Source organism: Pelodiscus sinensis, chromosome 8 (genome assembly GCF_049634645.1).
Source record: "Pelodiscus sinensis isolate JC-2024 chromosome 8, ASM4963464v1, whole genome shotgun sequence".
NCBI classification, from domain to species: domain Eukaryota; kingdom Metazoa; phylum Chordata; order Testudines; family Trionychidae; genus Pelodiscus; species Pelodiscus sinensis.
In genome coordinates, this window is record NC_134718.1 from 20,058,638 (window position 1) to 20,130,726 (window position 72,089).

General features: G+C 41.9%; 1 protein-coding gene and 1 long non-coding RNA gene across 3 annotated transcripts in view; both read left to right on the top strand.

Moving 5' to 3' along the window:
* The window catches only part of GRID1 (glutamate ionotropic receptor delta type subunit 1), a 1,054,628-nt gene extending 1,044,271 nt beyond the window's left edge, over nucleotides 1-10,357 (top strand). The window contains exon 17 of one of the 2 annotated variants that reach the window (XM_075934837.1): nucleotides 9,080-10,357. In XM_075934837.1, coding sequence (XP_075790952.1) covers nucleotides 9,080-9,509 — 430 coding nt within the window. In that variant the 3' untranslated portion in view covers nucleotides 9,510-10,357. The remainder of the gene's footprint in view (nucleotides 1-9,079) is intronic. The other variant, XM_075934836.1, reaches the window with a different exon arrangement.
* Nucleotides 10,358-19,691: 9,334 nt separating this feature from the next.
* LOC142830491 (uncharacterized) lies at nucleotides 19,692-37,825 on the top strand. The gene is made up of 3 exons (XR_012905787.1): nucleotides 19,692-19,869; nucleotides 36,094-36,202; nucleotides 37,608-37,825. It is a non-coding gene; the product is annotated as an uncharacterized LOC142830491 (long non-coding RNA).
* Nucleotides 37,826-72,089: the final 34,264 nt, after the last annotated feature.

The window sequence follows — 72,089 nt, forward strand, 5'->3', positions numbered from 1 at the left end:
CCCTCTCTCCCTTCTTTTTCTGTTACAAATTGTAAAGGCCTCCCCCCTCTTTTTTTCTCCACTCAAGGTATAACAAATTCAAACTAGCATGTCCACACTACGGGGAAGCCTCAAAATTAGTCTGAGGCAGGCTCTGTTAATGTGGACATGACTCCTTAGACTTAGAGCCCTGGGAAGCCCTGGGGACTAATTAGTTTGAATTACTCTGGGGAGTAATTATTTTGAAATAGCAGCAACTGAACATCCACACTATCATTATTTCAAAACAATTATTTTGTAATTAGCGTTACCCTTGATGAAAAGCAGGAGTACAGATTTTGAATTCTGTGGCCTGTTATTTTGAAATAATGGGCTTTGTAGAGTGTACGCTGTACTTATAAATTCAACCTTGGGGGGTTAGTTTAAAATAAAGTCCTATTGTAGACCAGACTAAGATACTAGGCTAGGTGATGCAGTATAGGAAGGAGGTAGGCAGACCTCAGTGGAGAAGGAACAGCTTAAGAACTATTTAGACATGCACAGATCTATGGGTCTGGATTTAATACATCCAAGGGTACTGAAGGATTTGGCAAATGTTATTGAAGAGGCTTTGGCCATTACCTTTGAAAACTTGTGGACATTGGCAGAGATCCAGGATGACTGGAAAAAGCCAAATGTAGTGCCTATCTTTAAAAAAGGGAAGGACAATTAAGACAACTACAGACCAGTCAGCCTTCCCTTAGTCCCTAGAAAAATCATGGAGTGGATCCTCAAGGAATCCATTTTGAAGCACTTGGAAGAGAGGAAAGTGATCAGGAATAGTCAACATGAATTCACACAGGGCAAGTCATGTCTGACCAATCTGATTAGCTTCTATGATGAGTGGCTTTGTGGACATGGGGAAGTCAGTGGATGTGATATACCTTGACTTCAGAAAAGCTTTTGATATGGTTGCCCGCAATATTTTTGCCAGAAAGTTAAGAATATGCGGATTGGATAAATGGACTATAAGGTGGGTAGAAACCTAGATTGTCAGACCCAACAGGTAGTGATCAATGGCTCGATGTCAAGATGGTGGTCAGTTTCAAGTGGAGTGCCCCAAGGATCGGTTCTAGGGGCAGTTTTATTCAACATCTTCATTAATGACCTGGATGAGGGGATGGATTGCACCCTCAGCAGGTTTGCGGATGACACCAAGCTAGGGGGAGATAGATACGCTGGAGGACAGGAATAGGGTCCAGAGTGACATAGACAGATTAGAGGATTTGGCCAAAAGAAATCTGATGAGGTTCAACAAGGACAAGTGCAGAGTCTTGCACTTGGGACGGAAGAATCCCAAGAACTGTTACAGGCTAGAGACCAACTTGCTAAACACCAGTTTGGCAGAAAAGGACCTGGGGATTACAGTGGATGAGAAGCTGGATGTGAGTCAACAGTGTGCCCTTGTAGCCAGAAGACTAATGGCATATTGGATTTTATTAGGAGGAGCATTGCCAGCAGAACTAGAGAAGTGATTATTCCCCTTTATTCGGCACTAGTGAAGCCACATCTGGAATATTGCATCGAATTCTGAGCCCCCCCACTACAGAAAACATTGGAGAGGGACCAACGGAAGGCAACCAAAATGATTAGGGGGCTGGAGTACTTGACATACAAGGAGAGACTGAGGGATTTGGGCTAATTTAGTCTGCAGAAGCGAAGAGCGAGGGGGGATTTAATAGCAGCCTTCAACTTCCTGAAGAGAGGTTCCAAGGAGGATGGAGAGAAGCTGTTCTCAGTAGTGACAGATGGCAGAACAATGAGCAATGGTCTCAAGTTGCAGTAGGAGAGGTCTAGGTTGGATATTAGGAAAAACTATTTCACCAGGAAGGTGATGAAGCACTGGAATGGGTTACCTAGGGAGGTGATGGAATCTCCATCTCTAGAGGGTTTTAATTCCCAACTTGACAAAGCCCTGACTGGGATGATTTTGTTGGGATTGGTCCTGCTTTGGGCAGAGGACTGGACTCGATGAACTCCTGAGGTCTCTTCCAGCCCTAGGATTCTATGATTCTATGACTGCTGATTGTCAAATAAATCTGTTAGTCTATAAAGTGCCACAGGACTTCTCTTTGGTTTTGCAGATACAGATTAACATAGTTCTGAGACAATGCAATCATAGAGTGTTAGAATTTACTGTGAGCAGCCTTCAGTTCTCTGCAGGGGGTCATAGCTATGTACTTTCAGTCAGATACCTACAGCTACAGAATCCATCTTTCATGATCACGTTCTTACAATATTTCAGAACCCTGCCTTTTGCTTTCCCTTATATAGCTTAATTTATTGGAGGAAAGAATGAAATTAAAATTGGAATACATGAATGAGATACTTTGCTTTCCCAGCAGAAATGGCTGGTTAGTTGTTTTTCTCAATCAGGAGGCGGGCAAGTACATTTTATGTTCACCCCATATCTATAAGTGTTTCACTCCATTTCACTGATCATTCTCTTCAGATAACGTAATAATAGTAATGACAATAATGAAAGAGAGTGTATTGAGAGAGTAAAAGAAAATTACATTATATGGCTGACATTGACATTAATGGCATCTAATAAAAAAGTGTGCTAGCAAACACATTTTATTTGATTGTGTGTATATATGGATACAGCTGTATCTAAACAGTATACAAATAGCTATGAATATATACATTGATAGAAATCTATATCAGGGTAGACAACGTAAATATTTACAATATGAATGAATAAACCATATCCATATTAACTGTAAAAATCTGCAGAAATGTCACTGTCCTAGCCTCCAAACAGTCAAGTCTGGTGCCAGTAATCAACTTCAGGTCCCAGCGTGAAACACAGCTGTGCGTTCAAAATCTCCAACTCAACTGTTACTCTGTCTTCTGCTCTTTCTAGCATTGCTGCTGACTCCTGTGCCTCTTTATGGGGCCCCAAACAAGTCCCTTACCCCTGTCCATTCACACACTGTCTCCTGTAAGGAGCCATACCATTAATTTTTCTGCACAGCCTAAGTTCAGATAATTAGTTCAATAAACTATTGACCAGTAGTTATTAACTATTATTAACTTTCTTCCTTACTGCTGTCATGTCTAAAGGCTAATCAGGATGTGTCATTATTTTGTGAAATTCTGTACAAACATGGAGTTTGATAGCCCCAAAGACTTTTTGATTTATGATACACAATTAAAATCCAAAAGCATTGGTAGAGGCAAAAGTTAAGGATCCAAAGAAATATTAACCCACCTTATGGTCTGTGCATTTTATGATAAGCATGGACATATATAAAGTGCAATAGACAGAGCTTCATCTTTGACAAGAACTACAGACAGGAAAAGTAGTAGTAAGTGTACCATGGCCAGTTAAATCCATTAACATCTTAACTTCTGCATTCCCTGGATTTCACTGTTTGAATTATAAAATTACCATTTCATTGACTTATATTTCTCTATTTCATTTCCTAGGCAATCCTTAAAGAAAAAAGGAGACAGCAATTAGTCCTGATTAAACTTATAGTTTACAAGTACTGTTGACTTCATTAGTGCAGTCTGTAATTTCCTTAACCCTCATTAGGCCTGTAGTTTTGGGGATCTTTGTTACTCCACGAAAACAGCACTGACTTTCTGGGGCTTTTAGCAGGACTGTGGTTCAGAGGAACTTTGGACTTCAAAGAGTTAGAATGCTGTGCTTGGAAGCCGAGGAGTTATATAGCAATAGGAAGGCTTTCCCAGAGGACTTAAGAGGAGCTGGCTGGAGTCCTGGGCAATTTAAAAAGCTCCAGTACAGCTTGCATGCTTCTCTACAACACTAAATTAGCAAAGCACTTAAGTACACTCTTAAATCCATCCCATTCTTGCTTAACATTGACTTTAATGGGACAAAGGCAAGTGTTTCTCTGCTTCTCTGAATAGGGATTACTTGAATAGAGATTGGGCCCCAGCTACACAAATGTGCTCAGTCTGTCTGTTCTCCACCAGGTAACTTAATGATAAGTTATAGACATCGTCTATTGTGTCAGCTCACGTCATGGCCTTAAGTTCTCGGAACATTAGCTTATTTATTTTTAAATTAGCGCATCACTTATCCGCATTGATAACCTTTCACGTCCCAATTTTGAAACTAGATTGTTCAGCTGTTTTTCAGTTGTTTCTCTGCAGGGAAAAATAAATGAGCAGAGTTTTAAAATAAAGTAGGATGATTGTGTCATTTCTCACCCTCCTCACTCAAAGAGGCAGAACTAGTTTTCATTAACCTTTCCATACAAAACACTTTACGGCTACACTACAAGCTTTGCCAGAAGAGGCAATGCAAATGAAGCACAGATTAGCATTTTCTCATGCTTCATTTGCATATTCTCTTCCGATCCGTTTTTGCGCAAGGGGTTTTTGTGCAAAACTAAGCAGTGTGGACGTTTCCATTTTCCTTTTTCCCAGAGAGGCATAAGGATCTTGCACAAAAAGGGTTTTCTTGTGCAAAAAGGAAACATCCACACTGCTTGTTTTTGCGCAAAAAACCCTTGTGCAAAAATGGATCAGAAGAGAATATGCAAATGAAGCATGAAAAATTGCTAATCTGAGCTTCATTTGCATTGCCTCTTCTGGCAAAGCTTGTAGTATAGACAAAGCAATGTCAATATAAGGCAAAATTCTGTACTGTCGAACCCAATGGCAAAACTTCAATTGGTTTCAATAGGGCCAGGATTTCATTCCTAACCGAGACTTTTTCAGACTTTGGAGTGAATGAAACTGCAGAAAAGAAGGGTGTTGTGTGTACTTATACAATGATCCAAATTGCAGATATTTCTGGGTACTTATATAAAAATAGCATTGTGTCTGACCCTCTCTGCTTGAAACCATTGTGAACATCTGCAACATTAAAAATAAATGAGTTTCCAAGTGCAAGCCATTATCTATCCAGATTATCAGAAAACAGCCTGCCAAATGAGATGTGCATTACACATATAGGTAACCAGTCTCAAACTCTGTGTGAACAGTTGAATATGTGATTTCCAGTCTAGAGTGTCACAATATATAGTTCCTTGGCCTTAAAATGTGTGAATTAAGGTCTCCTGTACTGAGAATGTCCTGTCTGTAGCCTCTTGATGTTTATAACTCAAAAGAGCTAAGCTCAATATATCACAAAGAATAATTTATACACTGAGGTTCTCTTTTTTTCTGTTCATGACATCACAGATTTTTAATTATTCATAATTCTAGATTAATCACAGTTTTGTTTTTGCTCTTCAAATAGCTCATAAACAGTTTGTTGCAAGTATTAAAAATTTACCATTTTCACTCTACTGGTTACTTATCCCAAGGTATGTCTACACTGCAGCATTTTTCTAGAAAAACAGTTGTTTTTCCTGAAAAAACATACTTAGGTCCACATTACTATTGCGTTCTTTCGACAGAAAGTCGAAAGAACACAGGGGTTTTTCCGACAGTGGTAAACCTCTTTCTACAAGGAAGAAGCCTTTTTTGGAAAAAGCTTTTTTGGAAGAAGATGTGTGTGGATGCAGAAGAGGGAATTCTTTAAAAAAAAAGAGTTCTCCAGGAAATAACACAGGTACCCTCATGTCCACTCCATCCATACGAATCACAATTTAAATGTGAGATAACATCCAATCAATGTGGACGCTACCTTTCAAAAAAGCATATCACTTTTTCCTTGCGCTTTTGCTGTGTGGATGCTCTCTTTCGAAATAAGCTTTTCTGGGCGATCTCTGCTGGAAAAGTTTCTGAAAGAAGCCTGCAGTCTAGACACAGTATTTCTGTTCCAGACTCAGGTAACAAAGCAGCATAGAATGAATTATGAATACTGTAATAAAATAGTAGCATATTTTTTTATGTGTGTACTTCTGCTTAACTTTAATTTTACATGAATAGGATTACTAGCAGAGATCAAGAGCATGAATAGATCATGAACACAGTAACGTTAATATTCATCTTTCAATCTGAGCACATATTTAGGGGAAAAGTTTCCAGAATTCTTTCCCCTCTAATTTTGCAGCTATTTAAAACAAGAACAGTGGTCTCTCAATAACCAAGCTCTCAGCTATTTAGATCCAAATCAGCAGCACTTTACTCTCAAGTGAATTGAAATCCAGAGGAGCTCATGAAGAATTGGCGTAATAAGCTCTCTGTAATTACCACAGCCAGACAGGTAGCTCATCATATTTTGAATTTGATAAAACTTGTAAGTGACCTTCCTTGGTAGATCCAGACTGGATGCAATGTTCTCTCTAATTGATTCTATCCATGTGTGGAATGAAATTTTCTATGTGCACTGAGAGAAGTGCAGATGTGTACCACCAATAGAAATGCATGCTGCCAGTTGTGGACATTTGTGGGTGCTCTGCTAATCCTCTAGGCAGCATTTGAGCCTCTCCATGGTGGATGCCTAATCACACAGCTTAGAGGGAACACTGATTGGATTTATAGGTTTTAATGAGCACAACTCAGACATCTTAAGTACTGCATTTGTTCCCTAGTGGCTGCTACAATATAATCAACCAATCCAATGACCATATTGCTCCTCACCATCTATTTTTTCAAGTTTTTTTACTGACAAACCAGTGTTGCTGTACAGTGTTTCTTTTGTATTACAAACCTTTTTCATAACCAGCTACTGGTGTGTGAGACATAACACAAAATAGTGTAGAGCTGATAATGATAATTCAAGTGAGGAAGTCATAAAAAGGTTTTCTGCACTACTGAAAATGCAGTAAATATTTTATTAAATATAAGTAGGGTTTCTACTTTCCATGTTTGTCTTTAAAATTTATTTTCTATTTTTCTTTTCAATTGATTTTTCTTAATTTGGGAATGGAAGATTATATATATACTGATTTAGCAGAAAAGTTTTTTGCTGAATACTCTGATGGTGATTTTGTGTTGTCAGGGTTCATTTTCAGTTTTCTAAGACCATCTATGAGAGTTTGGCATGACAGAATGTGTTCCTGAACAAAAATTAATTGAAATCAGTAAGACACCTTCCATTGACATCAAAGGACTTTGGATCAGGTCCATGCCTGTATTACCTAAATAATAGTAGATTCAATAAGAGTTTAGCTTGAGCTATGTCTGCAGGTTTAAGACAAGCAATATGCTCTGATCTTCTCACCTTTGGAAGGCCACCAAGTCAGTTTTTACTTAGTTGTATTAAGTTCAGATTGATCCATGTCACAAAGTTAGTGTTTGACTGTGTTTGGAAGCCAGGATTTTGATTAGGACTCATCTCTAAGTAAGAAATGGGGTTACAGGCAGATGGCAACTGATCACATAATTATATCAGATTCTTTAGCCCAGCTGAACTTTGTTTGGCACAGGACCAACAATAAGGCAAATGTAGCTGTTGGCCAGTTTTGCATTTCCAGGGCCACGAAGTACTAGGTTATTCTCTGGCATAAGACAGACAAACATACAGCCACCCACAAACCTGTGGGAAACCAGCCAGTGAATCCTCTGTAGGCCAATCACATACATTTTTCCCCCAGTATACACTCACTAAGGGTATGTCTACACCGCAACATGATTTGAAAATAACTTAGTCTGCGTCTACACTTCTTACTCCAACTCCTGTAACCCTCATTGTACGAGGAGTAAGGGAAGTCGGAGGAAGAGTGCTCCATTTCGAAATAAGTGCTGTGTAGACACTCCCTATTTTGAAATAAGCTATACAATTGATGTAGCTCAATTTGTGTAGCTTATTTCAAGTTAAGCCCTGCCGTATAGATGCACCTTTGGGAGCTCAATACCATTTTAGCATTCTAGAATATGAGAGGAAACTTATACTGTCCAGAGCTTTTGGGCTAACAGGTGCTTTTTTTCTTGGTTGCTATTTCAATGAGATAAAATAATCAAATTCTGCACATTGAAAATATGACATACTGTAAGTCTGCTTCATGAGATACGGGGAACGTATATAACATTTACCTACATTGCATACCCCAACCGCTATTAAAGCCCAGATACACACCACCCCAATCTTTGCATTTGCCACGCAGTTTATGCTGCTTTCTATCCTGCGCAAGGGGGATACTGTAGTGATGCCGTAAGCAGCCCATTGTAGTCACCGGTTTGTGCTTTAAAAAACAGCTCTCCCCCATGGTTTTATCCTGGCGGCTGCAAACTGCTGCAATGCTTGAGCTGACAGTCCCTGAAGGGGGCTTAAGGCAAGGCACTGTCACTGTATGGCCTCAGCTCCAGAGCTAAGTCCTTCGTTTGTTCTGACACACTCCATGTTCATCAGCATTCCCGTCATTTTGACTGTTTTGTTCAGGACTAACTTGAGGGGAAATAAAAAAGGGAGCATGTTCTTCCAAGCTTCTCCCACAAAGTAACTTCCAAATGAGTCAGTAAAATTAATGAGCTGATGCTCCAAGTAGATCCCATAAATCTCCTGAGCATGGGTCACCATTGATGGGGCTCGAATATGCACAGAGATCTCATTGGCTTCTTGAGCTGGGCTCCTTCCTGACTGTGATAAAGTATGTGATTGTATCTCCCAACTGATTCCCACCTTTGGCACTAAAATGAGCCATCATTATAGTTCTGTGATCCTCCCCTTTTCCAACATAAGGAATACATTTTCTAAGCATGCTGTTGTTTAGATTATCCTCAATGAGCATCTGAGTTATCTCATTGAGATGAATAGCGCAGCTCCCATTCCCTGCCAGCGCTCTTGTTGCAGACTGTCAGACATCTCAATATCCATTACACTCAGTTTCACATTTGGGAGGTGGGAATTCTTCACAACTGTAACAGCTGGAAACTCGAATTTTGCTCTGCAGTGAAAAGTGAGGTTCTGGTACACAAGATGGCAGCCGGGGGGAGAAGCTCTAGCATAACATTCCATTGTGTGCTGGTGGAATCAGAGCTCTGATTTTGCCTCAGAATGAGCAGTTCAGTTGTGGATTGTCACTGATTTGGTTTTTTTTTATATGTGGTTTTAAGACTGAGCTGTTACACATACCTAGAGCATTTGCTTATGCAAATCAAGTTAAGTCAATGAATAAATAATGGCTCCCACCCCATAGTGTGGGGAGAGAGAGATTTTTTTGTTTGGACTGATTCCATTGTTTTTACTTCTGCAGGATAAAGAAGTAAATCTGGAGCAGGTGCACAGAAGAATGAACAGTTTAATTGATGAAGACATAGCCCACAAGCAAATCTCGCCAGCGTCCATTGAAATCTCAGCCTTGGAAATTGGTGGCATGCAGCAAAGTCAGACCCTGGAGCCAGTTCGTGAATACCAGAACACACAACTTTCTGTCACCACCTTTTTACCAGAACAGACAACTCATGGTGCCAGCAGGACACTCACAGCTGCCTCTGGTAGTAATCTACCATTGCCCCTTAGCAGCTCAGCCACCATGCCCTCTATACAGTGTAAACACAGATCACCAAATGGAGGACTGTTTCGTCAGAGCCCCGTGAAAACACCTATCCCAATGTCATTTCAATCTGTGCCAGGAGGAGTCATTCCTGAAGCCATGGAGCCTTCCCATGGAACATCCATATAATAAAAATAAACAAACAAACAAAAACCAGCAGAGCTTTTTAATACAATCAATCTAAAACAAAAACAAGAACTTTTACATTTTCTTGTACATATCTGTAAATAACGAAAGAATGAAGTGGGGTAAAAGTGTATTTTGAATATTCCCAATTTTCGAAGTCAGTAAAAAACAAAACAAAAAATGTATGAATGACTTTGTAAATTTTGTTCTATATGAATAAAAAGGCAAACTACTTGTGATCGTTCTCAAGTGCCAAAGAAGACCTGTTACTGGGACAGAGGGCAGTTAAAAAATAATCATGAATTTCAACTCTTGTTCCTTATTTGTTCTATTTTTAGTTTTGTTTCTAAAGCAGTGCAGTTATCCATTTTTTGCAGTAAAATTCACTCAGCACGCTCTTCTTCTCAGTACCCTATTTCATAGTCATGGTGGCAGTTCACTTGAAAATCAAACAGCAGGTATTAGCAAAGAAGTAATAAATGATTTGAACCGATTTGATAGTACGGCATCAAAATGGCAAGAGCCTAGTGAGTGAGCTTCGGCAAAAAATGAGTTACAAGGTAACAGCGGCAGCAGCTGAACTGAGCAAAAAGGGTAAAAAAGGCTTAAAAAACCTAAAACATTACAGTATACTGTATACACTATGTACAATAAAAAGGGTTAAGAACACTTTATATACAGTATATAATGTATACAGTATATATATATAACCAGTTTACAGTACCTCCTGATAGTCCGGCATATCTGATAATCCGGCACCACCTAGGTCCCATAGGTTCCGGATTATCGGAAGTCTACTGTAACTATAAACAAGCAAACAATAAACAAAGTAACCAAACTCTTCTCTTCTAACAGGGATTAAATTTCCACACCGTTTCTTAGTTAAAGCACAGGTTTACTAAATTGTGTTTTATGTGTGTACTGTGCTGAGTGGCTTTTTTTAATTTAAACTTCTGTAACTTCTCTGTAATATATGTATTTATTATATATATATATATATATATATATATATATATATATATATATATATATATATATATATATATATATATATGATTTGATACATAAGTTTATGGGTAAGGCTATTAAGCAAAACCTGAGATCAGCTCTTTCATGTGTGCACAAATTAAAGTGGAGTAGAACCAACGACTTAAAGGCATAACACAAGACAAAACATTATTTGATAGTGAGGCAAAGAGTGCGTTCCAGTTAATATAGCCCTATGGTATGATTACTTTCTTTTATATTTCAAGGACTACGTTACAATGGAGGCAGCATTATTTGCTGAAATCATATCTCTTAGTGACAAAACTAAATTCATGACTATAAGCACAGCTTCTGATTTTTCCATGGATACTTTTAAAGAAAGCATTTTATGGTTATGTCCATGTTTTGTGCAATCAGCTAACAATGCCTTTATTTATTTATTTATTTATTTAATTTTTTTTTTCTGTGAAACTCCATCAATGGAAAAAAAAGGGAAGTCTTAATGTCTTGTCTGAGAACATTACCAATTCATTTTAACATGAAAATGTTCCCTTTCCAATTAGTGGCTAAAATATTCAGGTAACTTTTTTTCTTCCTTTCTGTAGCTCCGAGGCAAACATTGACTTTCTGAATTGAATAATTTAGTAATCTCTCGATCTTGTCACAATAGCAAATTTACTATCTCCATTTATAGCTGGATTTCTTTATTTTATTAAAACATGTTCATTTGGCAAATGAACTATGCAGCAAAATCACTGCCTACATAAGGACAAAAAAAATTAAAAAACAACAACATAAAAGACCATCCAGATCTCCAAAAGGAAGCAGACCATGTGGTTTATGCCTTTTGAAAGTCCAATTTATTGTTTGGTATACTGGTTTGCATAGTTATTCAACTAGTTGTGGAGAGATAACTATCCCAGAATTGTTTTCTTTAGGAAAGTCATGCATTACATAATTAAACAGAGGAGAAACGTTAAAAATGAATCAAACAGTGATAGGAAAAGTACCCAATGGAAAAAGTGTGCTTACAATACTACTTTTTAAGGAATGTTGACAATTTGGCTATGTATAGACTACGGGGCTTTTTCGGATTATCAGAGATATCCGGGAAAAACTCCAGTGTGTCCAGGGCCCACGTCTGATCTTCTGCTTTTTTTTGTGTGTGGAAGAGCAGACGTGCTCTTTCGGAAGCTCTATCTTCCTCCTCCCATGAGGAAGAAGGGCTCTTCCAAAAGAGAAGGCTTTTCTGAAATGTGGCCCATCTATACTGGGCCAAATTTTGGAAAAGCCTCTTCCAAAAAAACTATGGGAAAAAGTTACGCAAATTGCAGAGTGCAATTTGCATACCTTTTCCCGATAAAGCCTTGTACTGTAGACATAGCCTTTGCTGATAGAAGTATCCCAGTGGTGATTAATTCCAGCATCGCCAGTCAAGCTGGTTCCTGACGTAGACAATACCATTCTGCAATCAGGCAGAAGTTGTACTTCCTGCTTCAAACTAATTAAAAATAAACAATAATAAAATTAATCACTGAATTTATACCAGGGGTAGATTTGATCCATTTTGATTTCCCCACCAGCATCCCCAAATTATCATTTTCCACAACATGTTCAACAAGCTATGAACATTTTCAGCTGACTTTAATTTTTTTACAGAAATCATTGTTCATCTGCCATGTACACTGGTTTTAGGACTGGCAATGCTAGGATGCTGTACATATGTATGTATGATTTAACAACAAGAAAGCATTGACTCATCTGCTTTGAAAGTTTCTCTTACTGTCACCTCCCTCTCCTCTTTTATCTAAATCACATACATTAAAGCCCTGATCTTCAGCTGCTTCTGAGGACCAAGGAGAGTGATCCCCCCCTAATTCTGGGCTGTGTGTATACTGAGATGTTTTTGAGCCCTGAAGACTCTACCCATTTGTAATGCCTGCCAATGATCCTATACAACAGTTGAGGATGGGTATCAGATGTAGGGGCACCTCAGGCATGATCATTCTCCCTTAGACAGGCCTCTAAGGTGTAGGGGTGATGTAGGTGCCTTCTGTGCTTTATGGCACAAGAGGATCCCCAATTATGATCATCCCTTAGCTGGTTATAAGAGACTTTATGGTCATGTTGAGCTGGCAGTGCAGTATTATAGTGCAGCCATAATGCAGCTGTGGATCTGAGACAAAACTTGGACCTGAGTTACTGCTATTAGCAAACAAGTGCAGAAAGAAGGTTTCTAAGCTGCATCCCTTACATGCACATACAAAAGGCAGTAAAAGGCAGTCTTTCCTTGCAGTAAAGATCAAAATGAAGTCCCATATAACAAAGACGTCATTACTGTCACAAAACATATTATATCACTTTTATTAATATAATTTAAATAATCATATATTGTTTAAATTAAACTACATTTGTAAAATTAATGGACAGAGTACATTTTAGAATTCATTAGCTTTAATTTTGTTAAATGTTTACTTTCTTTGGGCTTCATCCTGCAAGGTGCTCCAAAACACTTAAATGTGTGCTTAACTGTGTGCATGTGAGTTAACTGCAGTGTTTGGCACTAAGGAGTATAGGTCAAGTCCATGATGACCCTGATTTAGCAATTACTTAAATATGTGCTTAATTTTACGCATGTGCTTAGGTGTCACTGAAGTCAGATGCTTTTGTGCTTTGGATTAAAGATGACTTTAAGCATATGTTGAAAATGAAGCACACACTGACCATGTCAATTGACTTCAATGGGACTAGTCTATGCTTAATGTTAAGCATGTGCGTTGTTACATCAAGGGTTAGTCAGTGAAATTAGCAAATCACAATGAGTCTCCCACTCTTTAAAGAAAATTAGTTTATTTCAAAATATTGGATAGTTATATGCTATCAATCATGGCAGAAGCCTTCTAAATATCTTTCATGTTTCAGATGAGTTAAATAAATCAACAGGTTTTTCTCCAGAGAATAAAAAATATTTGTTTCCCAATACATTTTAATTTTCAAACCAAATTCAGAATGTATTGCTTCCATGTTTTTGTCTTGTGTTTAAGATTTCTAGTTTAATTTTTACTTCTCAAAAGATATATATATATATGTTCACGTTGTATGCATATACCATAGAGTCGTACATTATGCATAGGTGAACTAAAATATAAGTGAAGATTTCAAGCCAGATCATCAACTGGTATAAATTGGTGAAGTGATGGAGACATGCCTGTCTCTACCATGAGTGGATCTAGCCCTTCATTTTACATATTTTGCAGACATGAAAAGGGAGCGAGTTGCATAAATTTCTGTAATCTAACAGGGCCATATTGTGCCCTGGAATTTTAAATAGCACTCCCCAATGAGCCTAGCAGAGTAAGGGTCTGCTTAAAAATGGGGGAAATCTATGGGCCCAAGTTCTCCAGGTTCTCCAAGATGTTTACATTGCAAAGCTGGTTGTAAGTGACATTGAGTGCCTATACCTTTGATTGTGCTCTTTTATTGATGACTTTCTGCTAATGTGATATCTGTGGCACAGCACTTGTTGTGTTTCCCATTCTGTTCAGCCATTAGTTTAGAAACAATGCTTTATTTTCATACAAAACTATGACTTGGTTTCTTAGATTTGCTTGCAGTCCACTAGCTCTGGAGAATGCATTGCTGTTATTTCTGAATAATGTGTCATGTTTTCCTGTCGCAGTGAAACAATATTAATTGTGCTTTTTAATTTCAAAGTTAAAACTTGATAGGATCTTTACTGAGTTATAATTGCTTGTGTGCAATATTTGTCTTGCAAAGTGAAATTTCCAACATTCTGCCTTGCTTTTATAACCTGGCATTACTGCAGTCTTTGTGAAGCCTAAGCAGAGCAACAATAACTCATCTTCACTTAGTCTGCTGGTAGAATAATATACTCAGGATCTGATCCCCAGCTGGTGTAAATCAGCATAGCTCCATTGATTACATTGGTGATTTAAACTAGTAGAGGATCAAAGTGGATTAGGGCCAAGTGCACTACCAAACTTTTACTGGTCAGTAGCAGTAGGGTCCACACAGATGCTTAGTGTGAAGAAGAGATTGCCCCAACCCTGGCTTGCCTTGAGCACAGTGGTCAAAAAGACAAACCCTTAAAGTTGAGCTTGAAAACACTGCTTCTTATAAATCTATAGTCACTGCTGGCCCTGAAAAGAAAATATTATGTTAGTGCTAAAATGCAATTCAGAAAGCAACTCTGTTGGTCAATCAACATGGATTTTAGTTACAGCTGACAGCTGGAATATTTTAAGCACAAATTTCTTCTCAAAGCCTGTTCAAAATTAGGTGCACATCCACTTTGACAGAGGTTAGACATGAATGACAAATGGAACTTTTGTTTTAAAGGAGACTACATTCTTGGGACAATATAGTAACTATACCATATTTTATTCCTCTCACTGACCTGAATTTATGTTGTGAATGGCTAAAGAAAGCTAGGTCTGTAGGTAACACATTTGGGGACTCTACTGGAAATTTCCCAAAAAATCTATATCCTTCTGCATCAGTGGAAAAAGACAAGAGGAATCATTAAAGAAAAAGCTATAAAGAAAAGCAAAATTTTAGGTAATAATGAATGGGGGAGTGGTACAATGAATTGATTTGATCTGTCCAGCAGAACTATGATTATAATACTGTATCAGAAGCATAGATTCCATTATACAAGCAGTGGCCTCATTTTTTTTCTTTTTAGAAAAACAAAATAAAAGCAGCATTTGTTGTACTGGATAAAAGTTGTTATATTATTTAAGAGTTGGGACTGTGTACCTGATAATTCTCTAAACCATGTGCCAGATCCTCAGCTGGTAAAAATCAGTTTCGATAGTAACACAGCCACCTAGAACTGCTGCGGTTAGGGCCCCCAAACTTTCATGTAAAAGCTCTACCATATCAAACTTTACCAGTAAATACATCCCTGACATACCTGTGCTAGAGATGAGTTATTGGGGGTGAATGTTGGAGCCCCAGGCATGGCCCAGGCCTCATTCTCCTAAGTGCTGTACAAAACTAGATAGTTCTTGCCCCAAAGTGCTCATAATTCAAATGGGGTACATCTACACAGCAACATTTTTTCATAATAACTAGCATTATTTTGAAAGAACTTAGTCTGCATCTACACAGCAGGCAGTTATTTTGACATAAGGTTGAAATACTGTCAAACTGGAGGACTTCTTATTCCGACCCCTGTAGCCCTCATTGTATGAGGAGTAAGGGACGTTGGAGGAAGAGTGCTCTGTTTCAATATAAGTGCTGTGCAGATACTCCCTTCATGAATTAAATGACCTAAAAGAATAGTTAATATTAGTATTTGTATTTCATCCTGAATGCCTGCTTTGTAAACAGCTCAGTTTATTATCTGTGTAGCAAAAGACTACCAAGCTGCTGATTTTTCTCTTATAATTAATGAATGCATATGAAATACCATTAATGAATTAATCTGAAAGTAAGAAAGTTTGATGCTGGAATGGGGCATCCCAACAGCACAGTTGCTTTGCCTCTCTTCTTGTAAATCGCCATGGAAGACTTCTCTCACCTCTGCAGCTATTCAATTTTCCATCCCAGTTGTTAAAACCTCCACCATTGTGTAAGAACAAAGTTTGTTTCTTTTCAGGACTCCATATAAATGTAGTGAAGAAAATATCACTCTGCAACACATGATGTAACTGACAGCAGGCAGATGGCAGAGAAAGTACACAGAGAAATAACATGTTTGTTCATCCTAGCAAAGTTTTGGGTAGTAGAGTGATCATATATAGTGAATGACCAGCTGTAGCAATAAACTGGATTGTTTCAGAGTAGGAAATTTCAAACTGCAACACAAATCCCTGCTTTCCTTATGACAATACATAATCTGCTTTGGTTTGTTTGGCTGAATCCCTTCTTCCACCCCCAGCATCACTATTCCATGTTTAGTCAAAAGATATGAATTGAGGAATTACAGTTTTAGAGTAGCTTTAGTTATTTACCAGGATATTTTCAGGTGGTAGCTTGTTTATGATGGGCTCCCAGTGGTGGGCAATCTGTGGCCTCTGGGCTACGTGCAGCCCATAATGCTAATCTGATTTCAGGCTGCAAAACATTTCACCAATGTTGACCATCTGCAGGTGCCACCCGGTGGCCATGATTCTTTGCTCCTGGCCAATGGGAGCTGTGGGGGCTGTGCCTATGAATAGGCAATGTCAGCAAAATGTCTCATGGCTCACAATCAGATTATCCTGATGGGCCACTGTCCACCACTAGTCTAGACTGTGTTTTCCATAAGGTCAGCTGTTGGAGAGACTGTATGGAGCAACCTATGTGCAGTTGGGTTAAAGGATCAGCCAAAAATCCTCCCTGTGGGCTACCAGGCAGCATTTATAGTCTTGGCAGCCACTTCACCCTAGGAAAGCACAGCACATGCTCCTACCCAGTGCTTTGATGAGGATGGGGTGGAGTCATTACCCCCTTTGAGGTCCCTAGTGCCCTGGGTGAAGTTAGTAGGAAACAGTGTCTGCATGTTACAATGAGATAATCACTGGTACCTGCATGAGGTACAAGTACGGGATGGAGCTCTTTATGTCCTCTCCTCTTCTTCCATATCGGCTTATGCATTGGGCAGGATCTGGCCTTAAAAAGCCAGGCCACATGCCAAAAAACATCCTCTTATGAAACAGTTCTGTTTAACCATTCTTTTTTGATCTTCCCTTTAAAAATCATTGGAACTTTGATTATTTGCACAGATCAGGTGCTTAGGCCTCAGGCATTTATTGTGCTGATGTTTGTCCTCCATATCTTTGTAATGAAAATAATTGTGCTATTACCAATAGTTATGAGGCCACCAATGGGGACTGCAATTTCAGATGAGACATGTAGCAGGAAAAATAGAGAAACATGCACATCTGTGGCACTGAATCAATCATACTAATAAACTCTTATGAGGCTCAGAGATCACAGTTTCATGCATGCAATATCTGACCGATAATTGAGAACAGGGCTTCCTTGCAAAGAATATTTTCACGTGGCATCAGTACTGAAATACATAAATACCCTAAAAATAAGCCTGTCTCCATCTTGGCTCACTAAACCACCTTCTTGCACCTTGTGTAATCATTATCCTTCAGGTCAGAAAAACACACCTATGTTTAAATGAGTTATAGGCTGGAGATATGGTTCACCAAATGCTGAAGTGTTTTGCTGAACTGGGACACTTATACTGATGTCAACTATAGTTTGAGTGAGTTCAGATCATTTTGAGAACAGTAAACACGTGTGTATATTGGACAAACAAGCTTGTCCATGACCATTACAGAAAGATGTAGCCTTGCTTTGCACTGTTCATGTTTTTCATTTAAGGTGTGAGTGAGCCTTACAGCCAAGTGGTTAATGGTGATATGGCAAATCTGGTGCCACCGTGCTCTGTCATGGGTTGTTGCTTTCCAGGTGCTGGGAGAAGGTGTGTCAACCCGATGTGCTTTCAAGTATGACATCAACATGTCTTAATATTGTTTGTACCAGCCATCATGAGAACAGGTGCATTGTTTTAATAGAATATGGCCCTATATAGTCTTGAGTCAGCCATACAAACAAGATGCCCATATCAAAGCAGCTGAGTTTACATGAACATGCTTTGAATCTGTCAACAATCAAGGATTTCTGTATTGATTATTCATACAGGATATGTAAACTGCTAACACATAGAAATGCTATAGAAGATGTAAATGACAACACAAGATGCACTTGATGGAGAGTCAGGATCAATGTTTAAAAGAAAATTATAATAAAATTTGAGAGAAATAATTTTGAAAAATTAGTTATCACAATATACCTGAGAGCAGAATTTAGCCCAGCTTTCAGCAAGGTGAATTAGTATTGAAGAAGCACATTAATTGGCTATAAGCCTAGAAGTAAAAAAAAGACCCAAAACACTTTTCCCCACAAATGAAATTTTAGAATTTGCAGAAAACTGCAGAATGCATAAAAACTGGGGGGAAAACCCTACAGTGATGGGACTCTGGTGGAACTGCAAACCCATGGGCTACGTCTACACTGGCCCCTTTTCCGGAAGGGGCATGTAAATTTCACTAGTCGTCGTAGGGAAATCCGCGGGGGATTTAAATATCCCCCGCGGCATTTAAATAAAAATGTCCGCCGCTTTTTTCCGGCTTTTAAAAAAGCCGGAAAAGAGCGTCTAGACTGGCCCCGATCCTCCGGAAAAAGTGCCCTTTTCCGGAGGCTCTTATTCAAAGTAGGAATAAGAGCCTCCGGAAAAGGGCACTTTTTCCGGAGGATCGGGGCCAGTCTAGACGCTCTTTTCCGGCTTTTTTAAAAGCCGGAAAAAAGCGGCGGACATTTTTATTTAAATGCCGCGGGGGATATTTAAATCCCCCGCGGATTTCCCTACGACGACTAGTGAAATTTACATGCCCCTTCCGGAAAAGGGGCCAGTGTAGACGTAGCCACAATGTGTCAAGTGGAGCATAACAGAGTGTGCTTCAATGAAAAAGTTTGGCCTTCAATGAAAAAGTTACGCCTTTGCATAAATATTCCCATTGGCATTCTAAAATCAGTAGCTCCTGTTCCTACTAAGTTGGTCAATGAAAAATGAAGGAGATGTCACTTCATTAGTCTCTATGAAAATATTGGTATATCTCCATATTGTCAAGAAGTGAATTTTCAATCAATTAAAAATTTTATTCTAATTTCCACCACCTCAAAAAGTGGAAGGTGGGTAAATCGTAAGGCAAGCAATGAGGCCAGGAATATTGGTGGATCAAAAGTAACAATCTATTTCAAAATAAATTAAAAGAACAGCTAGGTAGACTCAAATTCAGTCAGGAAGATTCCTAAGGATAAAGATAAGAAAGTTGTATTTTATATGGTACAGATGAAGAAGCCAATGGAGGGACACAACAAAATAATGATGAAGTCAAAATAACAGAAAATAGTTTAAGCAGCTGCATTTTGAAAGTATTTAAGGGAGCAAGGCTGGCTTTATGAAGTCCAGACAGCAAGAGGTTACAAGATGCAAGATTATGGTGGTCTGCATAACAATACCAAACATGTGAACAGACAGGAAAAGCTGGTTCTTGTGCTGTTATTTAGGAAGTGCCACTAAATTTATACATAGGCTGAATGTGTGGGTGTAGGGAAAGTACTCAGTCACTCAGATTAAGGGTCTGAATGACAAGCTTATTGTGATGTTGTGATTATTGTGATGATAAAGGGGGTACTCAAGGGAGGATTTGGCATGAAGATCATGTTTGGATATTTTGTTGAGCTGGTGGTTAGACATCCACGAGATATTGGAAAGACTAGATGAGATTTTTGATTTAAATGAGGAAGACTCAATCTGGAGCAGAGATTAGAAGTGGAGCCTTCCCCAGAGGTAAGGTGTACAGTGAGAAAAGAAGTGAGTCAAAGATGGGAGTTTCAAGGGAGTAAAGAAGACCCTCTAAATTAGCTTCTGAAGGAGCAATTAAAATGTTAGGAGAAGAACCAGGAGATGACAGACACATGAAGGCCAAAAGAGGATAAGAATTCAAAAGGCTAAGTAACTGGCTTTTAGGACAATTAGCCATTTTTGTTGTTGTTGTTGAACATGTTAGACAGTACAGGTTTTTTAGGGTTTTGAAGAAGAAGACTGTATGTGAAGATTCACAAGACTTTTTTTTTCTTTATGGACGACTTTCCAGTTGAAGCTTTGTTTGTAAGCAGAGCAACTGTTCATTTCATTTTTGTAACTCAGACGAATAAAATGGCTCACATTTTTAGAAAAGGCTATACTGCTTGATTGCAGCCCTGTTTTGTGTATTTAGATAGGTTATGATTATGATCATTTCTCCTCTGATGTATGATTAGCCGTGCAACATATTTCTAATTATTTGATAGGGAAATCTGCTGTTATAATATGAGAGCATAGTTTCTTTTCACACATTAGTATTCCTGGCATTGTCATATCAAGCATGTCAAAATGTCAGGCATTAATACCTATGCTTTCCAATGGAATGTCTTCAAGCCATTTGGATCAATAAGAACTGTCTGTCTGCATATTTGTAACATCTGGCACAAAAGGACATGAAGCTCTATCAATTCAGCGGATTTACCTCAGATGTAGTTTGTTTACAACCAATGATAGCAAAAAAACATGCTTTGGTTGGGGTTTATTGTGAAACAAGTACCATGGGGCTGTGTCTACACTGGGCCACTTATTCCGGAAAAGCAGCCGCTTTTCCAGAATAAGCTGCGAGCTGTCTACACTGGCCACTTGCTTTTACGGAAAAGCAATGACAATCTACTGTAAAATTGTCAGTGTTTTTCCGGAAAAACTATGCTGCTCCCGTTCGGGCAAAAGTCCTTTTCCGGAAAAACTGTTCCGGAAAAGGGCCAGTGTAGACAGCACAGTAGTCTTTTCCGCAAAAAAGCCCTGATCACGAAAATGATGATCGGGGCTTCATTGGCCACGAACGCTTTTCTGGAAAAAGTGCTTTTCCGGAAAAGCATCCTGCCAATATAGACGCGCTTTTTCCGGAAATATAATGGAAAACTGTTCCGTTTTAAGCATTTCCGGAAAAGGGTGAAAGGGTAGACGTAGCCTAAAGGTTTATCATATTCATTCAGCTAACAAATTCCATCCTGACTCTAGAAAGTGTGAAATCCAGAAATCTTTTAATCTTGACATCTGACAATAGAGCCATTGATCTCCCTAGTCTTCTTTGGAGGCCTGCTATATAAGAACATAAGAACGGCCATACTGGGTCAGACCAACGGTCCATCTAGCCTAGTATCCTGTCTGCCAACAGTGGCCAATACTAGGTGCCCTCCGAGGAAATGAATTATCCCGCCCCTGTCATCCCAGCCTCTAACAAACAGAGGTTAGGGATACCATTACCCGACTTGGCTAACAGCCATTGATGGACCTATTCTCCATGAATTTATCTAGCTCCGTGGTTACCAACAGGTCGATCGTGAGGTGTCCTGTCTGCCCCGCCCCCATTTCCCTCCCACCCCCGAGAAGCCCCACTATTTACCTCAAGGAGGGGTGAGTTAGCCCCGCGGGAGGCGCGCAGGGGGTTTCCCGGTGCGTGCGTGGGGTGGGGAGGTTGGCCCCGGGGCAGGCGTGCGCGCAGGACTTCCCTGCGCGGAGGCGGGGGGGTGGTTGGCACCGGGACAAGCACGTGCGGGGCTTCCCTGCACGGGGGGAGGGGGGGCGGTTGGCCCCGGGGCAGGCATGCGCGAACCTTCCCTGCGCCGCGTGGGGTCAGCCCCAGGGCAGGCCCGGGCTGGTTTCTCTGGGAGGAGGGGAGAATCCTGGGAGGAGGGAGATGCAGGGGACTCTCCGCCTCCACTGGCACCCCACTCCCTAGCCTCTACTCCCCAGCCACAGAACGCTGTCCCCACTCCCCTGCCCCCAGCCACAGAACTCTGTCCCCATTGGCACTCTGTCCCCTGCTGCAGAGCCCTGTCCTCTGCCCTCCCAGCACCCTGTTCCCTCTCCCCTGCCCCTAGCCGCAGAACTCTGTCCCCACAAAATGTATAATTATAAATACTTCATTTTAGATTTAAATAGCATGAATAAAAAACAGACCATTTATTTCATAACTATAAACACCTGATTTTAATTTTATGTATCGGATAATTTAAAAATAAACTGTTTATCAGAGTGTGTAAGTAAGGGCTGGGGATAGTAAGTGATGGACAGGAGGAGAATAGAGAGGGCGGGGCTTCAAGGAAGGGGCGGGGATTCAAGGAAGGGGCAGAACTTCAAGGAAGGGGCGGGGCTGTAGATCTTCGCCTGTTCTAAGATTTAAAAAGTGATCTTGGGTGTAAAAAGGTTGGAGACCACTGATCTAGCTCTTTTTTGAACCCTTTTAAAATCCTGGCCTTCATAAGATCCTCTGACAAGGAGTTCCACAAGTTGACTGTAATAGAGATGTAGCCGTGTTAGTCTAGTCTAGCTGAAACAAAAAACAGGACTATGTATTTCTTTCGAAATAACCGCATCTAGACTGCATTTCTTTTTTCGAAATAGGGTATTTAGAAATAGTGCCTGGACACGATTATGCAAATGAAGCATGGGAAATTCAAATCCACACTTCATTTGCAATTTCGCTCGGCTGCATTTGCATTCCTCTCTTGAAAGAGGAATGCAGTGTAGATATAGTCTATCTCTTTTCCAATGATTCCTAACATTCTGTTTGATTTTTTGATTGCTGCTCCATATTGAGTGGATGGTTTCTGAGAACAACCCAAAATGACTCCAAAATCTCTCTCTTGAGTAGTTATAGCTAAATTAGTCCCCGTCATATTGTATGTATAGTTGGGGTTATTTTTTCCAATATGCATTACTTTTATCAACATTAAGTTTTAAATGCCATTTTGTTGCCCAATCATGTAGTTTAGTGAAATCTTTTTGAAGCTCTTCACAGTCTACTATGGTCTTAACTGTCTTGAGCAGTTTATCATGTGCAAATTTTGCCACCTCACTGTTTACCCCATTCTTCAGGTCATTTATGAATATGTTGAATAGGATTGGTCCCAGTACAGACCCCTGTGGGACACCATTAGTTAGTCTCCATTCCAAAAATTTACCGTTTATTCCTACCCTTTGTTTCCTGTCCTTTAACCAGTTAACAGTCCATAAAAGGACCTTCCCTCTTATCCCATGACAACTTACTTTACTTAAGAGCCTTTGGTGAAGGACCTTGTCAAAGGCTTTCTGGAAATTTAAGTACATTATATCCACTGGATCCCCCTTGTCCACATGTTTGTTGAACCCCACAAAGAACTCTAGTAGATTAGTAAGGCATAATTTCCCTTTACAGAAATCATGTTGACTTTCGACCAACAAATTATGTTAATCTGTGTGTCTGACCCTCTATTCTTAACTATAGTTTCGACTAATTTGCCCGGTACTGATGTTAGACTTACCAGTCTATGATTGCCTGGATCCATCTCTAAAGTCCTTTTTAAAGATTGGTGTTTCATTAGGTGTCTTCAAATCATATGGTACAGAAAATGATTTAAAGGACAAGTTACAAACCACCATTAATAGTTCTGCAATTTCACATTTAAGTTCTTTCAGAATGCTTGGCTGAATGCCATCTGGTTCTGGTGACTTGTTGGTGTTTAGTTTATCAATTTGTTCTAAAACCTCCCCTATGGCACCTCAATTCCTCAGATTTGTCACCTAAAAAGAATGGCACAAGTTTGGGACTCTCCTTAATATCCTCAGCCATGAAGATGATCCAAAGTTTCTCAATCCTTGAGTGCTCCTTTAGCATCTTGATTGTCCAATGGCCCCAAAGGTTGTTTAGTAGCTTCCTGCTTCTAATGTCCTTAAGAAACATTTTGCTATTACTTGCAGAGTTTTTGGCTAGCTATTCTTCAAATTCCTTTTTGGCCTTCCTAATTATATTTTTACAACTCATTTGACAGAATTTATGCTCCTTTCTATTTTCATCACTATGACTTAACTTCCACTTTTTAAATTATACCTTTTTAATCTCTTACTGCTTATTTTACTTGTCTGTAAAGCCACGGTGGCACTTCTTTGGTTCTCTTACTATGTTTTTTAATTTAGGGTATAAAATCAAGTTTAGTCTCTATTATGGTGTCTTTGAAAAGTTTTCATGCAGCTTGCAGGGATTTTACATTTGAAACTGTACCTTTTAATTTCTATTGAACTAACCTCCTCATTTTTGTGTTTTTCCCCATCTGAAATTAAATACCACAGTTTTGGGGTGCAGTGGTGTTTTTCCCACAACAGCAATGTTAAATTCAATTATATTATGGTCACTATTTTCAAGTGGTCCAGCTATAGTCATCTCTTGGACCAGATCCTGTGCTCCACTTAGGACTAAATAAAGAATTGCCTCTCCTCTTGTGGGTTGCAGAACCAACTCCTTTCAAGAAACAGTCATTTAAGGTGTCAAGAAAATTTCTCTGCACTCTGTCATGAAGTGATGCATAACCTATTCAATATAGGGAAAATTGAAATCCCCCACTATTACTGAGTTATTTATTTATTTTGATAGCCTCTCTAATGTCCCTTTTTTATTTCATAGCCACTATCACTGTCCTGGTCAGGTGGTCGGAAATATCTCTCTACTGCTATATTCATGTTATTAGAGCATGGAATGACTATCCATAGAGAGTCTATGGAACAGTGTGATTCATTTAAGATTTTTACTTCATTTGAATCTCTGTTTTCTTTCACATACTCAGGAAATAGCTCTGATTATTCTAAGAAAACATGAGAAACTTTCATCTTTTCAGAAGATAAAATATGAAACTATGAACAGCAAGAGGTTTAGCATCTTCCATGCTAGGTGTACCACTATAAAAATAGATGTTTCAAAGAAATCAGTGAAAAACTGCTATGCAGCTTCTCTGGATTTTCTGGTCATTTTGTGAACAGAATTCATCTGGTAAGGACATCAGTTCATAAATACCTACATGTCAGCAAATAACAGGTGAAGAGAGTGAGTGGTGGATATGTGACAAAGAAAGAACTAAAGAGAAATCAATGATTCTTTCTTGTGAGTAATTTGACCTAGATATTTCAGAGTGGAAAACTTTTTGGGAGCAAGTCATGCAGGCCAAACTAAAGAAAGAGGAGAAGGACAAGTTCTGTGTGGATGTGGAGGGTAGATTAGTCTGGTTCACTCTCTTTGTACATACAAGTGACATTATCCAGTGCCACCATCTGCCATCCAGCATCTACCACCATTGAGAAAACTGGCAATATCAGTTTCAGACAGAGCTCTCCATTGAAGAGAGTCCAGGCCAATGGGGCATAGAATCATGGAATCAGAGAGTTGGAAGAGACCTAAGGAAGTCACAGAGTCCAACCCCCTGCCCAAAGTAGGACCAACCCAACTAAACCATCTCAACCATGGCTTTGTCAAGCCAGGACTTAAAAACCACCAGCTCCCTAGGTAACCCATTCCAATGCTTCGCCACCCTCCTAGCAAAATAGTTTTTTCCTAATATTCAACCTAGACTAGTAATGGTCACTGTAACTTGAGAGCATTGCTTCTTGTTCTGCCATCTGTCAATACTGAAAACAGCCTCTCTCCATCCTCTTTGGGATCTCCCTTAAGGAAGTTGAAGGCTGCTATCAAATCCCCCCCCTCACTCTTCTCTTCAGACTAAATAAGCCCAAATCCCTCAGCCTCTCCTGATAGGTCATGTGCTCCAGCCCCCTAATCATTTTGGTTGCCCTTCACTGGACACTCTAGAATGCATCCACATCCTTTCTATAGTGCGGTGCCTAGAACTGGACACAATACTCCAGATGCGGTCTCACCAATGTCAAATGAAGGGGAATAATCACTTCTCTAGATCTTCTGGCAATGCTCTTCCTAATGCACCCTAATATGCTGTTAGCATTTTTGGCTACCAAGGCATACTGTTGACTCATATCCAGCATCTCATTCACTCTAATCTCCCGCTTCTTTTCTGCTGAACTGCTGCTTAGCCAGTCAGTCTCAAGCCTTGAGATTCTTGTTGAACCTCCTCCAATTTATCTAGGTCACTCTGGACCTGATCCCTAACTTAGTGTCATCCTCAAACTTGCTGAGGATGCAATCCATCTCCTCATCCAGGTCCGATGGCCAGACAGGCATCAAGCCATTGATCAATACCCGTTGAGCCCAACAATCTAACTAGGTTTCTATTTACCTTACAGTCCATTTATCCAATCCATACTTCCTTAACTTGCTGGCAAGAATACTATGGGAGAATGTATCAAAAGCTTTCATATCACATCCACTGACTCCCCCATATCCACACAGCCTGTTATCTTGTCATAGAAGGCAATGAGGTTGGTCAGGCATGATTTGCTCTGGGTGAATCCATGTTGACTATTCCTGATCACTTTCCTCTCTTCCAAGTGCTTCAAAATGGATTCCTTGAGGATCCACTCCATGATTTTTCTGGGGATTGAAGTGAGGCTGGCAGGTCTGTAATTCCCTGGATTGTCCTTCTTCCCTTTTTTTAAAGATGGGCACGACTTTTGCCTTTTTCCAATAATCTGGGACCTCCCCCTATCTCCACGAGTTTTCAAAGATAATGGCCAATGGCTCTGCAATCACATGAGTCAACTCCCTCAGCACCCTCAGATGCATTAGATCCAGCTCCATGGTTCAAGTAATCTTCATTCTTTGTTGTTCCAATGCACTAGTAGCAGGTTGAATATGGAGGAAAGAGGGAAGCTGATGATTACACTGAAGCAAGGAGATCGCTACACAGTTATCAGTGTAAGCTCTTTTCTGGAGTGGGGCAGGGGAGAGTGAGACAATACTTTGGGATCAAGCTTAAGTTCAGTCAAGTTAGCACCTGAGAATGACAGAAACAAGTTATGTCCTACCTCTACACCCAGTAGCAGAGAGTTGTGCATTCCTGTGAGAGGTTTTAAAATGAACAAATATTCGGTTCCTGAAGCATTTGCAAATGGAGGACTAGATTTCTGTTGAATCTGTCATTCTACCTTGGGATCTATTTGCCCTCCTCACTGACTGGTGAGCTCACTAGATTGGAAATATACGGCTTTATTGCTGCATGCATTAGTGAGGTAGCTGTGATAAATATTCTTGACACAAAATCTCAGGCATAAAGGCCTGAATGTTTAGAAAAAATTAAATAGAAAGAGGAAATGCTATTAAAGAAAAACACATTTCCAAATACTGAATGAACTAGTGGAGGGTAAAACTGAAAAGGAAGATATAAGAAATATCATTTGAGGAATGACTATGGACAGACATGTAATGCTGGGAAACTACTGTGGCCGACAGAGCTAACTTCTTTAAGAAATGGGACCAGATTCTCCCCTGCATCTGGTACAATAGATGAGAAACTTCAAGAAGTCAGTTATGACTTTCTGACCCTCAGGGCCAGTTTGTGTTGTAATTTGCTGGTGATAATTACAGCAACAGCTGGACTATTGGAAATTATGCTAATGACATAGGGTCTTTATGATACTAACTCCAGTGGAGGCTATGTGTAATGAAGCCCCAATTCTGTTTCCCCCACTTTGATATATGGACTTCTTTCCTTTATGCCACCTATGCCAGAAGGGGGTAATGAAGATTTGACAACACGATGCACCAGCTGTGCGTTTCAATGTATCAGTTAAAAGGGGTTTTTATTCTCAGGAAATCTGAGCATTTTTTTCTGTCAGCTTTGGCTGCTGAATAGTGAACATTTACTTTTCATTTTGGGGGTTTCCATTTTTAAATTTAAAAAGCTCTAAAAGTACATACTTTTTGAAGAGCTCTAAAAGTAAAGTATAAAATTGTTCCTAATGTGGTCCACCAAACACTGGTTATGACCATAACAATTTAGAGATAGATTTGAATCTCAAACTACCTAAGATTCACTTGATAACTGGGGAAGATTCTGGTGAGCACACAGTGAATTTATCTTGGCAATGATTCAGGCTAATTCTATCAGCTCAGTACTTCAGATACTGGGTATTCTGAAATACTTGGTTTCTGAATTTTTCCTTTGTAATTCAGAGGATGATATTCATGCTGATTTCAGGTTCCATAAAAAGATATGACTATTTATAAAGCTTTCACCACAATTCAAAAGTGAGTGTCTTTGCCCTTAAAGACCTAGGAGAGAGCGAATATATATATATCAAGGTCCTTTTCTGAAGAGACTGATAATTAAATTGTGAACTAATATTACTTATATTCATTTAATGCTATTTGTATTTTTATCACTTTTTTCTTAGTTCAACATTTCACACTTTTATTTGCTATCTTATTAAATTAAGCCTAAACACAAAATTAAGTTGCTTTGCATGTGAGCATGAGAGCATGTTCTCCCCCAAGGCCGCCTCTCCAGCCCACCTGGGACCAGTTCAGCTTCAGTAATTCCAATCTTATTACTCCTAGCTCCCTTCTTTAGGACCTGCCTATGTGAAAATTTGTCTTTCTTCTTAATTGCAAGTTTAATGTGGGTAGTACTTAACTGATATCTTGCACATGAATACATTTATTTCTTACTGGGAAAGTCAGGAACTAAAGAAGCTGTTTGGTTACTATGTGGATATGCAATTCTGGGAGAAAGAAAGAAAGAAAGGAATATAGCTTGACAATGAATAGTAAAAGTCTTTGTTAATCTCAGCTCCAATTCCTGCAGATAATTATTTTTTGAAGAGCTAGTGCTTTATCATTTGACTATTATATTAATCTTAACATCTATGCATTGCAACAGTCACCATCAGGACCAAGAAACAATCAAAGCACTGTTTTTCAAATTAACATTTTTATCTTTGAACTAGTTTGTACCCTTTTGTACCTGCAGGTCTTTTGTATTTCTTCCTATGTACCAGATGCTTTGTTGGAATCCATTTCAGCAAGGCAGGATAGAATTGTAGCCTGAAATTTGCCAGTGGATGTCACATGACCAGTGCTGAAGACAAATAAAACATTTTCTTCTAAATAAATGATCAAACATCTCAGTGTTGGTTTCACTATATTTGCCTTTTTACTTCGATTGTAATTTATTACTGTTTCATGAACCATGGTACATACCTCTTCCTTGGAAATGCTATCTGCTCACTGACCTTCCAGGGCAATTTGTGGATTTTCTTCTTATTGTTATTCATTTACAACACCAAATGGTCTAAGGGCCGTAATTGAAATTTGGGCTATGAGTTTTCCATGTAAATAGATGAGACAAAGGATTGCAGAAAAGAGTAACAGAATAATAGCTAGTTGAAGAATCTGGATAGTTGACGTCCCCACTCACCACCAAGGCCTGTGTTGTAGATGTTGTTTAAAAAGAAGTGTTACTATTATAGCTGATCAAGAAGTGATTGTTTATGCTATGAAAAATTTCTATGAAAATTCAAAAGAAATTAATTTTTGCCTAAAATTCCCCTGGGAAATGTTAGATTTTTGTCAAAATACTGAAAGTAATTTTTGTTTTGTTTTGTTTTGTTTTGTTTTGTTTGGACAAAGGAAATGAAAAAGTTTCAATTTTCAAAAAATAAAAAATGAAAAACTTTCAGCTTAAAACTGAACATTTTGATGGTCAGTTTGCAAAAATCAATCAATCAATCAGTAAAATTGGTTCTATAGTTTATGTTTGCTCACTGAAAAGCCTGATATTTTCATTTAAAATAGTTTTTCATAAAAATGGAAATGTCTATCATATCCAACTGTTTTAAGGAAGCTCTTTGGGCAGGATAGCAGTCACTTCCTTGAGGGTATCTGAGACTTGTGCTTAAACAGGCTCCCTTCTACAGCCATGCCTCACACTCTTCTCCACTGCCTACCTCCTCAAGAGACAGAAACTCTTCTCGCTGCATGCTGTGGTTGTCCTTGCAGATGCCACAGCACTTCCACCATGGAGTTGGACCTGCTGCAAAGCACTCACTGGCTTTTAGACCTGCTGCAACTCTTGGCACTGTCTAGGCAGACTGTCCTCGTAGCACTGCAGTACTTTGGTGACCAGCTCAGAATGGGGGACCTCCTCACCACAAACCAGGTGTTCTTCATGCCCCATGATCCCGTCCATCCTCCCCAGCCTGCCATGCACCACTTCTTCTGGTGCCGGGACACCAGTTCCGACTGCTGGGACCAGATTGTCATGGAGCAGTGGGACGACCAGCAGTAGCTCCAGAACTTCCAGATTCAGAAAGACACCTTCTTAGAGCTCTGCAAGTGGCTCACTCCAGCCCTCCAGAAGCGTGTTGCCATTGCACTTTGGTTACTATTGTCCTAAGAGGGTAATGAACTACTGGAATGGATTCCCTGGGGGAAGGGGGAAGATGGAATCTCCTGGCTTCACAAAGCCCTGACTGCGATGGCTTAGTTACGGTTGCTCCTGGTATGAGAAGGGGCTTATACTTGGGAAATTCCCAAGGGCTCTGCCAACCCTGTGAGTCTAGATTTCTATGATTCTACAGGTGGTGAAGGCCAATCAACGCCATACTGTAGCACTGGGTCATCACCCTGGAGAATGTGGACCCCATCATCACTGACTTTGCAGAAGGTGGGGACATTGAGCACCCACATCTCCCCCCTGGCCCCCAACCACTGTACCTCAGACTTCATCAATATGAAGGGGTGCTTTTCCATGGTTCTACATGTCCTCATGGACACCTGGGGCTGATTCCCGGACATTAACATCGGGTGGTTGGGGAAGGCACACAAGACCTATATGTCCAAGAACTCCAGCCTGTTCCAGAGGATGCATGCCGGTACTTTTTTTCCTGACTGCACCATCAGGGTCAGGAGGATGAACATGTCCATCTGTATTGTGGGTGGCACAGCCTACCCCTTGCTCCCTTGGCTTATGAAGCCCTACCCAGAATGCCTGGACCCCATGAAAGAACACTTCAACACCAGGCTCAGCTGATGCCTCCTCACCCACCTGGACCTTGGCTACCGGAAGATCCCCAGGTAGTAGTGGTGGCTTGCTGTGTGCCCAACAACCTATGTGAAAATAAGGGAGAGACTTTCCTGCTAGGGTGGAGGGGGGCAGAAGATGAGCGGCTTGCCACGGTTTTTGAGCAGCCATGCACCACTGCCATCCAGCAAACCTATCACAGGGCTGTGGTCATCTGGGAGGTCTTGAGGGAGACTTTCAGCCAAGGCCACATAGAATCATAGAATACTAGGGCTGGAAGGGACATCGAGAGGTCATCGAGTCCAGTTCCCTGCCCTCATGGCAGGACCAAATACTGTCTAGACCATCCCTGATAGACATTTATCTAACCTACTCTTAAATATCTTCACAGATGGAGATTCCACAACCTCCCTGGGCAATTTATTCCAGTGTTTGACTACTCTGACAGTTAGGAACTTTTTCCTAATGTCCAACCTAAACCTCCCTTGCTGCAATTTAAGCCCATTGCTTCTTGTTCTATCGCAGAGGCCAAGATAAACAAGTTTTCTCCCTCCTCCTTATGACACCCTTTTAGATATCTGAAAACTGCTATCATCCCCCCCCCCCAATCTTCTCTTTTCTAAACTAAACAAACCCAGTTCTTTCAGCCTTCCCTCATAGATCATGTTCTATAGACCTTTAATCATTCTCGTTGCTCTTCTCTGGACCCTCTCCAATTTGTCCACATCTTTCTTGAAATGCGGTGCCCAGAACTGAACATAATACTCCAACTGAGGCCTAACCAGCGCAGAGTGGAGCAAAAGAATGACTTCTCGTGTCTTGCTCACAACATACCTGTTAGTGCATCCCAGAATCATGTTTGCTTTCTTTGCAACAGCATCACACTGCTGACTCATATTCAACTTGTGGTCTACTATAACCCCTAGATCCCTTTCTGCCATACTCCTTCCCAGACAGTCGCTTCCATTCTGCATGTAAGAAACTGATTGTTCCTTCCTAAGTGGAGCACTTTGCATTTGTCTTTATTAAACTTCATCCTATTTACCTCAGACCATTTCTCCAATTTGTCCAGGTCATTTTGAATTATGACCCTAACCTGCAGATTAGTCACAACCCCTCCCAGTGTGGTATCATCTGCAAACTTAATACGAGTACTTTCTATACCAATATCTAAATCGTTGATGAAGATATTGAACAGAGCAGGTCCCAAAACAGACCCCTGCAGAGCCCCACTTGTTAAGCCTTCCAGCAGGATTGTGAACCATTAATAACTACTCTCTGAGTATGGTTATCCAGCCAGTTATGCACCCACCTTATAGTAGCCCCATCTAAGTTGTATTTACCTAGTTTATTGATAAGAATATCATGCGAGACCGTATCAACCGCCTTACTAAAGTCTAGGTATACCACATCCACCGCTTCTCCCTTATCCACAAGACTCGTTATCCTATTAAAGAAAGCTATCAGATTGGTTTGACATGATTTGTTCTTTACAAATCCATGCTGGCTGTTCCCTATCACCTTGCCACCTTCCAAGTGTTTACAGATGATTTCCTTAATTACTTGATCCATTATCTTCCCTGGCACAGAAATTAAACTGCCCCTCCTCTGTCTCCAGCACACTTGCGACTGGTAGCCACTGCACTCACCAGACAATCCAGCGCCAGCTTCTGAGGATGCCCGGGACAGGTCCTGACTGCTGTTGGGCCTGGATGATGGGGTCTGGCTGCTGTCCTCTGCCACCTCCTCCTCCTTGTCAGTGGAATGGTCTCCCTCCTCCTCCAGTTCCCTGGGTCGGACCTCTGGGGTGGCCACCGCTGTGTCCACCTGGGCCTGCAGGGGACTGGCCCCGTTGTTCCCCAAGATGCACTGCAGGCGGTGATAATGGGACAGGCAGTGGTTCCTCTGCCCCCATGCTTGCTGGCCCACACATAGGTGAGGTGCAGGTCCTTCACCGGATGTCCCTGTGCGGCCAGTGCCTGAGCCATCGGGGCAAAGATCTGGGCATTTTTCCTCCTGGACTTAGGGTCCCGAAGGGCCTCCTCCTTTCCCCAGATGTCCAGGAGGGCAGTCACCTCAGCGGTACTCCAACATGGAGTCCTCCGCTTGGTGCCTCTGTGGGCCTGCTGGGTGCTCTGGGATGGCTCCTCGGTGTGATCTGAGGGACCAGGCTGAGGTTGGGCAGCTGCCATTGCTCCCCCTGGCTGCTACCTGGGCCGCATGTGGCAAACAGCTGTGCTGCATGCCTGTGCCTTTAAGGGAGGGGCCAACTTGAAGGACCCAATGCGTGATGATTGCCTGTATGGAGTGTCGGAGAGGCCACCTGTGTTTTTGACTGGAGGCCAATTCTTGCATAAGTACGTGTTTGCTGAATGTCCACACTGCCCTCTTGCGCAAGAGTGCCTGTGCAAGAGAGCTTACACCTGATAGAAAATAGCATAGCTCTTGCATAAGGAGCTGTTTCTTGTCATGCAGTACTGTACATTTACTTGCGCAAGAGCAGGTGGGCAATGTAGACGCTCTGCGGATTCTTGCACAAGAACCTGCCAGTGTAGACATAGCCTTAGTTACAAAAGAAAAAAACAAAATGAACAGCTCAGACATTATTTCCAAATCCCCAAACAAGGAAAACAATAAACCCTGAGGCTATGTCTAGACTATATCCCTTTTTCGTAAAAGGGATGTAAATTAGACATATCGCAAATAAAGCCTTTTCCGAAAGATCCCTTATCCCTCTATGAAATGAGATCTTTCAGAAAAGGCTTTATTTTCCGTAAGATCCGCGTCTAGACTGGCGCTTTTTTCCAGCAAAGCTCTGTGCTGAAAAAAAGCAGCAGCCATTTTTATGCTAATAAAGCGGGGGAGATTTAAATCCCCGCTTCATTAGCAATTGCGATACGTCTAATTTACATCCCTTTTACGAAAAAAGGATGTAGTCTAGACGTAACCTGAAAGACTATCTAAACTTTTCCCTACTTACACATTATAAAAAGTCCATTCTTGGAGAGAGAAGTGTCTTCCTTCTCCCTTAATACGTGGGAGAAACTGCTCTGAATCTTAAACAAAGAAGAAGAGAGAAAATCCCTCTTTTCCAGTTTGAAATACCTACCTGCATTGTTATTGGCTGACCACCTTATACCTGGCTAGGTACCGGGTTAACGCCTGAGTCACTAGGCCTGGGTCAGCACTCCTGATTATGACAAGTGTAGACATGCCCTTAATGTAAATAACAAAACTTCAGTGGGATGAGAGTAAGGCCAGAATTTTCACAACATTGCTTGCAACCTTATTTGCTAATTTTAATATGAATTTTTTTGTGCTTTATAGAATTTATGGTAGGCAGTTATAAAATTCAAATAAAGGCACAAATTAATTGCACATCTCCATGTGTTAGCCAAGTGAATGTGCAGTAAAATTCAGTTTTGTTTGCACATGTTAATTTGTTACATACCAGTAGCACAATTTGCATATAGAAAATGCAGAAGTGCTAGTTTATATGACCTTTCAAATTATTTGGTTTCCACATATAAATTGGACAAGTATTAACTCAATTAAAAAAAATATGCACCCCAGCATCTAATGTTTCCATTAGATTGTTTATATAGGCTGCAGATTTGGAATAAAGTCAGAATATGTATTCAAAGAATATTTTTAATTGGATTATTGGTATATATTAGTTGCTATATCACTAATCTGTTATTAAAATAAAAATGTATTTGAAAGCGTTTAGACCAGTGGAATTGAAATGCTCTACCAATGCAGAAGTATAGAGTTCTCTCCTCCCCATGGGTAATGACCCAAACCATTTAGAATATGCCCCTACCCCACCCCATTGTGCAATATAGTAGGACAATTATTTGATTGTGTATAGATGTGAGTTACTATCTTATGCACGGCAGAGGATTATATTCTCACAAAAAATGAAGGAGATTCAGTAGTCCCAATTTTCTACTTAGAAAAAAAATCGTACTAGTGATAATATATGAAATAGTTTTGTGCAAATGTCTGATTATTGTTCTAGCCAGCTAGCTAACTATTAATTTGGTTTGCTGGAAATTCCCCCACACTGAAGGAAAATAAATGTTTTGGGATGACTCAAAAGTTTGTTTGTTTTTCAAAACTGTCATCGAATTGAAAATTTAAAGGAAGAAAAGAAAATCATTTGGAGTTTAGTGAAATGTTTCATTTTGACAGTGGCATTTTTAAAAATTTAAGGAAATTTTGAAACTAAAGGTCATGTCAAATTGAGAAATCAAGATATTTCTTTTTGAACATCACAATAAAAAGTTTAGGTTTCTTTAGAATACTTTTTTTCCATACACATGAAACAGTTTAGTGAATTTGACATAATTTAATGAAAAGTTTTGATTAGCTCAAGTCTGCATTTTTTTATTGAAAAAAGTTACGGTTGAATATTTTTGCCCAGATCTAATAAGGAGTTATATTTCTCTCTCTTGGTATATGTACAAGCAAAATAGGAGAGTTTAATCCTCCTTGCTATTATGCCAGTTTTGTAACAATACAAATTCATTCTTCTAAAACCCCATCATGTTACTCTAGTGGTGGAACAAGGCTTTTAAGGGTGCCATACTCCTGTAAGTAAGGGTGGTGGTGGTGTGGGGGTGGTTACCTGATGTTCTTTCCACCCAAAGCTCTTGGTAGCTTTACTCTGTGCAAGATGGTGTCTTTAAGATAAGGGGAGGGATAACTCAGTGGTTTGAGCATTGGCCTGCTAAACCTGGGATTATAAACTCAATCCTTGACAGGGCAATTAGGGATCTGGGGCAAATCTGTCAGGGCTAGTACTTGGTCCTGCTATAAAAGCAAAGAACTGCATTCAATGGCCTCTCAAGGTTACTTCCAGCTCTATGAGATAGATATATCTCCATATATTATTATCAATGGAGACATGGCTGATCAACTGATAGAGTAGTACAAAGGGGCAACACAAGATATCCTTGCACTTAAAGCCATTACTTTACTTAATTTCAAGAACAGACAGATGCACATCTGCAACAAGTAAAAAAAAGTCTCCAACGCTCCATAATTCCTGAAGTAGATGTGGCTTTTAAGTGGCACCGCCGAGTGTAGGAAACACAAGATGTGTCCGGAGGGAGAGTCCCTGAAGAGTCTAACCTCCCTAAATTTTCTTCCCTTACTTATTCATTAATAGGGTCCTATCAATTTTGTCATGCACTGTGAAACAAGCTCTTTCTTGTGACATCCAATGTCTCTTTGTTCCTAGGAGCACTGCTACAAAGGGGCACCTAGCTCCAGCTGGGTAAGGGAGGACCAGTCCAAGTCTGAAGGCAGCACAAACATGAGAGTGACAGTCTCATGAGCCCCTACAACAGGTTTGTGACTGCCCCCCCATAATCCCCACCCCACAGTTACTGAACTGTGACATTTCAGATTTAAACACCTGAAAAACATGAAATTTACCAATTTTCATATCCTATGGCTATGAAATTGAGCATAATGGACTGTGAATCTGGTAGAGCCCTAGCATGTCATTCAAAGAAAATTTGTTAAGCAAGAATTTCAGCAGTTAAGCAAGAGGTTTCCTTCTGATCATCAATGAGCCAGAACCATTTTTTTTAGTGTTTCCATGCCTTCCCTGAGATCACATAGAGATAAGCTTCTCATCAGGAAGGGCATAGGGTCAGCTGCCCTTTCTCTGATTGACCAAACCTCCTCCCCTCCTGACTTGGTCGTGCTAAAGCCTGTTGCCTTTCTGGTTTGCAAGCTGGACTACTTTTAGCAATAAACAGTAGTGGTTTGGGCACTTTTCTTGTCTGCTCAGATCACTCCATACAGGGACTCGCCAGATTGCATGGAGTTTTTCAAGCCATATGTCAACCTCAAGCCCCTGATATCCAGTGTATTTTGTGAGCGACCTGGAACAAAGGAACTAGAGGCAGAGTGTGTGACCAAACTTCTGGGGTATAGTGCTTTCTATGCAAAGGCCCATGGCACAGAGGATGAGGACAACAGAAAGATAAGAATAAGGTATATCCCAGGTGCACTGGCCCCAGAATACTGGTGATGTAATCAAACAGGGTATGTCTACACTACCCCGCTAGTTCGAACTAGCGGGGTAATGTAGGCATACTGCACTTGCAAATGAAGCTCGGGATTTGAATTTCCCAGGCTTCATTTGCATAAGCGGGGAGCCGCCATTTTTAAAACCCCGCTGGTTCAAACCCCGTGCAGTGCGGCTACACGGGGCACGAACTCGGTAGTTCAAACTAGGCTTCCTAGTTCGAACTACCGTTACTCCTCATTCCACGAGGAGTAACGGTAGTTCGAACTAGGAAGCCTAGTTCGAACTATCTAGTTCGTGCCCCGTGTAGCCATGCTGCACGGGGTTCGAACCAGCGGGGTTTTAAAAATGGCGGCTCTCCGCTTATGCAAATGAAGCCTGGGAAATTCAAATCCCGGGCTTCATTTGCAAGTGCGATATGCATACATTACCCTCCTAGTTCGAACTAGGAGGGTAGTGTAGACATACCCACAGGGAATGAATTTGATTGACTTCACTGGATGTACTGTTGTGAGTGAATGAGAGCAGCCAGGGCCTGGAATAGATGACTGGAATTCACACTGCCTTTTCTAGGAGCTATTATATCCTTTTTAGCACAGGACTGAATTTGGTCTGTGCTGGTAAAGTAAAGCTCAGTTTAGAGGTGGCACATAAGGTGAGGAAAGATACATTTGTTATTTAAACTAATAATGGATTTTGTTCTTTTCTCTCTCTAGATTGACATCAGTACTCACCTGGCCAATCAGAGGAGGAATCAAGACTATTGTTTTAATTTTATTTGTATCCTTTTCCAGGCCCTAGAAGCCACCCACTGATTACAGGGAACAGTTTTACATCGTCTCTGGAGAGATGTCTAGTTGGTGCTGTGTCATGTGGTTTTGTGAGTCTCCCTGAATTCCCTTTTCCCTACCTACTAGCTTGATGTGCTGGGAGGAAATAAACACATCTTGTCAGTTACAGATTTTGTTCTCAATTTTAGTATGAGTAAAGGCATTTCACAATGCTTGTTTTTGTGTTTTTTCAACAAAATAAAAGTATTCAGCATGTCAGTCAAGTTAATGACAAACCATTGTAAGCTGTTGCACCCACAGATTTGTTTTTCTTTAACTGTTCCTTGCCAGGTCAGCATAAGGTCAGCTCATACAAACAGTGGTTTGGAACTATCATATTAGCAGTCAACTGCTTGTCATAAAGCCTACATGTTCTGTTTCTGAGATTTTGAACTCAGTGTAGTTGACTGTAAATAAAGAAGCTGTAGTAAAAGTGACTTCAACTCCAGCAAAGAGATCTCTCTAGTTTACTATTTATTAGCAGCAGCATCACATGTAGGAACCCCAGTCATGGACCTTAATTCCTTTTGTGCTAGGCACTGTGTAAACATATAGCATGACAACAATCCCTTCCCAAAAGCATGTATAATCTAAGGAAGAGACAACTAGATTCTGGAATACAAAGAAATTGTGGTTATTGCTACCCTCATTAATATAGTATCTGAACACTTAGCTCACTGCCTCTGAGAACTATAGATTGCAGTAGCTTTAATATAAGGACTAGGTAATTCTACATACTCAGTGGGAATAGAAATCCTGAAGATGAGATTGCTTTCCTGAATTCTATCTGGGACGTTTCCTTAAGACTAGAGCTGTGTGAGAAATTGATTTATTCTGGAAAGAAAGAAAGAAAGAAAGAAAGAAAGAAAGAAAGAAAGAAAGAAAGAAAGAAAGAAAGTTTAGTTAGTTTCAGATTGACCCGAAGTATATACAAAAAACATATTTTTCTGGTAAAACAAAAATTAGTTTCAGGTCAAACAAAGTATTTTGTTTTATTTTTGATGTTTAAAAACCATCTAGAATATAGTTTAAATAAAACTGAAATGCTGATATGAATCATCTTTCAGAACTGCCAAGTTTAAATGTTTTGTTTCAGAAATGAACCTTTTCAGCAGTTCCAATGTTGTTTAAAATCTACCAAAATTATTAGATGTAATTGACCCACATTTATAAACTGTTTGTATCTGCTCAAATGTGCATTTCTGGGGAAAAACAATGTTTTGCATTTACTAATTACCTGCCAGAAACTGAAGCTATATTGAATACAGCTGTTCAATGTAAAGTGGAACAGAACGCAGTGCTCTGGGATTGCCTCTGGTTCCTAATTAGTTTTAAGTGGGATTCAGTGCTGGTAGTCTCTCTTCCCATGCATTACTGATTCAGTTCTGATCAGCAGAGGAATCAAAATTGGAAACTCCTCAATATACATTAAGGTGAGATGCTGGCAGGGTATTTTGCAAACACATTCTTAGGAAGGAATCACTATCAGCCAGAATGGAGAACAACAACTCATGCACTCTGGTTTATCAGAACAAACTTTAGATTTATTGAATGGGAAATCTGAAGATAAACTCAGACTATAAAAAGGCTGGTTAAAAATTTTAAAAAATGCTTTTTAAAAAGTCAGTGATAATGACTCGGATGGAATTATATTATTGCCAATGTGTCTAGATGGCTCCTTCATGGAATAACCCTCTTCTCTCTGCACAGTTGAATTCACATAGCCCAGTTTACTTGATGATCAATGGAAAGATTATAAGAGCCAGAGATCATTCATAAGTGCTGCCCTATTTTTAGTGCCTGGACAGTACAAAAAAGCTAAAGCCCTCTGTAAAGCCATAGAACAGGCAAGCCATGCAAGCTGCACAGACCCACTGGACTTCACCTTTGACACCGAGACGTTACTGCCACTGCAAAGGGAGCAGTTCAGCAATTTCATGCCTTGGCATCTGTCATGTTGGATTTTTTGCAGGTGAAGGGATGATTTTTCTGTTAGCAATGGAGACAGGACAGCTGCTTTTCTGTCACTAAAGATCTGTTACATGACAATAACTTTAGGACAATCTTAAGCCCTGATCCTGTAGGCTGATCCAGGCAGAAGCACACTTGTTCCTACAAGATAGCTGAGTGAAGTCACTGCTTCCATGCGGTGGACATACTGTATCGATCAGATTGATAGATCAAGGCCTAACACTAGACTGGAATTAGTCTTGAAAGGTGTGAAAGGCTATTTGGAAATTGCTGGGATAAATTCTCTGCTCTGGTGACTTCTTTAGCAAAGTTTATCCCCCTCAGGAGTGTCTACTTATGAAAATACAATGCTTGGTACCTCAATATTAAAGGGTACGTCTACACAGAACCCTAAACTCAAAATAAGACACACAATTTGCGCTACACAAATTGCATATCTTATTTTGATTTTTTTTAAATATTCTATTACTCTACTAGTCTATACAGTGCTAGATTTCAAAATAACATGCTATTTTGACACATCCCTTAGCCCTTGGGGTGCATCTAGACAGAATGCTTATCTCGGAATAAGCTACACATTTTGCACTGTGTGCTAATATATTTTGAAATAACATGACATGGAATGAGGGTTATAGGGATCCTGGAATGGCACACCCATTATTTTGAAATCTGATTGTGAAATCGTGTGTAAAAGATGCAGATTAGCTGTTTTAGTATCTCCAGTATCCTGAAATAGCCTTGCTGTCTAGACATACCCAAACAGAAAGAAATCAAAATTGAAATAGCACACGTTTGCTTAATTTATATTTTTCTAATTTCTTTCCCATAGCGCCACTGTCTAGATCAGTGGTCCCCAATGCGGTGCCCGCGGGCGCCATGGTGCCTGCCGACAACCTGAGCCGGCCCCACCCCCGGCGCGCGGCACACGGGAGGCGCCGGCCCTAGGCGCGCGACACGCATTGGCGCCGGGTGCGCGGCGCTCGGGTGGCCCCAGCCCTGGGGCATATGCGGGTGCTCGGGCGCGTGGCGCTCGAGCCACGCCAGTGCCGGCCCCAGGCGTGCGGCTCGGGCGGCGGCGCAGGACCCGGGCCCACGGCACAAGGTGCTCGGGCGGCACCAGCCCCAGCCCTGGGGCACATGCCGGCGCCGGTGCCAGGTGCAAGGGCATCCCCGTCTCCTGGCGTGCCCCCGGATGCATGGCCCTGTCCCCGGGCTCCTGGCGCGTGAGTGGCCCCAGCCCCCGGGTGCCCGGGAGCCTCTAAAGGTTGGGGACCACTGGTCTAGATGTACTCTTGTGGAACGAGGGTTATAGGGATGCTGTAATAATGCACCCGTTAGTTAAAAAAATACTTCAAACTAATGGAAACATTTAAAAGATGAGGGATAGCTATATTGGGATACCTCCAGTATCCCACAATAACCCCACTGTCTAGAATAGATGTACCCAAAAAGAAAGAAATCAAAATACAATAGCATAGTTTTGATTAACATACATTTTTCTGATTTCTTTCTCATTTGCTATTTGTCACATTTAATGAGCTACTAGAAGAGAGATCTTAGCATACTTGTATGACCTTTAAATATTTAAAACACACATTCAACCATTGCTCAGTGTCCCCTTTCTGCCACAATGTCTTAATTAAACATTTTAAACACCAAGGCTATGTCTACACTACGAGGTTTTTGTGCAAAAAATAGTGGAGAATCCACACCTCAAGAGTGCTTTTGTGCAAATAAATTGGCAGAGAAAAGGCTTTTGGTGGTACAGTTATTCCTCTCCCCACGAGGAATAACTCTTTTTTGCACAAGAGTTCTTACACCAAAAGGCAAGTGTGGATGTGCTGCAGGGGTTTCTTGCGCAAGAAAAACCACAGGTGCTCTGATGGCCATTCTCTGAATATCAATCAGAGCTCTCTTGTGCAAGAGTGTCCATGCAGTGTGGATGCTTTGTTGTTCAAGAGCACATCACTTTTGTGATGCACTTTGAGGTCTGGATGTGCTTTTGCACAAGAAGTTTTTGAGGAAAAATTCTTCCACAAAAGGCTTCTTGCACAAAAATCCTACAGTGTAGATTAAACCCAAGGGTATGCCTAGACTGCAGGCTTCTTTAGAAAGAAAATTTTTCAGAAGAGAGCTTTCGAAAGAGAGCGTCCACACAGCAAAAGCGCATCAAAAAAGCGATCTGCTTTTTCGAAAGATAACACTGAATGGATGCTATCTCGCATTTAAGTTGTGATTACTATGGATGGAGAGGCTGCCAGGGCACCTGTGCTTTTTCCTCTTTCCTCTTCTATTGAAAAAACTCCGCCTTTCGCTTCCACATACACCTTTTTCCGAAGGAGCTCTTTTGGAAAAGGTGTTCTTCCACATAGAATGAGGGTTACCAATGTCAGAAAAACCCCTGCGTTCTTTTGATTGTCTTTTGAAAGAACACAATAGCAGTGTGGATGTAAGTGAAGTTTTTTCAGAAAAAAGGACATTTTCCCCAAAAAATCCTGTAGACTAGATGCACCCTAAAATACTATTCTGTTACATTAGCTGAATTCTTAATGAAAGTACAATGTTATAAACAGCTCACACACTCTGGCTTCTCAGAAGAAGTTTAACATTTATTAAATGTGAAATCTGAATATAAACTCAGTCTATAAATAGGGTAGTTAAAAAGAAAATAAATGCTTTTTTAAAAGTCTATGATAATGACTGGCAGTATTTTAAAGAAGCCTTATTAAAGGCACGGGAAGAAACCATCTCGATGCTCAGTAAGGGTATGTCTACACTACCACCCTAGTTCGAACTAGGGTGGTTAATGTAGGCAACCGAAGTTGCAAATGAAGCCCGGGATTTCCACGAGGAGTAACGGTAGTTCGGAATAGGAAGCCTAATCCGAACTACCTACTCCGTGATGCGTGAAGCCGCGGGCACGGAGTCCGAACTAGCGGGGATTTAAAAATGGCGGCGCCTGGCAAGATGCAAATGAAGCCCGGGAAATTCAAATCCCGGACTTCATTTGCAACTTCGGTTGCCTACATTAACCACCCTAGTTCGAACTAGGGTGGTAGTGTAGACATACCCTAAGAAAAGTAAATATGGAAAGCAACCAGATTGGCTTACGAGGGAAATCCTTGGTGAGCTTAAACACAAAAAGGAAGTTTGCAAGAAGTGGAAACATGGACAGATGACTAGGGAGGAGTATAAATATATTGCTCAAGAATTCAGGGGACTTATCAGGAAGGTGAAATTGAAATTGCAGCTAGCAAAAGATGTGAAAGGTAACAAGAAAAGTTTCTACAGGCATGTTGGCAATAAGAGGGTGATCAGAGAGGGTGTGGAGCCCTTACTGGATGAGGGAGGTAATCTAGTGACAGATGATGTGGGAAAAGCTGAAGTACTCAATGCTTTCTTTGCCTCTGTCTTCACAGACAAGGTCAGCTCCCAGACCAATGCACTAGGCAACACAGTATGGGAAGGAGGTAGACAGCCCTTGGTAGGGATAGAACAGGGTAGGAAGGATTTAGAAAAGCTAAACATACACAAATCCATGGGGCCGGATTTAATGCATCTGATGATATGGAGGAAGTTGGGAAATGTCATTTGAGGAGCCTTTGGCCATTATTTCTGAAAACTCTTGGAGATCTGGAGAGATCCCAGATGATTGGAAAAAGGCAAATGTAGTGCCCATCTTCAGAAAAGGGAAAAAGGACAATCCAGAGAATTACAGACCTGCCAGCCTCACTTCAATCCCCAGAAAAATCATGGAGGGGATCCTCAAGGAATTCATTTTGAAGCACTTGGAAGAGGGGAAAGTGATCAGGAATGGTCAACATGGATTCACAAAGGGCAAGTCGTGCCTGACCAATCTGATTAGTTTCTATGATGAGGTAACTGGCTCTGTGAATATGGGAAAGTCTATGGATGACTTTAGCAAAGCTTTTGATACGGTCTCCCACAATATTCTTACCAGCAAGTGAAGGGAGTATGGATTGGATAAATCGACTGTGAGTGCCCCTAGGCTCGGTTCTAGGTGTGGTTTTGTTCAACATTTTTATTAATGACCTGGATGTGGGGATGGATTGCACCCTCAGCAAGTTTGCAGATGACACTAACCTAGAGGGAGAGGGCAGGGATAGGGGCCAGAGTGACCTAGAGAGATTAGAGGATTGGGTGAAAAGAAATCTGATGAGGTTCAACAAGGACATGTGTAGAATCTTGCACTTGGGACAGAAGAATCCCAAGCATTGTTACAGGCTGGGGACCGATTGGCTAAGTAGCAGTTCAGCAGAAAAGGAGCTCGGGATTACAGTAGATGAGAAGCTGGATATGAGTCAACAGTGTGCCCTTGTAGTCAAGAAGGCTAATGGCATATTAGCTTGAATTAGAAGGAGCATTGCCAGCATATCTAGAGAAGTGATTATTCCCCTTTATTTGGCTCTGGTGAGACCACATCTGGAGTATTGTGTCCATTTCTGGGCACCGCACTATAGAAAGGATGTGGACGCATTAGAGGGTCCAGTGGAGCGTAACCAAAATGATTAGGGTGCTGGAGCACATGACCTATGAGGAGAGGCTGAGGGATTTGGACTTATTTAGTCTGCAGAAGCGAAGAGTGAGGGGAGATTTGATAGCATCCTTCAACTTCCTGAAGGGAGGTTCCAAAGAGGATGGATAAAGGCTGTTCACAGTATTGACAGATGGCAGAACAAGGAGCAATGGTCTCAAATTACAATGGAAAAGGTCTAGCTTGGATATTAGGAAAAACATTTCACTAGGAGGGTGGTGAAGCACTGGAATGGGTTACCCTGGTGGAATCTCTGCCCGTAAAGGTTTTTAAGTCTTGGCTTGACAAAGACTCGGCTGGGTTGCTTTAGTTGGGATTGGTCCTGCCTTGGGCAGGGGGCTGGAGTTGATGACCTCCTGAGGTCTCTTCCAACTCTATGATTCTGAGACCTAGACAGGATTAAATTAGTGTCAGTGTGTCTAAATGTAATTCTTTTGGAAAGGTAATCTTTTGAAACATCATGCTCAAAGATATAGGAAATAAGTCCAAAATGGGAAAGCCAAAATGCAGTTTCATAAAATATAATACAGAACTAATTGTTCTCTATAAAACAAATAATGGAATAGACATGGAAATCTGTCTACTGAGTGTAATCAGTGATTTTATCTGGTCAGACTTCTGAACCAACTGTGCTGATTCACATCCTTTAAGGGTTCAATATTGTGTGCAGTATGTGTTTTCCCACTTCATGCACAGGCTAAATGGGAATTTATTTTCCATTTCTTTTGTATCTGTCTGTCCATCTGCTTCCTTCCTACCATTCCTCCATACATCTATTGCAGAGGTCTCCAACCTTTTTAACCACAAGATCACTTTTTCAATTTAAGTGCAATGTAAGATCTACCTCAAACCCAAATACTCTTGCCCCCATTTCCTATCCGCCCCTCCTCTGAGGTCCCACCCCATTCCATCCCTTCTCTGAGGAGTTACCCTGCTCACTCCATCCCCCTTCCTTTTCCCATCCTCATTCACTTTCACCAGGCTCATGTAGGGGGCTGGGGTGCAGGCTCTGGTCTTGGGCCAAGGGGTCTGTAGTGTGGGAGGGACTTTGGGCTTAGCCCAAGTTGGGGGATTGGGGTCCAGGAGGGGTTTCAGGGTACAAGCTCTGGGAAGGAGTTTGGGTGCAGGAGGTCTGAAGCAGACCCCCCCCCCCCTTCCAAGATGTCTCCCAGGGTTTGGATGATCCCAGGGAAGACACTGAAGGTGAGATCTATAACTTTCATGCAGGGGCAGGTGGTGAGCGGTGAGGAGCTGCATTCTCTTCATTCCACCGTCTCAGCCTGGGGCTCACATAACTCCTTGTGAATGTGGGTGCACATGGACTCTAAGGGACATTTCAAGCAGAACAGAAAGAAAGAAGAGGACAGGAAGAGTGAATGTAGACTTACAGCCAAGGAGAGAAAAATGTGTTCTTGTCTGAAGTGGAGAAGTGGATTGCCGAGTCTCTTGTTCTTGTTAATAATGCATTTGATATCTGTGGAGAATAAAGAGTAGCACATTCAAACGTTCATATGAGATGGTACTGTATAGTTTAGTGCTATAAATAACTAGGTTGCTGTGCCCCCTACTCACTAGACTTGCCAAGACCCCTGGCCACCGAGGCAGTGCCAGCCCCAGCTCTCCCCCCGGCAACCGAGGAGGACCGGACCAAGCCTGGCCAGCCATGAACCCTCCCCCTCCCAGCCACCAGGAAGGGCTGAGCTGAGGCCATGGCAATCCCAGCTTTGCCCCACTCTACCCCGGGCTCTCCCCTCTGCCCCCTGACTGCCAAGGCCACACAGGTCCCAGTTTTCCCTGCCCCCCACCCCGATCATGTGATGGGTTTGCCTGATCATGCCGGTCTCAGGCTTGGGAGCTGATGTGGCTGAGTGCCTGCACAGAAGAGGAGCTAAGCCCCCATCCCCATGGAGAGGCTGAAGGCCGAACAGCTAGGCACTAGTGACAGCAGTCAGGTGGACAAGGCTGAGACAGGCAGTAGGGCCCACAGCAGAGGATCACAGTGGTGGAGCTATGGACATGGTAAGCAGGCTGGCCCACAAGTGAGGGTGGCCTGAGCGGGGAGCAGGAGGTAGATGGGCTCCGCTTTGACCTAGGTGCCTCTGCTGTGTGCCGTGCTTTCCTGCTCACCAACTCATCCGGCCACCAGGGCTGCAGCAACCCCAGTACCCCACTGCCTGGCCATTGGGGAGGGCTGGGCTGATGCCACGGCAGCCACTCAGTTCTCTGCCCCCAGCCGCCATCGAGACCTGGGAGCCAGGGCAGGAGACAGCCAGGCTGCAGGAGCTGGAGCCAGGCAGCAAGTGGCAGAGCAGGGAGATGGAGCCACTTCCCACCAGGGACCCCTGATGCTCCTGCAGAGAGATAGGGGCCAGTGGGGAGCCCCCTAAGGAGGAGCTAGGGGGAACCCCGAGCCATGGCTGCCACTTCCCTTTCTGACTCTGCCCAGGCTGGGGTGGTGCAGAGTGACATGATGATGTCACTCTGTTGTCCCGCAGGAATATTTTTTTATATAGGCTTAGTCTGTACTAGAAGCTTCTTCCACAAGAGGAAATGCAAATGGAGCACTCATTTGCATATGTTGTGCTCTCATTTGCATTTCCTCTTCCTTTCTCTTTTGCACAAAAGGTTTTTGCTCAAAAAAGCACTGTGTAGACGGCGCCTTTTTGCGCCAAAAAACCCACTTTTGCGTAAGAGCCATTCTTTCTGTGAAGAATGGCTCTTGAGTAAAAACCTCTTGCCCAAAAGGGAAAGGAAGAGGAAATGCAAATGAGAGTGCAACATATGCAAATGAGCACTCAGTTTGCGTTTGCTCTTCCACAAGAGGATCGTAGTTTAGACGTAGCCAGAGAGACATAAGTATTTAGTGATTATCTATATTATTTCTACCACTGATACCACTTTGGGGGGTTCCTTCATAAATTTCTAAAAAGAAAAAAACTATCCCTTTTATCTTGATTTGCCTCTGCCTCTCAACATAAGTTAGCATAGCCTACCCTGGCCCATTTTTCCATGTTAGCAGTCTTTTATAAAGGGTGTATAGGCGGTTACGTAACTTCTATTGCAGAAGTTTTATAATCTTATCTCTTCTGGCAGGATGCTCGACCATATCTCTGTTCACTTGAAAATAAAATTGGGTGGGAAACAAACATGCTGGAAGCATGAATGGGAAAGATTAAGCCATTTTCAATTGCGCAGTTATAAGGCCAAAAGGGGTGTTGTATATGTTACAGAGATGCCATCATAGCTATAGCGGCATTAACTTGTCCCCATACTTAGCTCATGTCTGATCTTCTTGGCAATTCTGGAAAACAGCTCTCCCAAACAGAGAGACAGTGAGGGCTGTATATTTTAACAGGATGGAGAGCTGTGGAGAGACTTGTGATATTATCACAAACTAGAAAATATATGAAAATGGAAATCAGCACCTATAGATTACTTAAACATCATAAAGAATCATCAGGAACAATAAGAAAGCTGTCTGGATCATCTGGCTCAATTAGACATCAATGGCTCAATATCTAGTTAGCAGCCAATATCAAGCAGAAAACCCAAGGGGTTGGTCCTGGGGTCAGTTTTGTTCAATTTCTTTGTTAATGATTGGGATGACGGGATGGATTTCACCCTCAGCAAGTATGCAGATAACACAAAACTAAGGATAGGGATAAGATCCAGAGTGACCTAGACAAATTGGAATATTGGGCCAAAAGAAATCTGATGGGATTCAACAAGGACAAGTGCAGAATCCTCCATTTAGACTGGAAGCATTCCATGCACTGCTACAGGCTGGGGACCAACTGGCTAGACAGCATTTGTGCAGAAAAGAACCTGGGGAATACAATAGATGAGAAACTGGATATGAGTCAAAAGTATGCCTTTGCTGCTATAAAAGCTAATTACACATTGACCTGCATTACTGGGAGAAATGCCAGCAGATGAAGGGAAGTGATTATTCCCTTCTATTCGGCACTAGTGAGGCCACATCTGGAGTACTGTGCCTAGTTTGGGGCCTCCCACTACAAAAAGGATGTGGACAAATTGGAGACAGTCCAGTGGAGGGCAACGAAAATTATTAGGGGGCTGGAGCAATGAGTTATGAGCAGAGACTTAGGTAACTGGGCTTATTTAGTCTGCAGAAGAGAAGATTGATGGAGGATTTGATAACAGCCTTCAACTACATGAAGGGGAGAGAGGTTACATAGAGGATGGAGCCAGCCTATTCTCATTGGTGGCAAATGGCAGAACAAGAAGCAATGGTCTCAAGTTACAGTAGGGATGGTCTCTGTTGGATATTAGGAAAAACTATTTCCCCAGGAGGGTGGTGAAGTACTGGAATGGGTTACCCAGGGAGGTGGTAGAATCTACATCCCTAGAGATTTTTAAGGCCGGGGTTGACAAAGCCTTGCCTGGAATGATTTAACTGGGATTAGTCCTGCATTGAGCAAGGGGTTGGACAGGGGATGACTTCCTGAGGTCTCTGTGATGATTCTCCCCTATACTTTATGAAATTATACTTGCATAAACATGCTTAACTCAAAGATGCTTTAGACAAAGTACCTCATTTAACCATCAATGTTAATGTTACAGTCTACTGGATCTGTATATCTTATTTGAGTGCATGTATCATTCTTGTATGAAAAGTCAGAAATATGAGGTATGAAATTGGTGGTTTTAAATGTGCAAATGTAAGCCCTTAATGGTGATCCCAGAAGCCTTAATGACTGGGTGATCAACTTAACGACTTGAGAACAGCATTGTTTTTCCTTTAAGTCTACACAGTGGTTGGGCTTAGGAAGACATGTGACCATGCCACCTGGTAGTGGGGTCCCAGTTTGACCAGGTAATTTTCCATGGAAGGTGGGGCTAGAGAACAAAGCATTCCCACCAAAGGAGACTCTATATAAACAGTAGGGAGCTATTTGTACTTTTGTCTTCGGCTGGCCTGGGGAAGGGCTGGGCACACAGAGGGTATGTCTACTCTACCCTCCTACTTCGAAATAAGAGGGTAATGTAGGCATACCGCACTTGCAAATGAAGCCCGGGAAATTCAAATCCCGGGCTTCATTTGCAAGTGCGGTATGCCTACATTACCCTCCTAGTTCGAACTAGCGGGGTAGTGTAGACATACCCTAAGATACAGAAGGAACTACCTGAGACCCAAGTCAGAATAAATGATCATCTTTGACTTGAAGACTGACCTGAAAAAAGAACAGGATTTTTAGGGGAAGGGAATACTTGTAATACATTTTTAGTGAATTAGAACTAGCTATGCATTTTCTTTTCATTTTAATTCTGTAATTTATTTTGTTGTGCCTGTTTTCACTTGTGACCACTTAAATCCTACTTGTTTTTACTTAATAAAGTCACCTTTGTATACCATCAAGCTCAGTGTAAATAATTGTTACCTGGGGGGGGGGGAAGCAATCAGTGTGCACATTCTTCTTTCATTGATAAATGGAGTAAACATCCTCATGAGCTTTCATTATATAAAACTTTTACTCAGAGAAAGATGGATTTATTTGGGGGTTTGATCCCTTTGGGGGCAGGATTCCTAGGTGCTGAGCCCTAGAATTGCATTCGTCCAGACTGAAGTGGTTCAGCGTCTGCATTGCTCTTCAGAAGGGGCCATTACTCCAACTCTGTGCCTTATCTGGGGGAGACCAGACAATGTGGCCCAGGATGACAGAGTAGTGGGGAGCCCCAGAGAGTAAAGAGGCGATTATCAGTGGGATAATCAGAACACCTGGAATAGCCCTACGGGGTCATCTGTGATTACACCCCATCACAGTCTCTTCCAACTCTAACTGCTATGAGGTCACAGCTGACTAGGACTACAGTGCCTCATATTTAAGGAGGATACTGATATAATTGGCATCATGGAAACTTGGTGAAATGAGGACAATCAATGGGACACAGTCATACGAGAAAGGCTTTTCACAGTAGTGACGGATGGCAGAACAAGGAGCAATGGTCTCAAGTTACAGTGGGGAAGGTCTAGGTTGGATATTAGGAAAAACTCCTTCCCTAGGAGGATGTTAAAGCACTGGAATGGGTTACCTAGGGAGGAGGTGGAATCTCGATCCCAAGAGGTTTTTAAGTCTCGGCTTGACAAAGCCCTGGCTGGGTTGCTTTAATTGGGATTGGTCCTGCCTTGGGCAGGGGGCTGGACTTGATGACTTCCTGAGGTCTCTTCCAGCTCTATGATTCTATGGTTCTATGAGGGTACAAAACTTATTGGAAGGACAAATCAGGTCGTGCTGGTGAGGGAGTAGAGCTATACATGAAAGAAAATGTAGAATCTTAAAAATCTTAAATGAGACAAAATTTCTATGGGTAGTAATTCCATGCTCTAATAATAAGAATAGGTAAGGAAAGCAAGAGAACTCACCAGAAGTGCCCTTTCTGGGTTCCTCAGAAGCCTGGGAGACGTCCTGGGGAGTGGGGACCAACTCTAAAGTAAGGGGCAGCTCCTAGTTGTCAAGGATAGTCGCCTGGCTTCCTTCTCTTCCTCCTCCGCCACACTGCCCTCTTGCAGGCTGATGTCAGGTGTGTCCTGGCCAGCCTGGATGATGACAGTGGGGAAGGTAACCAGTCCTCCTCCCCAACCTTCCGATGGGCCTGCTGCAGCTGTTAAATTTTCACACGGCACTCGTTAAGGGTCCTGGTGTGCCCTTTCTTGCCCATACTGGCGTCAATCTGGTTGTAGATATTCACATGCCTTTTCCTGGTGTGGAGATCCTGGAGGTTGGACTCCTCCCCCCACACTTCAATGAGGTCCAGAATCTCTGCACCAATCCTGGCCAGTTGCAGATGTGGGAGCAGAAGTACTGGCATCTGTTGGAGGGTCTGAAGGAGAATCGGGGTCGCTCATCTCTGCCTTGGGTCCTGGTCTCTTGCACAGGCTTTGCAAAGCAGTGAAGATGCGAGGTGTGGGCAGATCTGTCAGAGCTGCAGCTGCAAGAGGCCTCCAGAGGCCAATTATTTTGCAATAGTGGCACTGCCACACCCACCATACCACTATTTCAAAATAATTATTTTGGAATTAGTGTTATTCCTGGTGAAAAACAGGAGTACATATTTTGAATTAAGCAGCCTGTTATTTCAAAATAATAGTCTTGATAGTGTGGATGCACTACTTATAAATTTGACCTGGGGGGCGGGGGTATTTTGAAATAAAGTCCTAGTGTAGACAAGGGCAAGATGTGTAACATCCCTGGGGGTGGGGGGTTCTGGGCTACTACCTGGGACCATTATGTGTGGCGAGAGAGAGGTTGAGTTCCTGGGGACTGAGGGATATGAAGAAAGAAGGTCCCTGAGGAGGGAAACGGGTAATTCAGTCAGTGATTGGGCCTGATCTCACAGGAACAGGCATAGTTCTAAGGGTGTAGTAGCTGAACACAAGATCTGCTCCCTCAGTGGCCACAGCAAACCTAGTCACCAAGAACAGATTCCGGGTCTGCAGGAGTTCCTGGTAGAACTTTGGCAGCTCTGAGGGTGTGTCTAGACTACATGCCTCCTTCGACGGAGGCATGTAGATTAGCCAGATCGGAAGAGGGAAATGAAGCCGCGATTAAAATAATCGCGGCTTCATTTAAATTTAAATGGCTGCCCCGATCTGCCGATCAGCTGTTTGTCGGCAGATCGGGGGAGTCTGGACGCGATGCCCCGACAAAGAAGCCTTTCTTCATCGACACAGGTAAGCCTCGTGAAATTTAAATGAAGCCGCGATTATTTTAATCGCGGCTTCATTTCCCTCTTCCGATCTGGCTAATCTACATGCCTCCGTCGAAGGAGGCATGTAGTCTAGACACACCCTGAGAGAACTTGTGAAAGACCTCTCGTGTGGAGAAAGAGGAGCTGCCGGTGGTATTGGAGCCCTCAGAGGCAGCGGAGAAAGGCATCCGCCAATGTGCTCCACACCAGACTATCTGGTGTCCTAGACTACATGTTCCTGTTTTTCTGCAGTGATAGGTCCTATAAACATGTGGTTGGATATCTCTTATTTCTAGAGCTTATTTCTGAATACAAAGTGTTAATTTGAAGAACTTTGTTGTGATTTGTAGCTGCAGTAAATGACCATACTGACATAAGTGGTTGAAAACAAGCACTAAAATTTATTTCAGAGATGTAACAGTTGAGCCACAACACTAACGTGTCTCTCACTAGTTTGAAATTCACTTCCTCTGCAATCTGCCCACAAGCACTGGCTGTTGCTTAATCTCATTCCCAACAAATATTGATCAACAAAATTACTTTCCAAGGTCATCACTCTGGACAGAACATTGTATCAGAGATAAGCCTTGACTTCGTTGCAGTCGGAAGTGATACACAAAATAGAGTTTGTGTGGGCAGCTCCTTATTGAGCCCTTGGACACTGTGACATGCCTTAAAACTTACAGCTTCTCTCTAGAGTAGGTCAGATTACAGAAATAGTTTTGGAACATTAGTTTTGAACTCTGCTAACTTGAACAGGGCAGAGTAACCTGAATTTTCATCTATATTTAAAAGGACCATATGCCTACACTTTTTTTCGTATCATGTCCTGGGGGCTGTTTAGATGCATCTGATCCGTCCTATTTTTCATTTCACTGATCAAAACTTTATTTTTAATTCACAGCTAAAAATGTATTTCCTCAGGAGATGTAGATAAATGAAGTAGAATTTGCTCCATATTCGCCAGGAACATACTGTTTGTAAAACCAAGTGATCAGCATGGTTAGCAGTTACTTGAAATGATGAAAAAAGCCAAATGAGTATGGATGCTGTCAAAGCAGATCTTTTGGTTAAAGTGACTGTGAACAACACTTACGTATTTCAGAATACAGTCACAAGGGAAACTGAGGCTATGTCTAGACTGCAGAGTTAAACTGGAAAAAGATACACAATTTGCAGTATGCAAATTGCATATCTTTTTCTGATTTACTTTTGAAAAAGGTTTTTTTTGAAATTTGGCATGTCTACATGGTGCCAAATTTCAGAAAAAAGGGCTCTTTTGACACATCCCTTATGCCTCGTAGAATGAGGTTTACAAGGATCGCAAAAGTGTGCGTCTGCTTTTTCAAAAAAAAAATTCGGAAAAGCAGACGCATTCCTTGGACGCAGCATTGCTTTTCTGAGATACCAGAGGTAATCCCTAAAGAATGTGAACCCTAAAGAATGTGAGAAGCAATGTGCTCAGGATTCTGATTTTACAAATCTAATCATCCTATTCCAACCAGACTTATATTAGTTTCAATGGTTTTGAAAGGTAGTGTGAAGGTCTACAAAAGGCCTATCTCAGAATTAGATGAGCTGCAGAGCAGAGGCTAACAAATGCTTTCCGGGATTGTCACTGTAAGTGAGGTCAGGGTAAACTCTACCCTGACATCTGGTGGTGAACTGTGGCAAGTGGTGCAAAGAGACCTCAGGGGCCGATCACAATTTGCATAGACACACCCACCCTGTCTAGTATGTGCTCACAGCAGCCCAAATGGTCACTTTGGCCACTGTGGGATCCCCAGTCTCTCTGTTATTGAGGCAGGGGGGATAAAAGTGGTGTTACCCTGTTTATGCAAATCAAGGACAATGGAATGGTGGAACTGTTTATGACAGAGGGATTCACCATAAACTAAGTAGCACTCGCTAGACAAAGGGGCATGGGTTCCAAACCCAGTCAAATTAAGACAGGCTGGGGACAGGTCTTTGTACCTGTTGGTAGAGCCTTGTCTGAGGCCCTAAACAACACTGATTGTATTCTCCACTGTAGAATATCAGAATTAGTTTGGATTCTATTAGAAGTCTAGTTGTGAGCTGTGGTGTTAACTTTACTGTGGAGTATTAGTGCTGAGGTTCCTCTGTTCTGAGCTGAAATTGCTATGGGGAGCCTGGCACTAAGCTGCTGAGCTACTAGCAGAGTAACTTGCAAGGGACAACCAGCAAGTGCAGGTGGACAGCAGAGTGGCTGGGGGGGATGACCTGCAGCTGGTAGGAGCGGCAGCAGACAGCCAGTGGAGCAGCGGCAGGAGCAATCAGCTGGCAGCCAGGGGCATGGACCAAGACGGCTGGCAGAGCTGGACAGTGGTGGCGGCTCACTGGATGGCAGGTGGAGTGTGGCGGAGTGACTCGTGTTGACGGCGGCAGAACCCTACGGAGAGGTGGAGCCATCGGTGGACCCCTACGGAGAGGTGGAGCCATCGGTGGACCCCTACGGAGAGGCGGAGCCATCGGTGGACCAGGTAAGGTGTATTGGTCCCCGCCCCTCCAGGTTGGGATGGTGAAGCCCTGCCGGGTGAACTTTTGAACCCTGGGGCAGCACTGACCGGGGCAGAGACTTTTGGGGTGTTGGACTTTGGGTGATTTTTTTGGGTTGCTGGACTTAAGAGACTATTGGGGTGTTGGACTTTTGGGACTTTGGGGGATTTGTGGCTGGGGGGAGGGCCTTTGCTCATGTTTGCTCTGTAAATCCGAGTTGTGGTGTTTTCCCAATTTAATGCTGATGTTGGTTACCTCATGTTATAAAAGGTTTGCTACTATATTGAGGCTCTGTGCTTGCAAGAGGGGAAGAATTACCTCTTTGAGGCACCCAGAAGTGTATATAAGATTTCCCAGGTCACTGGGTGGGGGCTCGAGCCGGTGTTGTATTACCTTGTTGGGAGGAGACCCCTATATACTGAACCCGGCCCTTGCTGCTATTTACTTGGCCTGGCAGAAGGGTTACATCACTGTAACAGCATGTTTGGGTGTGGGCTGGTGAGCATGGAGCTATGCCAGCCCTGCTTGTAAGGTGAGACTCACTGGTGAGGAATCAAACAATGCCAATGAAAAAAAAGGCAGCAGGATGCCTCAGGGGAAGGTGTGTTTGAGAGAGTAGCTGTGACTGTAGACCCTAGACAGGTAAACACTGTGGCTACGTCTACACTGGCACCCTTTTCTGGAAATGCTTAAAACAGAACAGTTTTCCGTTATAAGTGTTTCCGGAAAAAGAGCATCTACATTGGCAGGATGCTTTTCCGGAAAAGCCCTTTTTCTGGAAAAGCATCCATGGCCAATGTAGATGCACTTTTCCGGAAAAAAGCCCCGATCATCATTTTCGCGATGGGGCTTTTTTCCGGAAAAGACTACTGGGCTGTCTACACTGGCCCTTTTCTGGAACAGTTTTCCGGAAAAAGGACTTTTGCCCGAGCGGGAGCAGCATAGTTTTTCCGGAAAAACACTGACAATTTTACAGTAGATCATCAGTGCTTTTCCGGAAATTCAAGGGGCCAGTGTAGACAGCTCGCAGCTTATTCCAGAAAAGCGGCTGATTTTCCGGAATAAATGGCCCAGTGTAGACACAGCCTGTGAGTGGGATTTAAAAAGGGATTTAAAACTATTTTGCACTGTTCAGTTCTGACTGAGTTCTTAAAAGAATAAAGAGGAAATAGTGGAAGGATAGCCACACAAACAACCCTAGCTATGGGGCAATGCCTGGGAGGAAGTAAAAAGGCTCCCAGGCTAAATCCATACATTGCATCACCAGCCATGTCTTAAAATCACAAAGAAATGGTGATACGGCTCATAGGGCTCATCTACATTGGCCCCTTTTCCGGAAGGGGCATGGTAATTTTTGAAATCGCAATAGGGAAATGCGCAGGGGATTTAAATGTCCCCCGCGGCATTTAAATAAAAATGTCCGCCGCTTTTTTCCGGCTTTTAGAAAAGCCGGAAAAGAGCGTCTACACTGGCCCCGATCCTCCGGAAAAAAAGCCCTTTTCCGGAGGATCTTATTCTTTGAAGTAGGAATAAGATCCTCCGGAAAAGGGCTTTTTTTCCGGAGGATCGGGGCCAGTGTAGACGCTCTTTTCCAGCTTTTCTAAAAGCCGGAAAAAAGCGGTGGACATTTTTATTTAAATGCCGCGGGGGATATTTAAATCCCCCGCGCATTTCCCTATTGCGATATCAAAAATTACCATGCCCCTTCCGGAAAAGGGGCCAATGTAGACGTAGCCATATAGAAGAGGACATATTGTAGCAAATCTGGATTCATCTAGAACTTGCTGATCTACACACAACTACCTTCTGAAGCACAGGCTCCTACTATTTGCATCAGCACTTAATGATATTAGGCCAATTGTACACAGTTAAACAGTTCTGATGCCACCCAATGGAAGGCAGAAGCACACAGAGGGTATGTCTACATTGCATTCCTCTTCTGAGAAAGGAATGCAAATTCAGACAAGCGAAATTGCAAATGAAGTGCGGATTTGAATTTTTTGAGGAATAAGGATTATTTCAAAGGAAGGGTTTTTTCTCGAAATAACTCCATGGGGACCGCATTTGTCTTCTCAAAAGACCCTATTTCAGAAAAGCGGCAGTCTGTGATTATGCAAATGAAACATGGGAAATTCAAATCCGTGCTTCATTTGCAAATTCGCTTGTCTGTATTTGCATTCCTCTATCGGAAGTGGAATGCAGTATAGATATACTTGGGGGGGTGCATCTAGACTGGCAAGATTTTGTGCAAAAACTTGCCAGCTGTCTACACTGTCCGCTTAAATTTGTGCAAGAGCACTGACGTTCTAATGTAAGAATTCAGTGCTTCTTGCACAAATACTTTGACGCTCCCGCTCAGGGATAAGCCCTCTTGTGCAAGAATACTTGCGCAAGAGAGCCAGTGTAGACGGGCACCTTAATTTTTTGCACAAAAGAGCCCGATGGCTAAAATGGTCATCGGAGCTTTCTTGCGCAAAAGAGCGTCTATACTGGGCATGCACTTTTTGCGCAAAAGCATCCGTGCCAATCTAGACGCTCTTTTGCGGAAATACTTTTAACGGAAAAACTTTTCCATTAAAAGTATTTCCGCAAAATCATGCCAGTCTAGACGCATCCAGAGAGATTAGCCAAGATTGATTTTTACATGGGGGAAGAAGGCAAATGCAGAGATTGAGGCCGTGGCCACTTAATTTTGCCAACGGTAATGTCAATTTGGCTGTGTTGCAAATGTGATTTTTTTTCTCTTTTTGACTTTCTGGTGAAATACGTGTTTAATGTTACTCATTCTGTTGCAAAGTGCAAACCACAGAGCATACATGTTGTGTAGCATTGAGATGGAGGATGCAAGAGATTGCCTCCTATTCCCTTGTGATTTTTTTAATGTAAGAGGGGTGGTTGAGATTCTGTGGCCTGCACTGTACAGGGGGTCAGACTAGATGATCATAATGGTCCCTTCTGACCTTAAAGTCTATGAATCTATGAAAAAAACATGAATAAAAAGGTACATATACCTTCTATACATACAGTCAGCTGCTCTTTGACTCTGAAGAAAAAATTAAAAATTCATATTTGTTAAACTCCCTGTAAGTGCACACACTTGGCTTTCTATACCATACTCTTACAATAAAACCAATGCTAGAAATTAAGATATGAGACCAGATTCAGAAAGACAGGTGCAGGAAGTAGCTTCTTGTGCCAAACTGAGAATTCATCCTGATAGATGGCCAAAGCTGGGTTACTTCTACTCCTGCAGGGACCACATAGCAGGAGATTTGTGACAGGATGCACTTAATCAATTTCTCTCTGGCCACTTTGACCCAATACCCCTTCCTACTGAATGCTGCCCAATTTTCAGGCTTTCCCTAATGTCTGGTTTGATAGAATGCTATGCCATTGTGCTGCCAGAATTGTTATTCATTGTGGACTACCTGGCTACAATTTTCTGAGCAAATTGCATATCTTATTTAATAGTGTATTTCAGAATAGCTTATTTCATAATTTGGTGCTGTCTACACAGTGCCAAATTTTTGAAATAACTCACTATTTCGAAATACCCCTTAACCATCCTGGAATGAGGGCTGGAATGTCGGAATAAGCAGGAACCGTCCTGGAATGTCGGAATAAGCAGCCTGTTATTTTGAAATCTATTTTGAAAGAACGGGCTGCTTCAGTAGATGTGGAATAGCTATTTCGGGCTACTTCTGATATCCCAAAATAATTCGCAGTGTAGACATACCCCTAGTGACTAGCATGTATCTGAGCCAGAACTACTTGAAGGGAGGCAAAAGTGCTGAGGCAGGAGACGACCATAGTCAAAAACTCATGGCTCTATTGGTATGGTCATATTAGGGTTTGTTATCTTTACATGCACTCAGTTCCATACTGTCTGAGCCTAAACTAGTTGCCAGTGTCCCTGTAAAGCCAAGCTGAACTGTGTAATCTTTCACACTGAAAACTTTGAGCCAAATCCAAGCTTCTTAAGTATTCCTATATTGGGTGATATTGATGTATAATGAAAATCTGAGGATTAATTATTGAAAAGGAAAAGAACTGGAAGGACAGCTAATGGATGACATTTATATAATCTAAATGCTTTCCTCATGTTAGCGCTAAGGTCAAACTTTGAATAAACTCTCCAGAGTCATTCTTAAAAATATTAAAAATAGAAAGTCACCTTTATTGTCAGTGCTCTAACAGAAGAGAGCAATTTGCGGGGGAGGGGCAAAATTGAATCTTTTCTTATATATGGGTATGACTCTGAAAGGTTAATGTAAGTCTGAGAGGCCAATTATTGCTTCAGGTGAGTGGGCCTGGTACAGTTAAATTTGAGCCCAATAAGGAAAGAATCTTTAAAGGGAGGACGTCTGTATGAGAAGGGGGCTGTTGGGAGAAACTCTGCAGTCACTCTTAGTAATAGGGAAACATGGAGTAGCTACCAGGAAGGAGATAGCTGGTGGGTCTTGGTGATGGAGCACGAGCTGAACTTCTTAGGAGACATTTAGCGGAAGAATAAAGAGAGACAAAAGGTCAGGTATAAGGAGGGAGTCGTGGATTTATTTGGGCTTTTGGTGATTGTAAGGGAGAAGCCTGTGACTCCTGTTTCTGACAGAAAGGTTAACTTCAAGAGGCTGTAGGAGAGATTTGCTGACAGATTTGTTAAAAAGATGCCCCGTGAGGCTGTGGTAAGGAGTCTGCAAGATTGAACACTAATTGCTTGGCCTACGGTCCGTCAACTAAAACCCAGTGAAATAGAAGGGCCATGAGTCTGCACCATGCTTCCCTTCACATCAGGGCTTTGCCTCAGAGTCCCAACAAAGCTCTATTTAGGATTCTGCAACTTTTCCTACCCACTATCCCCAGTCTTCAGCCACCACCCTGGGGTTCAGCTGGGTCTCCAATCTGCTCTCCACACTGACTTGTCCAAGCTTCTTTAAACTGGCTTGCTGGGTCCTGATTGGCTGCAGCAGAAGTAGCCATTCTGGCCCACCTGGAGGACTTCTCCTGGAGGGGTATGGCAAGGACACATGTTTCCAACAGGTAGCTTTGGGGCCTACTTCACACATCAAGTTGACATATTGGGACACTTCTGAGTCTAGTATGTAACTATAGCTTTAAGCCACATTTATACCACTGAATCTGGGGCCACTCTTGTGTAAATTAGTGCAGCTTCAATTTATGTTTGATTGCTCTTGTCTCTAAGGTGCAATATCACTAGCAGTTGGGCATAGGAAAGTTTCAATAATGCTTCCTTTTCCCCAGGTATGCTCTGGGCAAGCGGAAGGTGAAGCGGGGGTGATGTGTGAAACATGGAGGAATACTCAGATAGATAGAAGGTAGTATAATTCAGTTTAAACAATAGATTGATATAAAAGTAATTTATATTTCTAATGCAGAGAAGTCCTAGATTATACATGGTTTCCATCAGTGAACAAACTCAGAGTTTATTTTGAACTGCAGACTAGATGTCAGTTGTGTTCACATAATTGCTGTACTGAAATGCTGACATTTTCTGTTGGCTTCGGCTCACCTTTTTCCCCCAGACACTTTGATGCAACTAAAACCAAATTGGATTAGAAAGTAGGCAAGCTGTATGTGTGTCTGTGGATCTTATTCTTACTGTACTCATACCCACAGTTCCTTTAATTTTTGACATAGTACATCAGTGTAATGAGATGAAAATCAGGTCTTCGATCAGGGCCTGACTTAAAATGCCTCATTTTCTTGGCCTAAATCTACTCCCTCTCAGATTTTATATCAAAGTAACTCCAATGACCTCAGTTTTCACGGATGTGAAACATTTTATAGGAAATGCAGCAATAGCAATGAACTGTAAAAAAAATGAATTTTAAGTCTTTAATTTTTGAGCTGCATAATTCACCTATGTGTTGCTACAAAAAAGGATGTGAGTATCTAACTAATACAAACTCTTGGGGAAGTATATGCATTGCTCCTCATTGTAGGGATTTTATCCTAATTGTTGCTAGTGTCATTTTGATTCTCAGTGCCTCAATTATTTTGTGAAGCAAGGAGCAAGGGTTGCACTTTTAACCTTTGGATCTATATAGTAATTTAAGAACACTACAGCTAGGGTTTCTTTTGTTGTTTTTTTCCCCTTTTTCCAATTGAAAATCAGACTTGAATGATAATTCAATGTTCTTGGAAGCTTAATCTTCAACTCTTGAGACTGCCAATTTCAGCATATGCATACTGGAGCTGCTTTGTCAGTTATGATCTCAAGGGCAAATTCAAGTGGGAAGTGACCAGTCTGTTGTGGGTTTGCCAGCACTAAGATTCAGGAAGCTCCTTTAAATCATTTAATTTAGGTTCACATAAAAGCCAATCCCACTCTCCAAAAGCCCTCAAAAGGTTCTTACTCAAAGTTTCTTCCTCTACAGGTCTACCTCTTCATCTTTTAAACAACTTTGCAACAATGATCTTTGTTCCTTGTGTTTCAGAATGATTGCTGCTCCCATAATGTGACCAGGATATGTGACTGGGTTGAACACCTGGGGCCTACTCTTACTGAATTCAATGAGAGTCTTTCCATTAAAGTTAATGGGAGTTGGATTATTGCCCAAAACTGTTAAAATATACTGTGTATGTTCTCCTTGAGGAAATCCTATTCTTTATGTACATTAATAAATATTTCCAAAATAAAATGAAGATGCTAATTAAGACATTAAGAGGGTAACTAAGACCAGGTAGTGTTATCTTAACTAGCAGCTTTATTAGCTGACCCAAGAGAGGTGTTATATAAAAATGAGTTCCAAGACATATTTTCACTTGAATCTCTGTTCAGCAAGAATCAATCGATACACCTAATTTATAACCATGTCTTATATATAGGAAAGAGGACTTCTATCCATATCTCCTCTTGCAGGGAAAAATATAATTGGACCTCATTTAATGGGAGGAAGAGCTTCTTCTCCCTCAACTGACATTTGCTACATGACATGGTGTTCACCTTGCATGGGAGCTGTGGAAGTGAGTTTTCCAAGCAGCCTAGAGAGACTACATGGAGCAGCCAATCAGTGCCCAGTAAGCTAGTACAAAAAGAAAAAAAGCTGCAGGGCAGAGTAAGGGTCAGTTGCTGCAGGGAGTTTAAGGAATGAGAACTGTGTTCCTAGCAAGCTACAGGAAGGGTAGTACCTTGGACAGAACAGTCGTTGGGAGGAATTAGGGGAACAAGAGGAAACTCTTGGTGAGCTGCTGGAACTTTCTAGCTGAATGCCCTGATGTAAGGATCAAGAAGGTACTGAGGACATGGGGAAGCAACCCAGTTTAATTGAAGAGATGCAGCAGGAGGCTGTAGGAGTCTTGGGGTTAAGACCTGGAGACCTGTACAGGCCCCAGTCACTCATTTTCCTGATAGTCTCTGGTGAAGTGGCTGCAATGGTGGACTGGACTCTGGAAGAGGGAAATACAGATGGGCTGTGTCCAGACTACACCTCTCTGTCGACAGAGAAATGTAGATTAGGCAGGTCGAAATTGCTAATGAAGCAGGGATTTAAATATCCCGCACTTCATTAGCATAACCATGGCCACTGCTTTTTTTCTAAATGGAGCTTTTTCGAAAAAAAGTGGCAGTCTAGACGTGGATCTGTTGAAAATAAACACTTTTTGACAAATCCTGTATTCCTAAAAAAATGAGGTTTACAGGATCTGTCGAAAAAAGGGTTTATTTTCAACAGATCCGTGTCTAGACTGCCATTTTTTTTTTCAAAAAAGCTCAATTTCGAAAAAATAAAGCAGTGGCCATGTTTATGCTAATGAAGAGCAGGATATTTAAATCCCTGCTTCATTAGTAATTTTGACGTGCTTGATTTGCATCCCTCTGTCGACAGAGGGTTGCAGTTTAGACATAGCCAGTGTGACTTGACTGGAGGGTTGAGGATTAGTGGACGGAGGCTAGCAAAAATAATGCCAGTGATGTCCAGAAGGAGGTGCTACTATGGCAAGTTGCCATCCTCATAAATGGAAAAACAGCATAATGTAGATTATCTAAAAAATCTGTCTCTTCTTAACAGTGGCCTTGTCTCCCAGGCAGAGGATTAGTTTTCACTGAAAACAGGAAGTTAGCTTTACCAAGATAAGAAACAGTTTACTATAGAAAATAATCTTATTTTGTGAGGAGAATTTTGGGAGATCTAAATGGCAAAGCTAGCTGGGAATCTCTCTTTTTTTTAAGCAGATTAGTATCAGATATAAAAAACGAGGTAATTAAGAATACAAATATAAATCCACTTCTCCCTCCTAATACTTGGACTTTTGATATTGATTATTTATAATCTGACCTTTTGCTCACCCCTGCATGGGTGAGTAATGCTTTATATTCTTCCTTGTCATCTGCCCAAAGTTTCCACATCTTTAAGATTCCTTTTTGTGTTTAATATCAATGAAAATTTCTCTGTTACCCAAGCAGGTCACCTTACATATTTGCTATTGCTTTTCCACATTGGAACAATTTGTTCCTGCACCCTTCTTGAAAATACAACCTGGACTCCTTTCCCACCTGATATTAACTTCCCAGGAGATCTTCTCCATCAGTTCCCTGAGGAAGTCAAAGTCTGCTTTTCTGTAGTTCATGGTCCATATTCTGCAGCTCTCCTTTCTTCCTTTTGTTGAGATCCTAAATTCAATCATTTCAGGGTCGCTGGTGCCTGGGTTTCTGCCTACTTCTACTTCCCCTACCAGTTCTTTGGAACAGGTACAAAGAAGGGCCACAAGGATGATCCGAGGAATGGAAAACCTGTCTTATGAAAGGAGACTCAAGGAACTTGGCTTGTTTACCTTAACCAAAAGAAGGCTGAGGGGAGATATGATTGCTCTCTTTAAATATATTATAGGGATAAATGCCAAGGAGGGAGAAGAATTATTTAAGCTCAGTACCAATGTGGACACAAGAACAAATGGATATAAGCTGGCTATTAGGAAGTTTAGACTTGAAATTAGGCGAAGGTTTCTAACCATCAGAGGAGTGAAGTTCTGGAACAGCCTTCCAAGGGAAGTAGTGGGGGCAAAATAAAATAGCTTCAAGATAAAGCTAGATGGGTTTATGAAGGGGATGGTTTGATGAGATAACATGATCTTGGCAATTAATTGACCTTTCATTATCAGTGGTAAATAGGCCAATGGTGGGAAGGTAGGAGTTGTATAGAGAACTTTTTTCTGGGTGTCTGGCTCGTGAGTCTTGCCCACATGCTCAGGGTTCAGCTGATCACCATATTTGGGGTCGGGAAGGAATTTTCCTCCAGGGTAGATTGGCAGAGGCCCTGGAGTTTTTTCGCCTTTCTCCATAGCATGGAGCACGGGTCACTAATGGGAGGATTCTCTGTATCTTGGGGTCTTTGAACCATCGTTTCAAGGACTTCAATATCTGAGATATAGGTGAGAGGATTATTCTAGCAGTGTGTGGGTGAGATTCTGTGGCCTGCACTGTGCAGGGGGTCAGACTAGATGATCAAAGTGGTCCCTTCTGACCTTAAAGTCTATGCTGTGTCTAGACTGGCCAGTTTTTCCGGAAAAACTTGCCAGCTGTCTACGCTGGCCGCTTGAATTTCCGCAAAAGCACTGATGATCTCCTGTAAGATTGTCAGTGTTTTTGCGGAAATACTATGCTGCTCCCGTTCGGGCAAAAGTCCTTTTGCACAAAACTTTTGCGCAAAAGGGCCAGTGTAGACAGCCCAGATTTGTTTTCCGCAAAAAAGCCCCGATTGCGAAAATGGCAATCGGGGCTTTTTTGCGGAAAAGCGCGTCTAGATTGGTACGGACGCTTTTCCGCAAAAAGTGCTTTTGCGGAAAAGCGTCCTTGCCAATCTAGATGCTCTGTTCTGAAAATGCTTTTCCATTAAAAGTATTTCCGGAAAATCATGCCAGGCTAGACGTAGCCATTAAGAATCTTGATAGTGTTGTCTCTATCTCCAAACACCTTCGCTGAACATCTCCTCAGACCTACTTGAAAATTATCCTCCATCATTCTAAAACCCTTAAACTTGCCCATTTGTAGAACACAGTTGTTTCCCTCTGGTCATCTACAGCTGGCCTTTCTTCTGTGCCATCATGTAATCTCACTACAACCAATGTAACACAATTCTCTTTGCCATTATATTTCCATTGCTTCCATAGCTTAAGCCTCCTCTCTTTCTTCTTTCAGTGCTTAGTAACAACATTATTTTGAGCAGGTTCTGCCTTTTCCAAGTTGGGTCCTAGATTTTTCTTGGTGCTTCCACACAGTGACACCTCACTGTGCCAGATACACAAGGGAGCTGTCTTTTGAGAAATCACTGATAATACTACAAGCTGGAAAGGAGAGTACAGTCTGGTATATAGGGGACAATAAAATAAACAAAGTTCAGGAAGGAAATATCACATAAAAAATAATGTGACATAAGAGGATACTTTATTGGGAATAGGAAAATTGGATCTTGAGAATGAAGGGGTTATGGTTAATAAACCAAATTCCTCAAAAATAGTCAGGTAGTTTTTCCTAATGTCCAATCTCAACTGCCTTTGCTGCAATTTAAGCCCATTGCTTCTTCTCCTATACTCAGAGGTTTATAAGACAAATTTTTCTCCCTCAACCTGGTGACAACCTTTTATGTACTTGACCACTGGTCCTTTTTATTCCTCTCAGTCCTTTTTATTCCAGATTAATTAAAGCATTTTTTTCAATCTTACCACATAGCTCATTTTGTCCAGACATTTAATCATTTTGTAACTCCTCTCTGGACTTTCTCCAATTTGCCCACATCTGTTCTGTCATGTGGTGGCCAGAATTGGACACAATACTCCAGCTGAGGCTGAATCAGCACTGAGCAAAAGAATTGCTTCTTGTGTCTTGCTTGCAACACTTCTGCATTTTTTTTTGCAAGAGTGCCACACGCTTGACTCATATTTACCTTATAATCCATGATGACCATCAGGCCCTTTTTTCTAGTACTCCTGTCTAAGCAGTCACTTCCTATTTTCTATCTGTGCAACTGACTGTTCCTAAGTGGAGTACCTTGCATGTGTCCTTATTGAACGTCATTGTATTTATCTCAGACCATTTCTCCAGTTTGTCCAGATCATTCTGAATTTTATTCCTGTCCTCCAAAGCACTTGCAACCCCTTCTCACTTTGTATCAGCCACAAACTTTAAGTGTACTTTCTATGCCATTATCTAAAGTATCGATGAAGCTATTGAACAGATCTGGACTCAGAAGTAATCCTTGCAGGACCCCACTCAATATGTTCTTCGAGTTTGACCATGAGCTACTGATATAACTTTTCCAACCCGTTATGCACCCACAGACATGTTAAGGAAACAAAGTGGCATGAGCCAACCAGCAACTTATCCTAGCAGCCCTGTGACACACATTTGAAAAACATGTATTGACTTAGTTTATAGATCCTTTCTATTGGCTCTAGTAGGAGTTTAATTTTTTTTCTCTAGGCCTGACTCCAATCATCCTGGGAATGGGTCACCGGGTTCTGTAGTCTCTAGAATAGAGCCCTAAGAGGGTGATACAGTAATTCTTGCCCCAGAACAAGCTTCTTGTATTGTTAAATATCATTAATTCTCTATCTAATTTGAAATTTCACATTAAAAATACATTTGTTGTGCTTCTTAATGTATTCTGTCTTTCTGGAGAGAACTGCAGCTCTATTTCAATGCCTTAGAACACAGATGAGATGAAAGATGCTACACAGCATAAGTCTGCCATGTAGTGTACTATCTGATCCCGTGTCATACTTATACAGAGTAAAAATGTGGTATTTTAACTTGTTTATTGAGCAGTCAGTAGGTTCTGGTAGAAAGCTGGCAGTGTAATAACTATAAAACCTAACTGACGGAGGAAAAGAGCATTCTGGATTCCTTTGGCTTGGTTTTCAAAATCAAGTGACAGCTCCAAAGCCCACAAAGCTGCTTTTGATTAAAATCTGAACAGAGGGGGGTTGGAAAAGACTAGCTCTATTAAGCTGCTATTGCAGAAGAGCCTTCACTAATATTCTACACTTGGGTAATATCTAGGGGTACGTCTACACTACAGCGCTAGTTCGAACTAACTTAGTTCGAATTAGTTAATTCGAACTAAGCTAGTTCGAACTAACGCATCTAGAACTAAAAACTAGTTCGAACTAGCGTTTTGCTAGTTCGAACTAGCAAGTCCACATTGAGTGGACTCTGAACAGGGCTTAAGGATGGCCGGAAGCAGTGCCGGCAGGGCATAAAAGGAGGACTTAGAGCATGGAGATGCTGTCTCAGGCTAGCCGAGGGCTGCGCTTAAAGGGTCCCGACCCCCACCCCGGACACACAGTTCTAAGGGGTGCCCCGCTTGCAAAGAAGTTCTGGCTTGGAGTGCCCTGAGTGCCCACACTGGGCACATCACAGCACTCGGCCATCAGCCCAGCTGCACTTGCCGCAGGCTGCCATCTGGGGAGAGGGAGTAATTGGGGGGCTGCAGGAGAGTTTCCACCCCCAGAAGCCCGCAGAGCCAGCCCAGTCCTCCCCATCGGGGGCTCGTACCCCATTCCTCCCTCACCTCCTTCCACTTACCCTTCCCTAGCCCCTTTTCTTGATGTACAAAATAAAGGACAATTGTGTTCAAAAATGGAATCTGTCTTTATTGAACAAAACTGGGGGAGACTGGGAAAAGGAGGTGGGAGAGGGGAAGAGAGAGGGTGGGAGAGGGGAAGGCAACTACAATGATCAGGGGTTGGGAACAGGTCCCATATGAAGAGAGGCTACAGAGACTGGGATTTTTCAGCTTAGAAAAGAGGAGACGGAGGGGGGACAGGATAAAGGTCTCTAAAAGCAGGAGTTGGGTGGAGAGGGTGCATACAGAAAAGTTCTTCATTAGTTCCCATAAAGAAGGACTAGAGGACACCAAAGGAAAGGAATGGGTAGCAGGCTTCAAACTAGTAAGAGAAAGTTGTTGTTCTTGACAAAGCAAATAGTTAACCTGTGGAACTCCTTGCTGCAGGAGGCTGTGAAGGCTAGAACTAGAACAGCGTTAAAAGAGAAGTGAGATCAATTCATGGAGGTTGGGTCCATGGAGTCCTATTAGCCAGAGGGTAGGAGTGGTGTCCCTGCCCAAAGTTTGTGGAAGGCTGGAGAGGGATGGCACGAGACAAATGGCTTGGTCATTGTCTTCGGTCCATCCCCTCCAGGGTCCCTAGGGTTGGCCGCTGTTGGCAGACAGGCTACTGGGCTAGATGGACCTTTGGTCTGACCCAGGACGGCCATTGTAAGCTCAGGGCTCAGTGTCGGGGGTCTCAGTGGACCCCCTTGATTTTCATGCACACCTGGTCCTGGGTGGCCAGGCTGGCAGCTCTCGTGCCCTAGACGGCCACTTTCCTGTGCCTAGTGCGGAGATCGTGGACGAGGTCCACGATGTCCGCACTAGCCCTGGAAGGTGCCCGCCTCTTGCGGTCCAGGGCAAGCTCCCGGGAGCCGCCAGCCTGGTCCCGGCAAGAGGGGGTGGGCTGGGGGGCATCGGGTGGGTGGCTCTGTGCCGTGCCAGGTGCAGGGTCTGCTAGCTGGGTGCTGGCAGGCTTGCACCTGGCACGGGCACCGTAGCCAGCCCGTGCCCCTTTAAGGGGTCCGGGGCCGGGAGGGGGGCATAGAGTTTCCCTGGTGTTGGCCAGAGTGGCCACCAGGGAAACCTGGGGAGGGCTAGCCTCCCACTAGTTCGAACTAAAGGGCTACACAGCCCTTAGTTCGAACTAGCTAGTTCGAACTAGGCGTTAGTCCTCGTAAAATGAGGTTTACCTAGTTCGAACTAAGCGCTCCGCTAGTTCGATTCAAATTCGAGCTAGCGGAGCGCTAGTGTAGCACCTATTAAAGTTAGTTCGAACTAACGTCCGTTAGTTCGAACTAACTTTGTAGTGTAGACATACCCTAGGTACCTCTAGACTGGCAAGTTTTTCCACAAAAGCAGCTGCTTTTACGGAAAAACTTGCCAGCTGGTCACTGGTCACTTGAATTTCCGTAAGAACACTGACGTCCTACTGTCTGAAATCAGTGCTTCTTGTGGAAATACTATGCTGCTCCCGTTCGGGCAAAAGTCCCTTTTGCGCAAAGCTTTTGCCCAAAAGGGCCAGTGTAGACAGCTGAGATTTGTTTTGTGCAAAAAAGCCCCGATCGCGGAAATGGCGATTGGGGCTTTTTTCCGCAAAAGCGCGTCTAGATTGGCACAGACGCTTTTCCGCAAAAAGTGCTTTTGCGGAAAAGCGTCCATGCCAATCTAGACGCGCTTTTCTGCAAATGCTTTTAATGGAAAACTTTTCCGTTAAAAGCATTTGCGGAAAATCATGTCAGTCTAGACCTAGCCTTATTGTTTTACGCTTGCTTTATGATATGACTCCCATAAGACTGCCAAGCAACAGAGCTGAGGATTCTCATGGCTAGGGGAAACACTGAGGTCTGTTTCAGTTAAATGTGAAAGTCGTGTTCCATAGCTTTGGGTGTGTTCATTGTGGTATTTTGGGGGAGTACTCATGGGAATTGTCAGGGTGAGAGACCTGGAGAGCCTTCATCCACAACAGAGGTACAGAAGATGCAGCAGCAGAGAAAGCAACTCAACACTAGGTCAGATCTGTAGCTGAGGAGAAAGGCTGAACTCCAAGGTAGCATTAGGTACCTCAGTAGCACTACTTTGATTTACACTAATTGAGGATCTGACCCACTGCCTTCTCAATGCACCCTGGCCCTGGCTTAGAGATAACATGTCTCTCTTGGCTGTATTGCACCCACTCCACGTTAGGGCAGTCAGTGAACAATTCCAAAGAATCCTCAGTTAGCAGAGAAAGTATAGGCCCCTTGCCCAATTCTTGGTCTCTATGCTTCCCAGTGTGCACCTGTGATTGTGGAGTTTTTTCTTAATGATGCAGACACTTCTTGACAGGGAATTACCCTAATCATTGACCTGAATCATTTCACATTATCTTTTTTTAAAGGCTATCTAGACGTGCCCATGTTGCAGCTGTGTTTGAAGGGCAGTAAGAAGAATAAGATGATTGCTTGATGGGAGAAAATATATCTACACACATTAGCTAAAAAATGTGCTCTGCCTAGTATAAATTGGCATGGCAGTTAATTGAATGGAGGTATTCTAATCTACAAAGATGAGGATCTGGCTATCTCTGTACCTTTTCTAGTCCTTCCCTTTTTCAGAATCATGAAGATGACTGGGTTTCATTCAGCTGAAGGTCTGGGCAATAGTTTTTTGTGCAAGCACCAGTAATTGCACATCAATTACTAATATTCACACATAACTAAGCAGCTGAGCAACAAGTGATTGCACACCCATTTTTGTACATGCAGTTTCTGTGTATTTGGGAGGGTTGGTGTTGGGATGGAAGGAGGAAGTAGAAGTGGTTTTAAAAGACATTTACTTTCACAAGCACAAACAAAAGCTGCATGACGAGGGGAGGGGAGGAGAGGAGAAAAATATTTGAGCAGCAGGAAGGTCTTATCTGCAGAATGAAGGACCAGGTGTCTGTAAAGTGGCCAGATAACAGGTTAGAGGGATGGACACCTGGAGTCAACCACTTGATCCATAGCACAGGGTCAGGCATAGTTCAAAATCAGAGCACTGTTGGTAACTGGAGGGTCATCTGCCTCCCTGCTGCTGTCGGGTAGAAATAAGGGGTGAAAACAAGCAACATCAAAGTGACAGTGACACAGTGGGACTGACAGCCTCTCCAGATCCCCTGGGCAAGGTGTGGGGAATGTTCCATGACTCCAGAAGGGTCTGAGCCTTAGGCAGAAAGCGTGGGGCTGGTCCTGTTCATAGAGATTTGGTTGTCCAATAACAGATCAGAAAACATCATGTGACTCAGGTGACCAATCACAATGACCAAATATATCTTATAAGCAGTTTGCACAAATTCCATAAATACTTTTGTGATGCAATAGGTTGAACAACTGCTGAACATTAACCTGAATCTGGGAACCTTTCATCAATCCTGAGATGTGCAAGCTGTTTTTTTTATTCAAGTGTTGCTTGTAGGTGTTGAGCTGTGCATACTGATTTGTTACTTAGGATTAATTATGAATTTTCACATTGTTCTGACGTGAGAATAAAAAGAATTGACTCATTAAAAAAACAAACAAGCAATTGCAAATAACTAGCATCCAAGAAAATAATGATAAAAATCAAACCTGAAAGAATTGTAGTGCAGGACTTTGCCAGGCTATATAAGAACATGGCCTTGTAAATCATTCTTAGGTATGCCAAGTTTGTCAGTTTTAATAAACAAGTGACCAAAAATTAAAAATAAAGGTGGGTGGTTTTGTCCAAATTTTCCCAGACAAGTGTGTTAAATCATCATTGAAAGGTGGGTATTTGTCATTACTTGCAGGTAGAGTTGAGACCTTTCTAGTCAGTAGTTGGCATCATTATCCTTCTACACACAGCTAAATGCCAGCCATAAATATCATCCCTTGCTTGCAATTATTCATGTCGCATACCGACTTCAAAACACTGGAACTGCAGATTCAGCCTCATGTATAATTAACAAAGTGAGTCCTCCTGTCTTTTTTTTTAAGCAAAAGCATCAAGCAGGTAACAGCCCTTGATGACAGGATCATATCAAGATAGATTATCTAATATTTACAGAGTAACTGAAGTAGAACAGGAACTTCATTTTTAAAATGTTATGGTAATGCTCCATCACATAAATCTTGCTTCTGTGAATATTAACAAATAAAATGCTTTTGCTAAATACAAAAGGTAGATAGATACATTATAAAGGCATATTCATGGTTTTCATTTACAAATAAAATATGTTTTTGCAAATGATACACAACTTGGTATGTTTAGCATTCCTAATAAAAGGGTTATTCTTAACTCAGGAAGGTCAGCTGATGAAAATCTGATTTGCAGAGCAATCCTGTTAGTAGTATCATTATCTGCTGGCACCATATTTAGTATTTATAAAGATACTTTCTCCCAATGAAATTTCCTGGTTAGCCACTCAGCACCACTGTAATTCTACCACATTTTGAGGTAGAGGCCAGCAGACAGACAGAGAGCACATGCCACATTGTTCAATGTACCACATGCTAGGTGTTAGCATGAGATCTCGAAGTTTTTAAAACTAAATTTGCTATTAAGAGATATTATAGAAGTGCTGTGACTGCTTCTAACTTTCCAGCTCCATGCTTGTCTATTCAATTCTGCCTGCTTGATAAGATAGCCTTGTTTGTCCCCATGCACCTATTGGCTTTAAAAACAATGGTGTTTCGTTCTATTATTTGTAAATGCCTAACATCTGGTTACTTAAAAAGGTGGAGGTAGTGAGAATGACAGCAAACTGGTTGTCTGCAGAGGCACCTGAAGGACTTCTCCTTAGCTTTCTGCCCCTTCTTAACTCCCTAATATCCCTCCTTCACATAGACAATTTAGGGGGAAGGAAGGAAGGAAACACACAGGGAGTTTGGAATGTTTCTCTCCCCTTATTAAAAGTGGACAAATTTACTCATGATACAAAAAGACAAGTAATATTCAACAGCTATTTTATTAGCCAGCTCCTTCAAATTTCTGTGACACGTTTCCATCTTCCTTCCATTCCAGTAAGCCTGCTTCTCAGTCTGACCATCACCCATAGGTTAGCACTTATTTCATAGC